The following is a 71325-nucleotide window of genomic DNA, read 5'->3' on the forward strand; positions in this document are numbered from 1 at the left end:
GGTGAAATCAAGAGAGGAAGAAGGAAAGTCACTCTCTATGAGAGTGGTGCATTAGTATCACCCTTATTTTTAGTATTATTTATATCAAATAGGAGGTAATGGGACTAAACTATGCGTAGGTTTTCTTCTCATCTTCATCTTGCCAATCCTTATCCCCATCATCGAAAGATGGTGGGGATTTTTAGTCTCATTTATATCAAATAAATAGGAGATAATGGGATTAAACATTGGGTAGGTGTTTAGTCCTCATCTTATATCAAATAAATAAGAGGTAATGGGACTAAACATCAAGTAGGTGTTGTCCTCATCTTCATCTTGCCTATCCTTACCCCATCATTGGAAGGTGGTGGGGGCTTTTAACTAATGAAGTTATCATGGACGACATGTATATCTTCTTCTTTAGGGAATGAAGGGTACTTTATGTGAACTTGGTCAAAATCATATACTAATAATGTTAGTAGGATGCCATAAGGATGGTGTGAAGGCATCCAAGTTATTGAAGGGGCTCAAGAAATCCCTATGTTGTTAAGTCATGCTTGAGAAAAGAGTTAGATACAAAGGAACCAAAATGGTTAGGTGATAATGCTGATATATTTCTTGAAGATTTAACTGAATTTACCCTCAATTTATGAGGTTGATCATGAGATAGAGTTGATTTCAGGAGCCCAAATGACAACAAAAATAGCTTATAAGATATCCATTAAGCTTAAGGAAAAGTTTAAGGTAACTTTTAAATCAAGGATTTGTTCAACCCAGTGTATCTTCTTAGGGTGCACCAGTTGTTTTCCATAAGAAAAAAGATGGGGGGGCTTTTAGATTGTGTATATAGGTTTTTAAAGAGATGTGTGTGGTAGAGAAATGGATAAGGTTGGAGAATAGATGAGAAAAATAAGGAAAAAAATAATAAACTTTTGATTGATGCTTTTAAGCCACCCTCAAGCTCATAGCTTTTTAAAGCCATATGTGTGGTACAGAAATGGATAAGGTTGGAGAATAGAGGAGAAAAAGATAAATTTTTGGTACTTTTGATTGATGCTTTTTATTTTTAGGCATTAAAAAGCAAATAAAAAGTATAAAAACTATCATTTGCTAAACCTATGGAATCACAACATGATTATGCAAGCTCTACCTTAATTTTTGCATTTCCTCAAAAAAAATAAAAAATAGAAAAAACTGGAGCCATTGGATCTCTTTACATTAATCCTCATAGAATTCAATGTGTAAGGTCCATTCTGGAACATCTGATCAGGAAACACTCAAATCTGCACCCCTAAACCACAAGCTAAAAATCAAAACTTGCACAGGATGGACCGTGATTATTTTCCTATACAATCACACCTGTGACGACTTGATCACGACGGAATTTTTCCTGACAATCATGGTGTATCAGAGTGACTCGAAGATTAAGTTTAGATTTCCTAAGACAAATAACCAATCAAGTGATTGCATTATCTTATCTTATCCAAAGTAAGTCGTGATTAGGAGACGTAATCACGATTATGACTATCAATCATGCCCCATTATTGAACACAAATAGCCAATCAAGTGATTGCATTATCTTATTCAAAGCATGCCATGATTAGGAGACATGATCACATCTATAAAGTATACGGTCTTGTTAAGCTAATGGTCATGATAGCATTGTTTGGGATATGGTGGTCTTAGAAGTGTCGGTTGCTATGCATGATTATGAGGCTACATTAGATTTTTAGGTCATGCATTTAGTTAGAGCTGATGTTTATCTAGGCACAAGGAGTGGTTATATAACCTGTTGTCCCTAGAGTTGTGCCATGCCATCGACAACCCATGATATTCATGAGGTATATCTTTGTACCCTCTTACATAATTTTGTTTCCATATATGAAACATATGTTAACAATGTTGTTCTCGTAGATGAAACAAAGGTTAATGTTAATGTTTTCGTAAATGAAACTAATTTAAGTAGTGAAAACTTAAATCGCCTTGGGAGAGACCCCTATTTGTTGAAATATGTTTTGTCTTTGTGTGAACAAAACCTAGAACCCAAGGCAGAAACTGAGACAGTAAAAACTAACAAGTATGCATATACGTTGACTTCTTTATTTGCAAGAGTTTAGGGATGTTTTTTCCAATAACTTATTAGATAGTGTCTCGCCATCTAGAGAAATTGACCATAGCATTGAGGAACGATAGCTAGCCGAATACGTGAAGAAAGTGTTTATAAGACCAAGTTCTTCACCATGGGCATCGCCCATTCTTTTGGTAAAAAAGAACGGTGGATCTATGCAAATGTGTGTAGACTACTATGGGCTTAATTAGATTACAATTAAGAATAAATACGCAATGCCATGCATTAATGAGTTGTTTGGTCAACTTAATGGTGCGAAGTATTTTTTCTAAAATTGATCTTAGATCGGGATATCATCAAGTCAAGATTAGGAAACATGATATTCTCAAGACAGCGCGTTTAGGACTCGTTTTGGACATTATGAGTTCCTAGTCATGCCGTTTGGCTTGATAAATGCTCCAGTGACATTTATAACGCTGATGGACAATGTGTATATCCATATTTAAGAAAATTCATAGTAGTTTTTTTGAGACGACATACTTGTTTATAGTAGGTTGAGAATGAAACACTTAGAGAATTTACACTTGGTATCCGAATTAATTAGGAAAAATATGCTATTTACGAAGGAAAGCAAATGCACATTTTTCACTAAGAAGATTCACTATCTAGGCCATATTATTGAGGAAATGTAAATGGATCATCCTGAGAAGGTGAAAGCCATTCTCAAATGGCCTAAACCAAAGAACCTAGAACAATTATTAATTTTTCTAAGTTTGTCAGGATTTTACTAACAATATGTAAAGGACTATGCAAAGATTGCAGTCCCTTTAACAAATCAGTTCAAGACAAAGGAAAAAAACTATTTGTTGGGGGTATTTTCAATGAAGAAGTTTTGAAAAACTCAAAGTGGCCATTGCATCAACACCTATTTTGAGTATTGTGGGTCCCAACTAGCTATTTATATTAGAAAGAGATGCTAGTGGGGAGGCCATAGGGGCGGTTTTAATGCAAAGGGGATACCATCTTGCATTTGAAAGCAAGAAACTTGACCGTGCCTAGCGTAACTACTCGGCCTATGAGCAAGAGTTACTAGCTATAATTCATAGTCTAAATAAGTGGTGACATTATTTGTATGGCTCTACTTTTGAGGTCCGAACGGACATGAAAGTCTGAATTGACTTTCTAGTCAAAATGAGTTGAAAGGTAGAAAAGGTCTGTGGGGACGGAGATCCTATAAGAGTTTGACGTACAACTCCATTACCAAAGAGGCAAATTTAACGTAGTAGTGGATGCGCCGAGTCGCATGCTGATGGTGAACGAGTTAAGTTTCACCACAATCAATAGTAAATTCTTGGATTCACTACGTGGTATGTGCGAGCATGATCCAATATTTTTAGAGGTCTGGCTTGCTATATACAGCCGCACTTGTCTCAACAGCCTAAACCATAAGAAGTAATAATCCAAAGCGATTAGCCAAGGTTTCCATGAGAAGAAGAGTGAGGACTAGTCTGGATCGACTAGGCGAGTCTCTTGGGTTATATACCAAGACCGAGAGCTCGGGGGTGGACCCTTCACAACCACTTCATTGGTTCATTTAGGGGTGATACAGTTCGGGGGGGGGGGGGGGAGTATAGACACTATTTCATTGATGATGGTAGTATCATCCATTCTGACCATGGTGCTCTTATAGGATATGGCTTCCATGGCTGTATTTACAAGGATGGGGGGGGTAGGTGGGGAGTATAGACACTATTTCATTGATGATGGTAGTATCATCCATTCTAACCATGGTGCTTTTCCATGAGAGCCTTACACATGAGTCTTGGCTTTAGCAATGAACTACCTATCTTGATTAACTCTTCATAATCTTCTAGTATAGTAAGGCCTAAATTACCTCATATGTTGAATCATTCACCACCTATTGAGTAGCGTGCTAGTGTTGAACGTTGTGTGATGAATTGCTACATTGATTGGGATCTATAATTGCTCTTGAGCTGGTAACTCTTTAGGGTCTAAAGTTTTAGTAGACAAAACTCCTTACATGGAGATGCTATTATGATATATATTAGTGACATTGCCGTGGTGGGTGATTAAGGAATTGGGTGAGAAGGTATTATCTTTATTAGCAGTAAGAGGATAGTGTATAAGGTAAGTCTATTGAGACATATCATCTTTGTTTCTCTCTTTATCAGCTCTAGTAGTAGGTGCTCTAGTAAGTGATGGTGGAGACTTCTTGGGACACCATGTCATCATCATCACCTGGTGCTCTAATAAAGACATCAACAAGCCGTTTAACCTTCAAAGAATATTCATTGATACATAGATGACCCTTTGACACTTTATGTAACTCTTGCTTTAACTGCATCTGTTTAAAAACATGGATCTAGGGCGGCTCATAGCATTGACATTAGACCCTTAGTATATTCCTTTTTCTAGTGTGCATGCTTCTTCTCTTGCTCATGTGACTCACTCCCTACCTTCCTCGTGCTCCATGGCACCACATCTCTCAACACCCCCCCTCCCCCCCCCCTCTCCCCCTTAGTGCCTTATTTTTAGGCTAATGCAAGGTGGTCGGATGTGAGGTTTACAACATATCATACCCCCCCCCCCTCCCTCCCTCATTTCTAACTTGATTGGGCAAAACCCGTTAGTGCTACTTTAACTACTCTCTAGTGGTCGAGTGACATTTTGGCTTGGGTAGTGGGATTTTTTGTGCGCTTATTTGACCATTGAATTTACGACAAATTTTTGGAGCAATGTTCCCCCTTGATCAATGTTTTGGTGAGTTCAACGATTGGACTTATACTCATATGGTTGTGGAATTTTACAAAGGTTACAATTTTTATTTTATGTGAGAGCTTTATCAATGGTGATTTTGTTGGTAATTCTCATGCTCATGTCACAAAAAATGTGTGGCTGTAAATCCTTATTTTGACCGAGATGCATATTCTTGGTATCTCCCATTGTGAAATAGACTCTTATTTCACACAATTTTTTAAGAACTTTAAAGGTTTCCTGAAAAAAACAAACCTCGAGAGTGGACGTCTATTCCAGCTCTCTCTCACTCTTCATTGCAGCGTCTATGTGATGGCAGTTTTGGACAATGTTGCGGCTTCTTCTATGCTCGCTCTCCTGCTGCTTGTTTTTTTTTCTCACAGCGTTACTTTACGTTCTCCTTGTTTAATTGTTGCGTGTTTAATGGTGCATGGCTATGAAAGCTCCGAGCATTACCTTATTTTCTCTACTCCTTGCTTGTGTGAGGCCTCTTCTTGTGGCTCTACCTTCTGTGTTCTCTCTGTGTGACTGCTGCCTCAGCAAAATGGAGCCTCTATGAACTATGGTTGTTGTCTACCCTATGCAGATTTGGAGCCTACCGCCAAGCTTATTGACTGCTCACTGCTCTTGTCTCTCGATCAGATTTGGCCACCTTTGTTGAGTGTGTTGTCAGGACTTAAGTGGTTTCCACGTGCTTCTCTTCCTCCTCTTTGTCGGCTATTCTAAACGCTAAAGATTAGGCTTTGAGAGAAGAGGCTCTCTCTAAGCTTACAAATGCCAACAAGATGATAGATGACCAAATAGGAGAACTTACCCCAACCCTCATGGAATAAGCACAAACCCTAATATCTAAGTAAGACAATCTCATTTGCTAATAATCTTCTAAAACCTACAATGGCTAGCCCTAGGTGGCTCTGATATCATGTTAAAAATCATGGATCTAGAGCAGGTCATAGCAAGTAATTGGTGAATATAATTAAGGAAACTAGTGAGGTGACTAAGAAAGTAAACAAGATGTTAACAATAAATGGTATACTCACAAAATGTCACATAATCTCATTGCGTAGACTTGATCCAAATACATCATTATATAGTCCTCATGGAGCTCCCATCTCACAAGATGTGTGCACCCTAGTGCCAACCATATGTCCATTAATGCTCTCATGTTATGCGTCCCCTTTTGCTACCTTGTGCTTCCTATCATGTGCCACCTTTTTGACCTTTTGACTTCACCTTTTACAAATGACCATACAAATCAAACTTTGACATTAGACCCTTAGTCTATTGTTTTTTCTAATGTGCATGTTTCTTATCTTGCTCATGTGACTCGCTCCCTACCTTCCTTGTGCTCCATGGCACCACATCACTCAACAATGTTTCTAGTCTTGGTACTTGTATCAATAATTATTCATTGATACATTATAAGTGTCTCTTTGACACATTCGAGAAGCTATTACTATTGTTGTCCTTGACTAACCACCACCTACAAAATCAAAGAAAAACACATAAAATTATCATACTTGTGTACCATTTCTTTTGCTTGCCTCTTAAGCTCTTCACGCGAACCAACGCTTGATACCATGAGAAAAATGTGAAGGAGAGGGTGAGCATGAGTTCCTTGCAAGCTTTCTTCCTCGTACACACACACACAAGTAGAAAAGCACCCGAGACAGATGAATGGCTAAATTTTCTTTTGTCTTCTTACATCTATAACCATAACATAAAGATAATACAACCATAAGATAAAGATAAGAGTACATTAAAATAAAGATAAGAGTACAGACTATAAGGAAAGTACTCTCCTACTAAAACATACAAGGTCAATCTATAGTGTGAATCCGACTATATAAGCTAACGCTCTAACTATGCCATAACTCTTGTAAACCAAAGTGGCTATCACACAACCTATAACCCAATGACAGTATATAAACCATAATCTCACCAATCATTGCGTGACGTGTGGAGCTATCATTTTGACATGTCATCTATATTGGCACTAATTAAGCTCGATATCTCAACATGCTCAACACTAAAAATGGGTTGTTAAACCTTTTCCATAACCATCTATGATATATTTCTTTTATTCTAAGCATTTTGCCATTTTTGACCCAAAAAAATAGCTCACAAAATTCACAATGGAAGGCTCAATGTTCTAACTGGAAAATCAAAATAATGTACAAAAAAAGAACGACATTAACTATGACTAGAAGACAGACAGGCACCACTCTTTTTTTTTCGAGAAAAGATCCTTTCATTAGTTATAAAAAAACGCCCGCTGGGCTACAAAAAAAAAACTCTCCTACGAAGGCAAAGCAGAGATCCAATCAAGGCAGCTAGGGAGACTCTCCCTAGGTGCAAAAAGGTACAAATATCAGTACAAATAACTGAGAGCTATATCATACAATAGGAGAGGGGAAAAGCCAAACAGGTGGCCTGTAATGCCAGCGAGGGACTCCCGCGTGTAGTGTATAGAAGGGGCCGTTGCGCCAAGTGGTGTGGAAGGCCTGGCGCCACAAGATTGCCGCATCCGCCCCGGATGCGGTCATACTACTGTCCTCGCAGGGTGTGGATCAGCTCCTGCCAAATCCCCCGAACAATCTCTGCTGGTGGCTCCAGTCTCCCCTCAAAGGCCCTGAAACACCAGGCTCTCCAGGTGAACCAGATGGTGAGGCTGCTGAGGAGCTCCCATCGTAGATCCCTCTCCTGTGTTCGACGGATGAGAAATCCGGTGAAGGAAGAAGGCGAGGCTGGCCCCTAATGAATCTGATGGCGTGGCTGTCCTGCTCCGTCTCGTATCCCAGAGCAGGCCCTGACGAAGTCGACCAAGCAGCGGCACCCCACGTATACATGCCCTCTGGAGAGAGGGGGGCCAAAATGCGCAGCATCCTCAGCCAAATCTGCTGCACCTGTGAACAGTCCCATAGGCAGTGTCTCTGTGTCTCCAATGGGTGGCCACATCGGACGCAGGCCACCGGAAGACCACTGTAGACAAGCCAGGTGCCAATTGCAAAGCCCCTGTGGGCAACCAGCCAACCACTGGAAAGTCGAGATCCTGCGACTAGCCCAAAGCCTGGCCCAAAAATCCTCCAGGAACTCCTGTGAGAGTCCCTGTAGCCGCCAATGCTCCGATGCGGCTGGAGAGACCATCCTCCTCGCAATCAAAATATGCCTCCCCAACCGAACAGTGTACTGGAAAAAGGTAATCTCTGTGGCCTCAGGGGACGCATAAGGATCATGCCACTCGCACTCGCCAGGGTCCCACTGGCGGAGCCGGGCCAAGGGGCGCGTAGCATATGCCCAAATGCGCCAATCAGAGTCCACATCTGCAGGGTCTGGATCAATATGCCACTTCCGGGAAGCGGTGGCCATTACCCGTATCCTCTGAAGGATGCACTCTACAACCAAAGGCGACTCCATCTCCACTCTCTGAAGTCTGCCCTCATCTTGGATCTCATAGTAGAGGCATCTACCATCCTCAGTGCAAGCTCTGACAGCAATCAGGATCTCCAACTGTGTAAAGGCTCCCATCCACCATGGGGCCGCTGGCTCGAAAGGCGTGAACCACTCCTCAGTGAGTGTGAATGTCATCCCTCATAATCAGCCCCCCTCTGAAGTGACTCAGTCTCTCCACCTGGACCTCCTCTGGGAGACTGCAGAAGGCCTGCCAGTTTCCAAAACTGCGTGCTGGGCCTGCCGCCAATGGTCCCCAGGCTAGACGAGGCCGAGAACCCAGCATATGACCCTGCTCATCAGTGCGTACCGCGGGGCTCCAGATGAGCGGCTGTCTGGCCCGCTCCTCATCACAAGTAGGAGGTCTCTGAGAAAGCCCCGGTCTCAGCAGCTCCCAAGCTCGCAGGATGCTCAAGGCAAATCTGTCCTCCCATCCTCTACTGAGGATTGTCCTCCTCATCTCTATGAAGATCCATCGTATCTCTGGTGCCCAAGTGCCCCCTGCTGGAGGAGCCCTAGCCTGCAGTCACTGAAAAAGAAGCTCCTTCCAAGGCTCAGCGCGGCCTGGAAGCAACCCCCGAACAATAAGCTTCCCCAATAAGGCTCTACTCTGATCAACTGGATCTATAATGCCCAAGCCCCCTGGGCCAGCGGAAGAGTAATAACTACCCAAGCAACCTTAGCACGCGCTAGCTGACCGTCCCGCCCAAACCAAAGAAAGTTCCTGATCAGCCTCTGTACCTGGCTGATGCAAGAGCTCGAGAAGATCCAACAAGACGTGATGTACCACATGGTCGCTAAAAGGACCTGATTTGTCACCACCACCCTCCCAGCCAAGGACAGCCGAGCTATACTCCAATACAAAAGCTTCTTCCGAATGCTCAGAAGAAGCAGGGCAATCTGCTGCTCATGTGACAAATCAAGTCCAATCTGGCAACCCAAATACCGCACTGCTGTTCCAGGAGGAATCCATTTAAAACCCGGGTCTGGGCTCCATGCCGGAGTGGGAGCGCTACTGATCCAAAAGGCCACTGTCTTGCGCCAATTGATCAAAGCTCCCGAAGCTGCACCAAAAACCTGTAGCGACTGCTCTGCCCTCTGAAGATTGGCCTCCTGGCCATGGATCCTCAAACTTAAGGCCTTGTAGACAGTATTGAGGATCGTAATAAGTCTCCACTGCCGAATATCATCGGACACTCCCTCCCCCTTGGGGATAAGAAAGATCAAGCCCTCTGAAAAGCTCTGTGGCATCACCCCAGTGTCCAAAACATACTGAAAGCCCCTGCAGAGGCCTGGCCCCAAAATGTCCCAATAGCGCATAAAAAAGGTAGGCGTCAATCCGTCCTCCCCAGGGCAACTATGGCGTGGAAGGACCCTCAAAGCCTCAACAAGCTCATCCTCTGAAAGAGGCTCACCTAGAACTGTGCGCATACGATCTGTGACCCTCCTCTGCACATGGGCCCACACAGTCTGTCTGCAAGCATCACGTGGCTGGCTCCGATGAAAGCAGATCTCTATAGAACTCAGTGACAATGGCTCTAATCTCCCCGGGCTCAGTGGCTAACGAGCCGTCCTGTCTCCTAAGTTGGCGGACACCTGCTCGAGCATGGCGGGGTCCGGTAATCTGAAAGAACTCCCCAGTCACTCTATCACCAAGCTGCATCCACTGTGAGGCCTAGCGATGATAGTAGAACTCATGTCTCTGCTCCTCTGCCTCTCTAACCTCCTGGCTGCCTGGCTCGGCTCGGACGCCACCCACTCACATGTAGGCTACTGCTCCTGAAGGCGCTGGAGCGAAGCAAGGCTACGTCTCAAGCGACTCTCCCGCTCTCGTGTCTCTCCCAGCCGTGTCAAGGCTACAACGTGCAAAAAAGAGCTGAGCTCGATGAGTCCCTGGGCACACTGGCCTGCTACATCCAGGTCAGAGCTCTGGCTATCATGCCATATCCTCTCAATGTCCTCAGAAAGACTGGAATCTGTAAGTATCCTCTCTAGGATCCTCAACTACAAGCTAGTCTCCCGTGTCCTCTCCTCCAGTGTCAAAATAACTGGCGCATGGTCTGAAAAAGAAGTGCCAGCGAGAATGCCAACGAAGCTCCCACGCTCCCCGAACCTGTCGCCCACATAGAAGCGATCAATCCGTGATAGATTAGTCCCTCCCTGCCGGCGATCCGACCAAGAAAAACTAAGACTATCCTGAGAGCGGGAGAAAGCCTCATGCTGCCATGCATCAGTGATCCGCAGTGTCATGCAAAATCGCTCCCAAGCTGCAAGCTCCGTGCCATGCACTGTAACATGACTGCCTCCCACCCTATCGGCCGGGTCCTCAAGCATGTTGAAGTCTCCTCCGACACACCAATGTGCGGCCTCGGGCAATGCATCTGTAACAAGGGTCCAGAACTCTGCTCTGGCACTAGCATGGCTGGGCGCATAGACATTGAGCACGCCAAAGAGTTCATCGTGCATCCTCAGAATAACATACTGTGCTCTACCAGGCACAATGACCCCGCGATCCACAATGGCCTGCCGCCATACATCCGCAATGACCATACATACTCCTCCCTGCCCACCCAAGGGGCCAAACCCTGCAGACCAAAATGTGTCCCATCTGCCAGGCATCACGGAACCATATCTCTGAATCCTGCTCTCACTCAAATGGTGCTCCTGCATCATCAGAATATCAATACTGCCCCCAACCAGGCATCTCTGAAGCTCCTGCCTCAAGCAACCACGATAACGTACATAGTGTGCGCCGCCAAGGCCCTGTACATTCCATGAGATGATCCTCATGGATGACCTGCTGAGGTGGAGGCTGTCTCAGCCGTATGGCGGGCCTTCGCAAGCGGCTTGGATGGAGAATAGTCCCCATCCGAGCGGCTACGAATCTGCCCACCCAGTGTGCTGCAAGAATCTCGGATCAGGTGCCAGTGGTGGCTGTGTCCCATGGCGACTGCCTCCCGCTCAGAGAGAGCAACCTCGTGTATACATACATATCCAGGGTCGCGTGCTAGGTCTGCCACTATGTGAACCATCAAGTGGCGAACCCCGGAGGCATCCGCACTCCCGGAATCAAAGAAATGAGCCAGCTCCCAGAGTCGGCCTATCACATCTGTCACCTCCAGATCGCTCACATGGTGAGAAAACTCAACTGCCTGAGTCTTCAGAATGCTAAGAGCGAGATCCAGAGTCCACTCTTGGTCGCTAGTGCCACAGAGAGGGAAGGAGAAGGCCACCGCTGAATCAAGTGTCTCCTCCCCTCGGGCCGGGAGGTATCACCACATGAACTCTGATGGGTGCTGGCTCATGGGGGCCCTCCGCTCCAAAAAGCCATGTGAAGGAGTAGTCAAAAGCCTCCGAGCATTGTCTAGTGTCGAGACTACTCAGCCGACTGCGGATAGAGGATATCCGTGAAGCCAGAATCGGCATGGTAGGTCTCCTCTGCGGTGCTCGAGCAAGGTCGCGTTGCGCTACCATCATAAATTTGTGGTAATGGACTTTTTGCACCAACCAGACTCCTATGACATAATATTGGGGAGACCCTTTATGAGGAAATCCAAATTGGTGCATAATTGGGCATTAGACCATGTGTATGTTTGAAGGGACTCATAAATTCTAAAGATATATATGCTGACATGGAAAGCACACCCCATGGAAGGGCAACTATTTGGTAATGATTCGGTCACAACTGAGCAAACCACATCCGTACAAATATGCTAGCCCACGGTGGAAATTTCCAAAGAGGAAGAGGAAGCAGAAATGTATGCATCTCTTCCTCCTCTGGATTTCAGTGAAAATTGAATGCATGTGCTAGCCACCATAGATGTGATGCAACCCCGAGGAACCCAATACTTGGAATCTGGGACTGTTCCCACTACCTTTGTATGTATGGTCAATTGGCAACCTATTTAGGAGGAATCAAAGGAGGAATTTTCAAGCATAGAAAGGATTGGATCAGAAGGTCGTACCAGTGCCCAACGCCTTAGAAGATGGCGAAAGCAAAAACGGTATATCGCTCGACAAAACACCCTACTACGAAGAAAACCCATGGCGGATGAGATACCTTGAAGCTACTAAGGTGCATGACAAGTTTTCTAAGAATTAGGGTGAGGAATTGAGAAATATATCCCTTGAAGGGAAACATAGGGAGGAAGTCACCCTTCGAAAATTGGAAAAGCCTAAGCTTACGAAAGCTAGGCGCCGAAAATGAAACAAAGCTTTGGCAGAAGCCAAGCGAGAGACTACGAAGGTGATGGCTAAAACAAAAAGTGAGGATGAGGATAAACTAGACCTGCTTTCACTACCATACCATTTCAAAACATTCACAATTGACGAACGAAAAGTGGTCTGATTGACGGCAAGAATGCAAAAACATTGGTGTGGAGAAAGAAGCCAATTCAACAGGATGAACTAAAGATAACAAACCCGCGACTTGTACCCCCACCACAATAGAGGAGCTAGGCAATGTTATTAAGAAGAAGAAGGAAAAGGTGCAACAAATGGACACAAATACAAATCCCAATCAACAGGATTCAGTAGTAGCACTCTTCAGTTGAATGGAGGGAAAGATCAAGTACTCTCACACAGAGTTAAAACGATTGCAACAACAAATGCCTAGAAGTGCTAAAGTACCACCTTGGTTCCCATGGCAATAAACAAATGAAACTACAAAGGTATCCATTACTCAAAAATGGATACAAGGTAAAAACGAGTTAAAATGAAAAATGATCATTCACTTCATCCAACCAACTTTTGAATATATGATTGAGCGTTTGAGCATGAAAGGAATGTAAGGCATCAACCTTGCACACACTCTATACAAAATAGTTCACGTCGTGAACTGGTTCCAAATAGAAGAAGAGAAAACAATGAGGCATGTCACATGCTCTCACTAGTCATCAGACTATCCTTCTTCTCATTATTATAGATGTTGACCTCAGCCACCTCTGACCCAGAAGCTAAGGAAACTCTAGTAGTGACACAAGCCACTGTAACTGGATTACTAGTTAGCAAAAAGAAAAGACCCATAGGGGCCCAAAATTGAGCTATTTGGGTCAGTATGCACAGGCGTTCCATGGCTCCATCATAAGCAAGGAAGTCCAGACTGCTTATGGAAAGATAGCTCTGCAGTACCATAGCCCTGAGTGCTTATAGATCTTGGAGGATGCATAAGTCAAGGACAAACTAGAGAAAGTTGGCCTAGGGCGGATGGTAGAATGTCTACCCGAACCATCGATACAGAATTGTGTGCGGAGTAACTCAAGTCATACAACAAGGCCACTAAGAGGGGAAAGGGTGACTAAAGTAGATGGAACCACAAAACAGATTCTAATCTCAGAAGATTTGAATATGGGAGGCCCTATAGTTACCACCATCTCTTAAGATACACTCTCACAATTACGAAAAGATGCCCCTAGACGCCATGCTGAAGAAAAGTTCTTACAACTCCAACGGGGCTAAGTATGACAGCATCAAAGATGAGGTGATAGAAAAGGATTGTAGAGCAATATCACTCATAAGGCAAGTAAACCAGTGGATAGGTACAACAAGGCTCCCCTTAACAAGACAGCTAAATTACATGAAGAAAGAGAAGATGATTGGGCGTATTATATCCATAGAGAAATGGAGAATTATCTAAAGGCACACTAGTCAAAGGTATGCAATCCGTACTTGATGACAAAGGTGTTGAATCATATAGCACAGTGGCCTCTTCCAGATCCAAAACCGAAAGAACAGATGCAACTAGCAATACAAATAGCACCACCACCACTTACCTTTGAAGAAACGTAGGAAGGACAAGCCTTATTGATAGACACAAAGGAAATCATGAAGGAGCTCAAGAAAGGCAGAAGGAAGAAAACTGAAAGAAAAATGAGGGGAATAATGCCTGATGTTGCAGAGGAAACACAGAGAATAGAGGCCGAGCTAGCCCAGGAAATAGCATCTTACCAAGAAGTACTAGGGCAGGCGGGAAGCAACAAGTTTCAGCTTATCAGCACCTCCAGAGGGGACGGTAGCAAAGACACATCAACAAACCCCACCTCCAAATCTGGCACAATTGATTTTCAAAAACCTTTCCTGTCTACGGAATTCAACCATGTCAGATACACCTGCTTCCGCTGAGCTGCATAAAGAGACTCAACAAGAAAACTTTCCAGAAGAAGAGCACCAAAGCCATGAAGAAGCCACATCACTACAAGAAGGACTCCCCGAAGAATGACTGGATACAGGAAAGCAACAAAGAATTGAGGAGACACCGAGCCCCAGTGAGAGGCAATGTTTGGATGATGCGGAGGGGTTTCTAGAGACGTCCTTCCTTCATAACATGGATTACGACAAATTCCTTCATGAGACTATGGAAGGCCTGGATGGTATCTTACAGTTGCCACACTCTGAACTTGAAGGAGCAGCAAAAACCAGTGCTTTCTTTGGGAACAAGAGCAGAGAGTGCGGCGATGTCATCTCCTGACCACTCATATGCTTCATGACAAAAATACGACACTATGGAAGCAAGTCCAAGATGCAACCAATCAAGTTCAAACACTCCAAGAGCATCTAACAATAGCAGAAGCAACACACAGAGATGAAATCCTAAAAAGCTTAAAGGTTGCGGAGGAGCAGGAAGTGAGATACCAAACACTCGAAAGTAATAATCTTATTCTCAACCAAACCTTGGTACAAAGAATAAAGGAAAATACAAACTTGAAAGCGCAATTGGAACAGGCAAAGGAGCAGATTCAAAGAGAAGTGGCACACAACAAGGAATGAGCAAGCATCCAGGCTCAACAGCTACAAGAGTTCCATAATACCTTCCACGCTAAGGAAGAAGAACTACAAGGCAGCCTGAAAACAATATCCGCAGCCCTTAAGGATGCTGAACAAAGAGTGCTGCAACTTCAACAAGAAAGAGAACAAAGCAATAAAGCAAATGCAAAAAAAGTACGAACACTCAATGAGACCATCAACACAAAAAACTTGGAGATGTAGAAGATGAGGGACACACACAAAGAGGCAATGCTGTAGATTACCCAGTCAACATTCACCGGGATAGTGAATGGAGTAGTGGTGGTGGGTGACCTATAGATGGATAACTAGGTCCTCCACACTCTGTCCTCATCTCTACCATCTTCACTGAGTTTTTAACCTCACTAGCCACTACAATTTCTCTTCGAGCTCCCCCACCTCACCGACCCCACAGCCATTCTCTCCGAGATTCTCGACACCAACAGTTTCTGCCATTGCTGGTGCTCTTTAAGCTCTCCATCCCTAGCCTTTATTGTCACCACTCGTGCCCTCATACTTCTCCGACCACCAAGTCTATTAACGGTTGTGTGCACTCACGATATGCATGGCCACTAAGCTAGGCTACTCATGGCTTGCACATCTCCCTCCCTTTCCCAAGGTGAGGGGAGATCTCTCTTGAGCACTATCTTTTGCTCCCTTTCCCAAGGTGAGGGGAGATCTCTCTTGAGCACTATCTTTTGCTCCCTTTCCCAAGGTGAGGGGAGATCTCTCTTGAGCACTATCTTTTGCTCCCTTTCCCAAAGTGAGGGGAGATCTTTGTTAAGCACAATATCCCCTTCCTTGATGAACTCTAGATAGTGTTTGCCTCTGCATAAGGGCTTGAAGTGGATCCGACCAAGGTCACAATCATTGTGAAGCTGTAGCCGCCCAAGAATGCCAAAGAGCTTGCAGGATTCCTGGGGCTAATCAAATGGCATAGTAGATTCATGGGGTTCCGAGCAAATGTGGCAGTGCCTCTGTATAGTCGATGAAGGATGTAGAATATGTTTGGTCTAGATCCTGTCAAGAGGCATTCCTAAATCTCAAGAGGATACTGTCAGCAGCTCCCATTCTCCAATAGCCTAAGGTGTGTGGATATCGAGGTAGCCTCTCGGCAGTGAGGTGTTACCGGGAGGTTGAAACTTATATAATGCACATTATGTGTATTGTGATGAAGGAGGAATCCACCCCTCACACCTAGATACGAGAGTAGCACGTTCTCCTCTATGAACTGAGAGGAAGATAGTTTGTGTATTGGATAAGCTTATTGAACTGAGAGAAAGATAGTCTGTGTATTGAATAACCTTATCAAATTGAGAGGAAGATAGTCTGTGTATTGGATAAGATTATTGAGCTGAGAGGAAGATACTCTCTATATTGGATAAGCTTAGTGAACTGAGATGATAATAGTCAGTGTATTGTGTAGGTTACATCTCCTTTGTGAACTGAGAGGATGATAGTTAGTGTATTGTGTAGGTTATATCTCCTTTGTGAGCTAAGAGGACGTTAGTCTATGTATTGGATAAGATTATGAAGAATATCTTGTCTATTTTACTATGAGTTTGTTAGAGTAGTGTGGTGTGAGTGAGAGAGCGTGGTTGATTTGAAGGGTTATGCAGCACGAGGTAGTCTAGCATAGTAGATAGTGTTAAGCAGAAGGCTTGCACGTCTAGATAATCAGTGTATTGTGTAGGTTATATCTCCTTTGTGAACTGAGAGGAAGGTAGATGTGTATCAGATAAGATTATGAAGAATATCTTGTCTGTTACTATGAGTTGTTAGAGTAGTGTGGTGTGAGTGTGAGAGAGCATGGCTGATTTAAAGGGTTATGCAGCACAAAGGTAGTCTAGCATAGTAGATAGTGTTAAGCATAAGGCTTGCATGTCTAGGTGGTGAGTGAGACTAGTCCTTGGTGGGTATACTTCCCAGAGAGAACCCTAAATCCCTCTTCCTCTTCCTCTCGTCCTCCTCTTGGTAGCTGTGAGTGAGCTCAAAGACTAATGGAGTCATCTATAAGGAGACCTTTGTAAAACCAAGCTCCTTATCCCTAATGCAGTATCCCCTTGATGATCTCTTTTATGAGGCATCATTGGCTCTCCTCTAATCCCATGTAATCCTCCTCAACGGCACTAAGGTTCCCTCCCTCCCTCATCCTTCCTTCTACTCCTTTAGCTTCCCAAGACCCACCTCCATCTGAGCACATTAACCCCCCACCCTCTTCTTCTTTTTTTCCCAACCCACCACCTTACCTCTCCCAACCTCCATCTTCTTAAACCCCCACTAACCCATGAGATGGCATAGCCTTTTTGGGCCTATTGTATGAAGTTAATCGGTTGATAAACTAACCCATGATCATTTGCAGATAAGGTAGAAAATGCCCCAAACCTCAATGAATAGTCGCTTTTGAAGCTGAAAAGAGGACCAACCCAACAACAGATGAAGATCCAAGTCTCTCACTTTCGATACATGAGCGAATCCTACACATCTATGGGAGTTGATATCACAAGGCAACATCTAAAGGTCTTGCACACATCTTATGATACTGTCGAGATCCCAAATCCTACACATCTATCTGAGTTGACATCACAAGGTAACATCTAGAGATCTTGCACACACCTTATAATACCGTCGAGATCCGCCTAGAAAGTTAAAGGGAAAGGTGGCAACTCTAGAAAGTTAAAGGGAAAGGTGGCAACTCTAGAAAGTGGCAAGTCAAGCATCTAGGTGTCAAAAAGTCTGAAGTCATGAGTCGTGCATTATATATGTCAAAAGGAGTGAAAGAAAGTGACAAATGTCCCTATTTGTGTTAATACCTTAGCTAAGCCTAAGGTACCCAACCACCCAACGAGCACCAGCTAGTGACCGAGCAGCATGTGAAAAAAACGAGCGAGCACCAGGTGGAAAAACTCTCTCTCTCTCTCTCTCTCTCTCGTTCGAGGCCGATGGCCATGTGCAGCGACAAAGAAAAAAAAACGGGCCACCTTTTATACGTGCAATAAGGCAGTTAAGGGAAGATTCTAGACATAACCTGACTCAGCCTAAGGTTGCGCTCACACTATTAATTAACTGAGACTAAGGTTGCTTTTAATGTGCAAACAAAATTTTGGTCCCATATTTGGAAAAGCTATAAAAGCATGTAACCTCCTTTAGATTTTAATAATATGGAGCTAGTCTTTTTTCCAAAAAGCTACACTTTTACTTTTCTCTCTAATCAAAGTTAGTGATCAACTTAATCATGTTGCTTTTCCTCTTTGATCATGCTAGATTAGGAAATTCAATAATTTCAATATGGTAGCAGTTCCATATTATTCAATTAGTTGTAATAATTTTTTTCAAAGGTTAGGAAGGAGGCTTATAATAATAAAGCCTCATCTGCTTTGAGACACCATGGCTGGCATATGAAGAAGGCGTGCATTAACGACCAGTCGGGTTTCAGTGCGTTTTTTTTTTTTTGGAAAAAAAGTTGAAGTGTGATTTTTATTAGAGAAACTGCCAAATCATCTCCCTCGGCACAATAGTATCGAAGCCCGGCGCTTCCAGCCACCACCAGGGTGCTCTTCAAATCTACAGCACAAAGGTAAATTCTTTCTCTTGCTGAGGAGCGATCTCCCGAGTTCCCAACGCGGCGATCGGCTACCTTCCTTAAATTGGCCTTTTTTTTCTCTGCAAAACTTAGTTGCTTGTTTTCAAGCGTTGAAGGTTAAAAAAAAAGATACTCTCACACAGCCTTATGCAAGGGTTGTGTCGTGGACCTAGCAGACAGCAGGAAAACAAACCGTTGGTGCGTATATATACGTGGGTAGCCAAATCATCATAATCATCTGCATGTGGTCAGCACTAGTCTCAGCAGAGCGTTTCTCTACACTCAAGCTAGCTAGGCGGTGTTCAGCAGGTCGTTTGGGCTGTGTTCTCACTCTCAGTCTCTCTTGTGTACAAAGACTCCGGTTGTAATCGTCCCTTTTTTGTACATAATACAAACAATAGTTTCAGGCCGCTGTGATTCTGCTGCACTCTTCTCTATTTCTCACACATAGACACGTGTTCTACACTTGATATCAGACCCTAGTGAACCTGCAAAAATGTTTTTTCTTCAGGAGTGGCACAAGTCTAGGTTTGGAAAAAGTCCTTTCCAGCCTGCCTAGCCCTTCAATGGGTTGGTGGGCAAAGCCATGGGCCTTGTTGGCCCCTTGGGGTGGCACAAGGCCTACCCCTTGCCCATTCAAGGGATACCATCCCTTTTCTGGGGTAGCCCTAAGGGCTGGCTCCCTTCTACATGCAACCTACAAATGCCTAGTATCTAGTTGCAAACCAAACACTCAGGACACCTGACATCATTCGAGAGGGAGACTCACAATATGAATTGGCACTGCTTCATGTGTAGGACAATGCACACTTGACCAAGACCATGTACAAGACTTGTACGCCTGACCTTGGACGCTTAGAGTGGAACCTTGGCTAACTCGTTCCAAACTGGGGCTCACATGGGATCAAATTCCACTCCAGGTCTTGCACCTTCAGTTCAAATATGTCTACGTGGCATCCAAGTGCAGGATGCACGTGACATCCCCTCTTGCTTAACTTGACGGGAGCTGCATAGCCTCCAGATAGTCCGTCAATAAAATCGGATAGTCATTGAAGAAGTCTTTGTTAAGCCAAACCGTTTCATGAGTCTCTCAGTCTTGAAACTTCGTGAGGAACTGTCTTTGTCTTCGGCTTGAGCCATGCTTGAAGCGGTACAAAAGGATCTATTTTGAAACCATCACTTTAGCTTCGTTAACTATGTCTAGTTCCGCTTCATCTTTAATATCTGAAGTGATCGGACCTACATATGGTTTTAGCCAATTGACATGGAACACATTATGCATAGTCGAGCTCGGAGGTAGCTTCAACCTCGTTGATCTTTCTCTAGATAGGAAAAGGTCCGAAGCTCCTGAACTATAACTTTGGGCATCGCTTGCCCACCTGTTTCAGTCGTTGCTTCATAATCCGAAGATAAACTCAATCTCCTTCTTCCGAGAACTTCACATCGCTTCGGTCTTTATTGGCCTGTCGAGTATAGGCCTCCTACGCTTTAGCCAACCTGTCTTTAATTGATTCCAAAATCTCCTGGTACAACTCCGTCATTATGTTCGCTTCAGGTACTGAAGACGAGGTTTTGGTCAATAGCGACTGGAATGGTCTTCCAAACGTTGCTTCATAAGGAATCTTGCCAATAGCTGAAGAAAATGAATCATTTAGAATTGCTTGAACTAAATGCAAATATGATTCCCACTTAACTTGCTGAGCGTGGATGTAAACCGGCCTCGGTTCTTCAGACAAAAAAAACCAAAGGGCAGTGCAAAAACAAACTTGCACACAAAACACTTCAACACCTTTGAGGACCAAGAAAAGGAAAACAAACAGGGGGAGCTAGAGTGCTCCTGCAAACAGTACACGGACACTGATTGGCCCCAAAACGTAGTGGTGCCTCTTGCGGTTTTTCTTTAATTGATTAAGAGAGCTTTGATTACAATAAGGCTGGAAACTCAGCCATCACAGTAGATCTCCTGAAGCCTGCAAAGACCCTGCATCATGGCTTTATATCCACTTGGCATCCACATACAAGTCCAGCCATTGTTCACATCAAAAACTCTTTCACATGAGTTCTGCATATAGAAGCTTTCTCCCATGATCAAGGCTGCCATAACCATCCATAGCCTCTCACCTTATGAATAGCCTCTCACCCTTTGAATAGCACCACACCCTGACACATCTAGTGCTCCTACATCACAACACAGACTCCCAACTGTCTCTCATAAGAGAACTCCCATCAGAGCACAACATACCATACAGTAGACACACCTGTACATTATTCCCTCTCTACCTTCCAAGGGTACTATGTTGAGATATCGAGCTCATCTAGTGAGGCAGTGGACACTGATGACCCGCCTGGGGGATAGGCCCCACACTTACACCACTGGCATGGTTGGTGAGATCATGGGTGATATGCGGCCAGTGGGATGACAGGCTGTGTGGCAGTCATTCTAGAGACTGGCATAGTTATAGCGCCAGCTCATTTTAGTTGGGTTCACACTATAGAGAATCCTAGTATGTATTTGGTTGAGTACCTTTTTCATATGTGTGTACTCTTATCTTTGTATATGGTGTGTTGAGTGTTGAGTGAAGAAAAAGAAGATTTTCAGCCTCTCACCTTGTGTGTTCTCTTTTAGGGTTTTGTGAGTGTGTGTGTGCTTGCAAGAGCTCAAGCTCTCTTCTCCCCTGCATCTTTTCGTGGTATCAGAGCTTGGTTCATGCTAAGGGCTGAGCTGCAAGCAAGAGAAGCAAAGGAAGCGGTACGAGGGAGTAAAGCTATAGGGCAACTATTGGATAGAACTTTTCAGGCCGAAAACGCGTTTCGGCGAGTTACGACCTCCGTTTTTCAGAAAGCAAGCGATTTCGAGCACTGCGGGTAAGTCATCAATTCTCTGCAGAACTCTGTTTTAAGAACTGCAAGAAGACAGATTGGTTGTGCAAACATTGTGTGTGTTGCAAGGAGGTCAACAGTTGCCATTGGGTGTATGTATGCACATTGAGGTCACTGGTTGTGACATTTGAGTGTAGTACAGTACCGCTTGTAGAAAATACAGGAGTTTGTGCAGGACAAACCAGAGTGTTGTTTGTGATAAATTTGTGTGTCTGGCAAGATATTAAATGATGGCATAAACCAGATTGTTGCTGAGAAGCTTGATAAGAACAACTTCGATGCATGGAGGTTCAGGCTGACAAATTTCCTGATGGGAAAGGGTTATTGGGACTATATAGAAGGTGAGCATGAAGAGGCACCGGAGATACCGGAGATCAATCCGACTGTTGCAGATGTGAAAGAGTTCAAGGATTGGAACCAAGGAGCTAGAAAAGTTATGTATTGGCTCTCTATTAGTATACAGGACACCATGATTGGGCACATACAGGATGCCAAGTCCCCCAAGGAGGCGTGGGACACCTTGGTAAAACTCTATGAAACGAATACTAAGGCACGAAAGATATAGTTGAAGAATGAACTTCATACTGTGGAGAAAAAGAGTATGTCTGTGAATGACTATGCATTGAAGATCAAGGGTATCGTGGAATCCCTTGCATCTATTGGCGTTTCAGTAGATGATGATGATAAGGTGGAAGTCTGTCTACGTAATACAAGGCGTTCAAGACGTCTATTTAGACTCGGGAAAACATTTCCAATTTCACAGATTTGGTGTCTATGTTGATTATAGAAGAGAAGAGCTTGGGTGAAGACCAACAGCCTTTATAAAACAAAAACAGTTCAGAGCAACAGGCCTTCTACACAAGTTCAGGAAGAGGACGAGATAGAGGAGGCCGTGGACGCGGCCAAGGAGGTGGTCGAACAGGTAATCAGAATTATGGCCAGCAGCAGCAACAACAACAGTCCCAGAATTCACAACAACAACAACACGCAGGTGGAAGAGGCTAATTCAGAGGCAGGGGGGGTCAAAGAGGTCGTGAAAATCGGCAAAGGCAGTATAATGATACACGTGGATGCTTTTATTGTGGTAAGTCTGGACATGTGTTGGCAGATTGTTATAAGAAGCAGGCTGACATGCAAAATGAAAAATTGCAGCAAAACAACTATGCATCCTCGAGCAGAAATAATGAGGATAATGAAAGGTTGTTTGTTATGCAGCATGTCGTTAATGCCATGTCTGAAAATGTTGAAGCAGCACATAAAGATGATGTATGGTACGTTGATTCGGGTGCTTCGAACCACATGACAAGTCATGGGGAGTGGTTCAAGGAGATGACAAACCTTGAAAGACCAGGTTTTGTGGAAACAGGGGATGACACTGCTCATCCAATTGCCCATGTTGGAGATGTGCCATTGTCTATGCAGGATGGCAAAGTGAAGTATCTTGCAGATGTACTTCATGTTCCGAACATAATAAAGAATCTGGTTTCAGTTGGCCAGATGATTGAGCAGGGTTTGCAGGTTCGGTTTAACCCTGATGGTTGTTATGTTGAAGACTTTAAAGACAAGTGCAGGTTGGTTGCAAAAGGCAACAGAGTGGGCAGAATGTTTACATTGAATGTAAACATGCCTGAAGTGAGTGCTGCGATGTTTGCAAATGGTTCAGGAATTGTTGCAAACACAGACATTTGGCATAAAAGAATTGGACATGTGAATGTGCAGAGAATGAAGTCTATGCAGACTAAAGGAATTGTGACAGGGCTGCCAAAGTTTAAAGTTGAAGGTATGCAGAAAATATGTGAAGCATGCCAATTTGGAAAGCAAACAAAGCATGTATTTCCACGTGACAGAAATGTGAGCATAAATACACTAGATGTTGTGCATTCAGATGTATGGGGTCTTACGAAGACTATGTCTATGGGAGGCTGCAGGTATTATGTGACATTTATTGATGACCACACAAGGAAAGTGTGGGTATACTTCATGAAGGAGAAGGGTGAGGTGTTCACTCATTTTCAGAATTTCAGAGTTATGGTTGAAAAGCAAACAGGGAAATATGTAAAGTGTCTAAGGTCAGATGCATAGTTGCAAAAAAACGCGTTTCAAACTTTAGGCTACTCGTTTGAAACGTGCAAACGTTTCAAACGTTTGAAACGCGTTTTTTTGCTGGGCCAGTTTTTTTTTATGATAGAAAACGTACGATGCAGTATCTCCTGGCATTTCAGTTTTGAAAGTGACGCTTGAAAGAGACGTTTCCAGCCTTTGAAGTCTTCCAGGTTTGCTTGCACCCCTACCTACGCACCAGTCCTTCTCCCCCGGCCCCTACGCACCGTAGGTAACAGGTTTGTACTAACCCTAAATCCTGATTTTTTCTGATTTTGGACCAAATTTCAGATTTGAAATTTGGGCATTTTTTGCCAGGTTGCCTACATTGGTGCATGCACACCTTGCCTACGCACCAAGCCTACTCCTCCGGCCCCTACGCACCCTGCTTCTCAGGTTTTTAATAACCCTAAATGCTGATTTTTTCTGATTTTGGACCAAATTTCAGATTTGAAATTTGGGCATTTCTTGCCAGGTTGCCCAAATTTCTTCATTCATTCATCATGCCTCGGGCTAAGGATGCCATGTGGAACCACGTAACTCCTGTGAGCAGATATGGGGGTTCAGGCACAGAAAGGTGGAAATGCAATTTTTGTGCCAAAGTGTCAGGTGGGTCTATTATTAGGGTAAAGGCCCATTTTACAGGAGTAAGAGGGGAAGGCATTGGCCCTTGCAGTCAAGTACCAAGAGAGGTTGTAGCGTCTCTTCAGCAATGGAAGAGAGAACATGAAGCAGCAAAGGGAATTCAGCCTATTGATGATGATGTACAGGATACAGATTCTGTAGGTGATGTGTCCAAAAGAGCTAGGACAGAGGATGATTTGCAGAGTCAAGCAGGTGGGTCTAGCTCCATTCCTGTAGCCCACAGATCTTCATTGCCCACCGTGCCTTCTCTAAAGAGGGCAGGCATTAAAGCAGGCATACAAAAGCAAGCTGTCAAGGAGGCCACACGTGAATTGACAAAGTTGTTTATACAATGCGCTTTGTCATTTCACGTCGTGCGTACTCCTCGTTGGAAGAAGGCCATTAAAGCTATCAGCCGCATTGGGTATGAGTGGGAGGGTCCATCTTATGAGTCCCTTCGCAAAACCCACTTAAGGAAGGAGAAGAAGGCAGTGGAGCTTGAGATGGAGCCTTTGAAGGCAACCTGGCAGAAATATGGATGCACATTGCTTTGTGATGGCTGGACAGACATGAGAAAGAGAAATGTATATAACATTTTGGTGTCCTGTTGTAAGGGCACAATGTTTTTGCGTGCCATTGATGCCTCGGTTCCAGGTACAGTTGTTACTGGAGCATTCATATGGAGACATTTGCGTGAGGCAGTGCTAGAGATTGGCCCAGAGAACATAGTGCAGGTAGTTACAGATAATGGGTCAAATTGTGTATCTATGGGCAGGATGTTAGAGGATGAGTTTCCAAAGATAGTGTGGACTCCATGTGCATCACACAGCTTGGACCTCTTGATAGAGGATGTGGCCAAAATTGGGTGGATTGCCGACCTCTTTAGTACTTCTCGGAGCATGGTGAAGTTTGTCACCAAGAGGCCAAAGGTTTTAGCTATGTTTCGTGCACACAGTGATTTGGAGTTGTTGAAGCCCTCAAACACCAGGTTTGCTTACATGCTCATTGTGGTTGAGAGGCTTGTGCGGGTCCGTACAGGTTTACTCCGCACTGTTGTCTCTCAGGAGTGGATGGCATGGGATGATAGAGAGCATCCCAAGGCAGTAGCATTTGTGCGCGCGGTAATGCGAGACACTTGGTGGGCTGAGGCCCTTGCACTTGTCACGGCCACTCAGCCTATATATAGTGTGCTTCGCATTACGGACATGGAGGGCAGCACCCTTGGACTCTTATATGAGTTCATGGACCGCATTGGAGAGGCCCTAGATCGATGCACTATACTATCAGCTGAGAGGTATGTATCATTGTATGTCATTGTTGTTCTTTTAGTTGCCAGTGGCCACATTATACATTGATATTAATTCCATGCTTCCAAGTGTCGTTGAACAGGATCCAGGACATCAGGGAGGTGTGGAACCGTAGATGGGATTGGTTTCATAGGCCAATCCATGCGGTTGCCCATATACTACACCCACTATGGCGGAATGAGGAGCAGTTCAACAATGAGGAGCTAGAAGAGGGATGGCAGTCTTACATCCAGACCTGGACTGGAGGTGATGTTCAGCTCCTCAGGAAGTTAGAGGATGAGCTCCTAGTATTTCGGAATGGGAGTCATGCCTTTGGGAGAGCCACTGCAGTTTTGAGAGAGACTCAGCTTCAGCCAGTCTCTTGGTGGGAGAAATATGGCATCGGTACTCCAGTTCTGGTAAGTGCCCACTGACAAGTTACAACTTACATGTAATAAGTTTGCACTTTGAAGTAACAACTTAGTACTTACAACTTATATAAGTTGTTTCTTCTTATTATTTATAAAGTTTTCTGTTATCTTTTGACAGAAACGCCTTGCATTACGAGTCCTCTCACAGGATTGCAGCTCTGGTCCATGTGAGAGAAACTGGAGCACATGGGCCCTCTTCCATACAAAGAAGAGGAACAAATTGTCCACTGCTCAATTAGAACGGTTGGTGTATTGTCATTGCAACCTCCGTTTAATTGAGCAGCAAGGCAATCCCATTGAGCCGCGCCAAGTGAATGTCGACAAGATCGACATAGAGAAAGTGAAGGACGTACCAGAGATCCCTGCTGAGGAGCGCGACATCTATGCCATGCTATACGAGGAGATGATGGCACCAGCTACTATGACACGATCACGGGCACCGACATCAGCAGATCATGCATCTACGAGTGCTGAGGCTGAGGCTGAGGCTTCATCTTCTTACGACACAGACTCACATTCCTCAGAGGAGGATGATGCTGAGTAGTTACTAGTTACTACTAGTGACTCTTGACTCTTGACACTTGAGTCTAGAGTTGAGAGTCCAGACTCCAGACATTGGAGACCATTTGTTTTTTCAGAGTTTTTGTATTTGGTCTTTCGGTACAGACATCTGTATTTCAGATTTCAGATTTATCATTTGACACTATTCACTAGTGCTTAGTATGTTGCTTAGTATGTTGTAAGTTGTAACTTGTAACTTCAAACTGGTTATGCTATTAATAATTATATGGGTTTTTGCCATCTATGATCTAATTCCTGATTCCTGAAGACTGCCATGTATCATGTATGATGTATCATGATTCATGTTACATGTATGATCATTGTATGATGTAAATTGTAATCATGTATGATGTATTAAGAATCAGGATTCAGTATGAAATTTGAATCATGGATTCATCATTCATGATGTATCATGATTCATGTATATGAAAGTTGAATGTAGATTTTAGCATTAAACTGTACCAAACATAAATTTATGGACACCCCCCTAAAAAAAACCTGGAAAAAACACCTGAAAAAAAATTTGAAAAAAACTTTTAAAAAACTTTTGGAAATTTGTTTGAAACGTTTTTGAAACGTTTCAAACACGTTTCAAAAACGCGTTTCAAAAAACGTGTGGCAACTATGGTCAGATGGAGGGGGAGAGTACTTCTCCAATGAGTTCTCTGAATTTTTGAAGAAGAATGGTATTCGGAGATAGTTTACATGCAGATACACTTCGCAGCAAAATGGAGTTGCTGAGTGAAAAAACAGGCACATTGCTGAGATTGCGCGAGCATTGATGGGAGAGAAGAATATGCTGCATAGCTATTGGGCTGAGGTTGTTTCTACAGCAGTTTACATCATGAACAGGTCTCCAACTGCAGCCATACATGATGTAATTCCAGAGGAGAGGTTTACTGGCAGAAAACCTAATTTGTCTCATCTGAAAGTCTTTGGATGCATTGCATATGTGCATGTGCCAGATGAGCTGAGAACTAAGCTGGATCCAAAAGCTGAAAAATGTGTGTTTATTGGATATTCCCTTGAGCAAAAGGGATACAGGTATTATAACCCTGCTACACGTGAGTTGAGGGTAAGCAGGGATGTTGTTTTTGATGAGATGAGTAGCTGGTATGCTACTGAAAAAGAAGCTGTTAGCAAGGTAGGATCAAAACATACGTACGGATCCAATCCGTACCGTACGGGGATCCGTACGTACAGATCGATCCGTACTTTTTTTTTGGGGCGGCGTGCTTGCGTCTTGTGTCTGTGTCTTGCGTCTGGACTCTGGAGGCCGTACGACCTCAACCTTCCGGTAAGAGCTAGCCGCCATGCTCTCTCTTCGCTACAGTCGCACTCTCTCTCTCTTCGCTACTGTCGCCGCCGCCTTGAGTGAAGAATCTTGTGCAGAGGTTTACCTATGATGGTTATGTGGCACATCACTATGCATACATGGCAAAAGTTGTACAGGTTGTAGAGCTCACATGCATTGATGAGGTTGTTGGAAATGTGTGTTGGGAGAAAGCTATGGATGAGGAGATGGATGCACTATATGAAAATGAGACTTGGGATTTAGTGCAATTGCCTGAAGGCAAGAAAGCCATTGGATGCAAGTGGGTGTACAAAGTAAAACATAACAGTGATGGAACCATAAGCAGGTACAAGGCTAGATTGGTAGCCAAAGGATATGCGCAGACATATGGCATTGATTATGAGGAAACTTTCAGCCCAGTTGCCAAGATGGCAATGGTGAGAGTTGTGATGGTAGTGGCTGCGTCAAAGCAATGGTCTTTACATCACATGGATGTAAAGAATGCATTCTTGCATGGGGATTTGCAGGAAGAGGTGTATATGTTGCAGCCACCTGGTTATGAGGATGTGAGTCACCCCGAGCATGTTTGCAGGTTGAAGAAAGCCTTGTATGGCTTAAAACAAGCACCAAGAGCATGGTCTGATAAGATTTATGAATATCTTGTCACTATTGGCTTTCATGTAGCCAATGCAGATTTCTCGCTGTATGTGAGACACAGTGATAGAGGGGTTGTGCTTGTTGTCATCTATGTAGATGACCTGATCATTACGGGGGACCATGATGCAGAGATCTTTGATGTAAAGATCTTGCTTAGACAGAAGTTTGAGATGAAGGATCTGGGGGAGCTCAGATATTTCTTGGGCATTGAGGTGATTAGGTCACCACATGGTATTGGATTACTGCAGAGACAGTATGGTTTGGACATGTTGTCCAAGTATGGTATGACAGGCTGTAAGCCTATCTCAGTGCCATTGGATCAGAATGGCAAGTTGAGTGCAGATTCAGGAGAGATTTTGGAGGATCCTACTATGTATAGGCGCATAGTAGGAAGCTTGATCTACATGACGATCACCAGGCCGGATTTGAGCTATGCTGTTGGGTTGGTGAGTCAGTTTATGCAGGTTCCACGGAAGCCGCATTTGGATGCATTGAGACGCATACTGAGGTATGTGAGGTCTACTTTGCATTGTGGACTATTTTATGAAACTGGGACAGAGATATGTGTACATGGATACACAGATGCTGATTGGGCTGGTAGTATCTCAGATAGAAGATCTACTAGCGGCTTCATGTTTTCTTTGCGGAGTGCTGTTGTGACTTGGAGTAGCAAGAAGCAGCCTACGGTTGCTCTATCCAGTACAGAGGTCGAGTACAGAGATGCTGCTATGTCAGCATGTGAGGTAGCTTGGTTGAGAAAGCTACTTGCAGATTTGGGTCTATCAGTGGATAGACAAGTTGTCATTTTCTGTGACAACATTAGCAGTATACAGCTGGCCAGGAACCCAGTTTTTCATGCTCGCACGAAGCATATAGAGGTCCACTATCATTTTGTCAGAGAGAAGGTTTTGGCAGGAGACGTTGATCTTGTTTATGTCAGCACACAGGATCAGGTCGCTGACATTTTCACCAAAGCATTGGGTACAGAGAAGCTCCGCAGATTCAGGGCTTTGCTTGGTGTACATGAGATGGAGTTGAGCTCGAGGAGGAGTGTTGAGATAAGTGTTGAGATATCGAGCTCATCTAGTGAGGCGGTGGACACTGATGAACCATTGGCATGGTTGGTGAGATCATGGGTGATATGCGGCCAGTGGGATGACAGGGTGTGTGGCAGCCATTCTAGAGACTGGCATAGTTATAGCGCCAGCTCATTTTAGTTGGGTTCACACTATAGAGAACCCTAGTATGTATGTGGTTGAGTACCTTTTTCATATGTGTGTACTCTTATCTTTGTATATGGTGTGTTGAGTGTTGAGTGAAGAAGAAGAAGATTTTCAGCCTCTCACCTTGTGTGTTCTCTTTTAGGGTTTTGTGAGTGTGTGTGTGCTTGCAAGAGCTCAAGCTCTCTTCTCCTCTGCATCTTTTCGTGGTATCAGAGCCTGGCTCATGCTAAGGGCTGAGCTGCAAGCAAGAGAAGCACAGGAAGCGGTACCTGTTCCCTCATGAAACATCTGGAAACTTAGAGATGCCCATAACTGTAGGTCCCTCTGTTCCTTTCTAGCAGGAAGAAAACAATCTGCTCCATGAGCATGCAGCCATGTGAGCTTGCGCCACTCCCATGCCAAGAAACACATTCAATTGACCTGTACTTGCAGCCGGAAACCCAAGCACATAGCTGAATTTGCTGTCAAACGAAAACAGCCCATAAAAAGTCCTGTAGGCGCCTGTATACTCAGCCACACAGCAGCCAACCAATCCTCCAAGAGCCAAAGAGAGAGAGAGAGAGAGAAGTAGGCCTGTGTCTCTACCTTGTAGCGCAGCACAGCAGCCGACTTTAATCTCCTAAAAGCATGTGTAAACAAGTACTAGGCTGTGCCTTTGCACTCTGCTGCACAGCCCAACTGTAGCTCTTCCAAGAAGCAACCTGTGACCATCATCGCAGATCTCCTCCAGCTGTTTTTCCAGGACTGAAACCAGCGCTACCCGTCTACAGTTCTTCCAAAAGCCTGTATCAGCCCACAACATGCAACCGATAGTCTCTGCACCAGCTCTATTCGACTCCAGCAGCCCTGTAAGTGCCTGCGCAGGAAAGGACCTTGCAGCCTGCACTAGCTCTGTCCGCCTCTTGCAGCCCTGTAAGTGCCTGCGCACAAAAGGACTCTGCAGCCTGCCACTTGCGAAGAGAAAAACCTTGCTTATTCTACAGCCTGATTGTGTGCATATGGAGAGAACCAATCGAGTAGCTTGTATACCTTTGTCTCCTGCCCTGCCCTTCACAGAAACGTGGGAGAGAAAGAGAGAGATCAGCGTGCCCTCTTGTGTACCTAAGCGGAAAAGCACCTTTTCATCAAAAGAGAGGCGCCTCTTTTTTGCTCACTAGCCCCCTCCTTAGAAAAAGCACACACGTGGCCCCAATAATAGCATATGGGCCACGTTTACTTTCATAAAGGGGATTATCAAGTTTTTAAAGGCTTTTAAAATCTTTTGTCCCCTCCCCCCACATGGGGTTGTGAAAAAAAGACCTTTTATAAAACCTTAAGTCCTTTTTGACTTCCAAACTGATGCCATTCACATTGTCCACCATGTCCCCGTGCACACCTGCATATTGTCAAGAGAAAAACACAGGGTCGTGACATACCCTCCTCTTGAAAAATAGCAAGCATCCTTGATTGCACTCAATGGCACAGTAAGGCATCTTATGAGCAAAGACTCCCCATATGACAAAAGCAATGGCCCTCAAGTGCATCTGGGTGATGAAAAAAAACCATCCTGCGCAATAAGGTCACACCGTCACGTCAAAGTGATGAACAACTCTTGCTTGTTCCTTTAGAACCTGTAGCAAAAGTCTAAAACCAAGTGGCAACACGCAACCTGTGTTAACCAAAAACAAAACCATGTATCATTCTACATATGACAAACATATGCATGACACACATGCATTCGCAAACAATATTCTCCTTAAAATGCTCTACCTACTCTAAAGTAACAGTCTAAGGGCTGCTCGCAAGTCTTACGCCCATGGGCATCCCGTAGGACCCATGACTGGTGGTACAACATGAGCATATGAAAGCACTCAATGCATCCAAACAATACATCCACTAAGTACTTCCCACATATGTCTCATGGCCACCCCACATATGTCTCATGGCCATCCCGCAGGAGCCACACCCAGTGGTGCATCCATGAACATAATAAAGTACTTGATGTATCATACCGACATACATGCCTCACACGACACAATCCAGAGTATTCCCAATGTATTCTCAAGGATACCAGGATCCAATGGCACCAGAATACAATAATACCTCAAAAAGTGTATGCATACATGCACAAATAGAGTTCGATCCATATATCCATGAACCAAACCAACTCTAGGACTACTCGCAAGACTTATGCCCTCCGTAGAGTCTCGAAGTGCTAGCTCAGGTTGCTGCAGACTTTGAGCTCAACCAAACCATGCCATTCCAAAGGAGACCAACTCCACAAATAGCATCATCTCAATATCCAATTGACCAATCCTATGAAAAACGCAGGCTGCTGGACAGAAACGCGGGCGTGTACTGCTGTTGCTGGACAGAAACGCAGGTGTGTACTGCTGCTGCTGGACAGAAACGCAGGCGTGTGCTGCTGCTGGACATAACTGTAAACGCAGAGGTGTATGGTTGGACAGATGCAGAAAACGCTGGCTGAATTCTGGCGTTGAACTGAGGCTGGACTGTATGCTGAATCAGGGCTGATTTGATGCTGGATGCAGGCGCCTATGGCTGTAGGGACTGCTGAACTGCAGGTGTTGGATGAACAAGGCTGACTGAAGCAACCTCAAGCACTCCAAGGGCTGGATGAGACTAGTCTAGTGCTGAAGGCAAGGGAACTCCTAGGGCTGAGGAGGAAAGTGCTTAGCACACTGAAGACTGAATGAGAAACTAAGCCCTATGCAAGCCTATTTATACTAACTGGAGGTTGGTCAAGTTGGCTGGTCATTTAATAAAGTTTATATTTATAAATGCCAATAAATGTTGGGGTAAAGGCGTTATGCCCACCCTTATAGTGTGTACAAGCCCATAAGTTATAGTACATAGTACACTTAGTACTTTTAATGTACTAAGTGCACTATGTGTACTAGTGCAATATACATGTGTGATAGGGGAGTCACACACTCATATCTTCATGAGTTGACTTATCCCCACAACTCTCTCTCTCCCTTGTTCTCTCTGTGTATGTCTCCCACATGAACTCTTCTCTAACCCTAATTCTCCCACACAACTGGTATCAGAGCCTGCAGGTCGACTAGGGGTTGACGCTGAGTTTCTTCAGAAACGCGTAGCTGAAGCTGAAGCTGGAGCAGGCCCGTCCTCTCTGTTTGATCGAGCAAAGAAAGCCCAGGCTGCCTCGAACTGCAACTGAGGAAAGTCACTACGCAGAAGAAACTCAACAAAGCGAGCAACAACCCCTGCCGCAATGACTTCTTGAATTGGAGGACTGCGCTCAATTGACAAGAGCTTTCAGAAAGTGAACGCCGGGCGTCAACAGCAGCGCTAATCGTGTAGCGCTGCTGGCGGAGACGACGAAGGCAGCATAGCGGGCGTCGAGCGAGGCCAGCGCTTTCAGCGCTTTCAACGCTGACACGTGGCTGTGAGTGCGTAAAGGCGTTGGTCGTCGACTAGCTTACGGCTTACAACGCGTTGGGCGGAGCCCGTCATGTAGGCTGGCGCTAGGCGAGCGAAGAAGCAGGCGAAGCGAAGGCAATAAGAGACACGCCTACGTGGGCTATAGGTAGCCAACAGCCAATCAGAGGATGAGCTGGTGGTAGATGTAGCCACCTGTACAACTTCAGCACTGCAGGCATATCAGCAAGAAGTGCCCCCCCCCCACCTGCACAGAACAGCAGCAGCATCATCATCCCTTTTCCTGCAACAACAAAACCCGCCTGCAAATCAGAGAAAAATCAGAAAATTACAAGGTATTTTCCTCAAATTTTTTTTTGGATTTGCAATTGAGCAAGTACATCAACAATTGAGCAGATACAGGTGTCGAATTGCTCAATTTTGAGCAAAATTGGCAAAATTGGGTGACATTGGTCACAATCAGGATCAATTTGCAGGACATTGGTCACAATCAGGATCAATTTGCAGGAAATTGGATGTCGAAATTTGGGGCTTTTGATGTAATTGTGCAATTAAGCACTCATACATGCTGTATGATGTGAGAAATCGCACATTTGGGCAAAATTGCAGCAAATTGCAGTGCAAATCAAGGGGCTTTTGTGCCAATTTGGTTGATTTGCATGCAGGCACTCGCAGTTGATGCTTTGGGCATTGTGTTGATGCCTGACAAGCACTCAATGTGCCTGTAAATCAAAGGGCTTTCATTATTTTGATGTATATGTGGTCAGGGGAAGCATCGTGAACACTTTGGATGCCTTCATGTGCGTCAATGTACCATGTATGATCAGAAATTGATCTTAAATCAAGGGGCTTTTCAAGTTCGTATGCTTGTTGAGCTTGGCAAAGCAGCAGGCAAGACATTTATGCCTTGAATCCTCAAAAATCAGCTTGCAGTCAAGGGGCTTTTGCCCAATTTCTGTTCGGGATTGTTGTATGTAGTGTACGGGACTGTAAAAGTCTGATTTTCACTCATTTGGACAGCCAGGAGAGCATTTATTGCTACTGTACCTGCTGGTACAGATTTGGCACAGCTTTGTGCAAGTTTTGGCATGGCTGTACACTGATTTGAGTGAGGAAAAGGTTCAATTTCAGCTGCTGTACTTGCCGGTACAGGTTTGGTACATCATTTATGAGCAATTGGTACTGTTGTACAGTACTTTGGAAGGGCATTAGAGCACATTTAAGGTGCTGTCCAAAATCTGCAGCAACCAGATTTTGGTGATTTCATCACATAAAGTGGGAGAAAAGTTGCATTTGTGCTTCCGCAGTGGCAGATAAAGCTTGGGAGAACAACTGTGAGCACTTTGTGTGCTTTTTGGTGCAGTGTTTGCACATTTTTGCAGGGAGTCAGGCATTGACAGGTTGCATATTGCTATGGCAACCACAGGTGAGAGCTCTTCATTGCTTCACATCAAGAAGCTTGAAGGCTCGCATAATTATGATATTTGGCAAACCCAATGCTACAATGTGTTGCTCCAGAAAAAGCAGCACAAGCCTATCAAAGAAAGGGGTGTAATGCCCGCTTCTCTTACTGCTGAAGAGTGGGAAGATATGGATGAGCTGGCAAGATCTACTATCATGTTGTCTGTGTCAGACTCATTACTTTTCAGCATTCGTGAAGAGAAGACAGCTTGGGGAATGTTGCAGAGATTGCAGGACTTGTATGCCCAACAAAGTGCCTCAAGCAAAGTGTATTGGTTGAAGAAACTCATAGGTCTTCAGATGAAGGAAGGGGCGTCTATGACAGCCCATCTAAATGAGTTTAATGGTATTGTCAGCCAGGTCATTAATCAAAAGTTGGCACTGGACGATGAGTTCAAAGCCACTTTTCTGTTATGCACTTTGCCAGAGAGTTGGGACACATTCAGGACAGCCACTAGCAATTCGCATGCTATGCTGTCATATGCAGATGTTGAGGGTGCTCTTCTTCAAGAAGAGATGAACAGGAAAAACAACTCTGTTGGAAAGTCCAATGCAATGAATGCACGTGGGAGATTCCAGCAAAGGGGAAAAAGCCAAGAAAGGGGAAGGAGCAAGTCTCGCTCCAAAAAGGATTTGGAATGCCATTATTGTGGCAAGAAGGGACACATTAAAAAGCAATGCTACAAATGGAAAAATGATCAAAAAGAAAAGGGAAAAGGCAAAGACAAAGAGAAAGATGAAGCCAAAGATGTAAAGCCAAAGGGCAAAAGTGGAGTCAAGATTGAAGAAATCAATGTGTCACATGCAGGTGGCAGTGAGGATGAGGTCCTATTTACGTCTTCACTTGATGCCCATTCACTTCTTACAGGTGGTCATGGTATGCACTCATGGATCATTGATTCAGGTGCCTCCTTTCATGTCACAGGTTGCAGAGACTTGTTTGTCAGGTATACTGCTGGCAATGAAGGAGTGGTTTATTTGGGTGATAACCATGCATGCAAGATTCTTGGCAGAGGTGATGTGAGGCTTGTGTTTTCAGATGGCTCACAGCTTATGCTCCATGATGTCAGGCATGTGCCTGAGATCAAGAAGAATCTGCTTTCTACTGGACAGCTTGATGATGCTGATTATGTTACCACATTTGGTCGTGGAAAGTGGAAAATTAGTAAGGGCTCACTGGTTGTTGCCAGAGGCTCTAAGGTGGACACTCTTTACTTTATGCATGCAGGTGTTTGTCACCATGCTAATGTAAATGCAACCGAGCTGCCGGAAATCTCTATGTGGCATAGCCGGTTGGGACACATGAGTGTCAAAGGAATGGAGCAATTGTCTCGTTTGGGTTACTTGCCTTCTCTAAAGTTTTCAAGTTTTCAGTTTTGTGAGCATTGTATATATGGTAGGCAACTACAGTGCCCCCACAAGAAAGCTCTTGGACAGAAAGATGCTCAGTTAGAGCTTGTGCATACAGATGTATGTGAGATGCCTCAGCTTTCTTTGGGAGGGGCAAAATACTTTGTCTTTTATAGATGATGCCACACGCAAGGTGTGGGTTCATCCTCTTCGTTTGAAGAGTGATATATTCTCAGTGTTTCAGAAGTTTGTTGCTCATGTTGAGAATCAAACTGGCAAAACACTGAAGGCTTTGCGTTCCGACAATGGTGGAGAGTATATGTCCAAACAGTTTCAGGACTTTTGTGATGCTAAAGGCATCAAGAGGGAGCTCTCTACTCCTTATGATCCTCCACAAAACGGGACAGCAGAGAGGATGAACAGGACCATTCAGGAGAAGGTCCGTTCTATGTTGTCACATGCTGCATTACCTCATGGTTTTTGGGCTGAAGTTGTTATGACAGCCGTTCACCTTATAAACAGGTCACCTAACACGAGGCTTGGTTACGCAGGGAAATGCGCACCAAACTTGATCCTAAGTCTCACAAATGCATATTCCTAGGATATGGTGACAGAGGTGAAATGGGGTATAGACTTTGGGATCCCGTGAATAGAAAGATTATACGCAGCAATGATGTCATTTTTGATGAAACATGCATGTATAAGGAGCCTGCAAGGCAACAGGAGCCTAGCAGAGTCATCTTTGATGATGATGGACATCATGGACAACAACAAAGGGCTGTAAATCAGCCATTACAGCAGGAAAACCAGCCCTTAAATGGTGCTGAAAATGGTCCAAATGGACAGCCAGAGATGGCAGAAGATATCCCTATGGATATACCACAGTTGGAGGAGATACCGGGCATGATATTTCAGCCTTATGGCATGGAACAGGAGCCACCAATGGGTGATATGCAGGCTGGACAGCAACCTGCAAATGATGGTCATTGGGTACGGAGGTCCACAAGACCCTCCAGAGCCCCTGACAGGTTTGTTCCAGGGGTTGACTACTTGATGCTCACTGACTGTGGGGAGCGCTCATGTTATAAGGAGGCTTTACAGAGGGCAGACAAAGCTCTATGGGAGCGTGCCATGAAGTCAGAGATGGATTCTCTGCATAAAAATGGAACTTGGAAGTTGGTGCATTTGCCTGCAGGCAAGAAGGTTTTGCCATGCAAGTGGGTTTACAGGCTCAAAGTTGCACCAGATGCAAAGCCAAGATACAAAGCCAGGTTAGTGGCTAAGGGCTTCAAGCAGGAATATGGTGTTGACTTTGATGAGATCTTCTCTCCAGTGGTCAAAATGACCACACTTAGAGCTGTGTTAGCTTTGGTTGCGCAGCATGATCTGGATTTGATTCAGATGGATGTGAAGACTGCTTTTCTTCACGGTGATCTCCATGAGGAGATATATATGCAACAGCCAGAGGGTTATGCAGTAAGTGGAAAGGAGAAGCTTGTATGCAAGCTGAAAAAGAGTCTTTATGGGCTCAAACAGGCACCAAGGGAATGGTATCATAAATTTGATACATTCATGAAATCTCAGAAATTCAGGAGAAGTGACATAGATCACTGCTTGTACACCAAGAAAGCTTTGGATGGCAGTCTATTGATCCTCATCTTGTATGTTGATGATATGTTGATTGCCGGGAAATCTCGTAAAGAGATGGATGCCTTGAAGAAGAGGCTGCATGAAACCTTTGATATGAAGGATTTGGGTGATGCAAATCACATTTTGGGTATGCGGATACTTCGGGACAGAAATCAGCATGTGTTGTATTTGTCTCAGAAGGAATACATTGGCAAAGTTTTGCAGAGGTTCAATATGGACGGGGGGAAGAAGACTAGTACTCCTTTGCCTCCATATGTGAAACTCAGTGCTATGGACAGCCCACAGTCAGATAGAGACAGGGCTGATTTTCAGTTGTTGCAGGAGAAAGGGGGGGGGCACTTCTTGTTGATGTTGATGCTGTTGCTCCTGCTTGTTGCTGTGGATTCGAGAAGCAATAAGGGCAACGGCTTCTGCACAATTGAGGCGGAGACCTCTACCAGCTATGGCGTTTGAGAAGCAATAAGGGCAACGGCTGCTGTAGCTGATGTTGCTGAATGGATGCGTGGCTTAGTACATAGTACACTTAGTACTTTTAATGTACTAAGTGCACTATGTGTACTAGTGCAATATACATGTGTGATAGGGGAGTCACACACTCATATCTTCATGAGTTGACTTATCCCCACAACTCTCTCTCTCCCTTGTTCTCTCTGTGTATGTCTCCCACACATGAATCTCTAAACCCTAATTCTTCTTTCTCCCACACAATAAATGCTAAATAAATACTATAAAATATGAAAAAAATACCAGATAAATCCTAGTAAATTCCCTAAGGCTTCTGGGATGTTCTAAATGATGCACAGGCATATGGATGCATATTATGCAGGATGCAGAGTGCTTTCTGATGCAAACCCTAAGGCTTCTACTGACTCTACATGCATGAATGATTCTCTCCAAGTGGGTTAAGGGACTTGACTGACTGACTGACCCGCTAAGGCTGAGGAATGACCTACGTAGCTCGTGCCTGACTTATCCCGAACTGAGGATGTACAATGGCATCAGCTGTATATCACCTCCCACTCCCACCAACTTGGTAATGTACTCGATCCATCCTGACTCTAGCTCCTCATTGAGGTATTGCTCCTCATTCCTCCAAAGGGGATGCAAAATGTGAGCAACAGCATGGATTGGCCTATGAAACCAATCCCAACGCCGATTCCAGATCTCCTTAATATCTTGAACTCTGCATGTAACATGTGACACACATAAGAGATCAAGATTTATAAAATAACTCAAAGACTAAAGTTAAAGCCCAAGGGTGAGCACCTGTCACGCGACAAGGTAGTGAAATCATTGAGAGCTTCACCAATTCTGTCCATGAACTCATAAAGCAACCCAATGGTACTTCCCTCCATGTCTGTGAGCCGAAGGACACTATACATGGGCTGAAGTGCCTTCACAAGTCCCTCTGCATCCTGCCACCAAGTATCTCTCATGACCATACGAGAGAATGCTATAGACTTGGGCTCATCCTTGTCCTCCCATGCTGTCCATTCACGACACACAACTGTGCGTAATAAGCCATGTCGCACTCTCACTAGTCTCTCCACCACAATAAACATATATGCAAACCGAGTTTTGGAGGGCTTTAGAAGCTCAAGATCACTATTGGCCCTGTACATGCTCAAAACCTTTGGCCTCTTTGTGACAAAGTTCACCATGGTAGATGCAGCTGAAAATACATGGCTCACCCAATCAAGCTTTCCCACATCCTCAATCATCAAGTCAAGGCTGTGTGCTGCACAAGGTGTCCACACAATCTTGGGGAACTCCTCCTCTAACATCCTGCCCATGGATACACAATTGGACCCATTGTCCGTGATCACCTGCACAATGTTATCAGGCCCAATTTCATTGATTGCCTGGCGCATGTGGGACATAATGAACTCCCCTGTAACCACTATCCCTGGCACCGATGCATCTATGGCACGAATGAACATTGTGCCTTTGCAGGAGGACACAAGAATGTTGTACACATTTCTCTTCCGCGCATCTGTCCATCCATCACAAAGCAAAGTACAACCATACTTTGCCCAAGTGGCCTTGAGAGGCTCCATCTCCATCTCCACAGCCAGTTGCTCCTTGCGAAGCTCAGTAGTGCGCAATGTCTCGTAGGAGGGGCCATCCCACTCACACCCAATGCGGGAGATAGCTCTCATTGCCTTTTTCCATCGAGGAGTCCTGACAATGTGGAAGGATAATCCACATTGAATAAACAACTTCATCAACTCCCTCGTTGCCTCTTTCATGGCAGCCTTTTGCATCCCTGCCTGTACATGTCCTTTCTTGAACACTGGAAGACTAGTTCTTTTGGCTCGAGGTGCCGAGCTAGAACCACCTGCAACACCACCTGCAACATCACCACTGGTATCTTCCTCTCTGATACTGCGAGTCCTCTTGGAGACACTTTGACGTGCTTCAGGCTCTCCCAGATTGGGGATTGAAGACCTAAACAGGGTTAGGGTTAGGGTTTACAGAAAGAAAACAAGCATAGAAAACCAGCAGGGAGTGAACACGACTGATGTAGATATCTCAATCATAGAAAAAATGTGAAGTACAAGCCACATGATAGTGACCCCTAAAGGATAAGTGTTCACATGACCGGCCATAAATGTGCCGGGTGGACCAAAACACTTATAAACTGCATATAAGTGAAAATGAACTAAACTGGGGGAAAAAACCTCCACTAACTGAAGTAAAAAGTGCCCCAGTAACCTACTGATGATCACTAGCACTCCTCTGGGTGCATACACAGCATAAAACCCAACAAACCCCCCTGGAGTGATATGTGATCACTGTACATCATCCACCAAAAGGAAACAAATTCAAAGCATTGCGGAATGCTTCAAATTTCGGACGTGGTAATGCCTTGGTGAAGATGTCTGCCACATTCTGATCTGTAGGACAGTAGATCAGACTGATATCTCCTGCCTGGAGTCTCTCCCGAACAAAATGATAGTGAATCTCAATGTGTTTCGTGCGAGCATGAAACACAGGATTCCTGGCCACAGCAATGGCACTCTGACTATCAGTATAGATAGGTGTAGGCTCCTCCACTGAAATATCCATATCAGTCATAAGACGACGCAGCCAAACACACTCAACAGTAGTAGTGTAGGCTGCTCTGTACTCTGCCTCACAAGATGAAGTGGCCACCGTGGTCTGTTTCTTGCTTAGCCAAGAAATGCATGAAGCGCCAAGGAAGAAACAATTCCCACTAGTGGAATGTCTGGTATCAAAATCACCAGCCCAATCTGAATCACTGTAAGCATGTAACTGCATGTCACCCCCCTCAGGATAAAGCAACCCAAGTGACAAGGTACCCTGCAAATAACGGAATACACGCTTCACAGCTTGCCAATGTGACAACCGTGGGCTGTGCATGAATCTGCTCAACTGAGAGACTGCATACTGAATATCTGGCCTTGTATTACACAAGTAAATGAGGCACCCAACAGCCTGAGCATATGTAGTGGCATCAAAGGAAACACTGTCATCTTGTAGTGACAGTTTCATCCCAGGCTCCATAGGAGTACTAATAGGCTTGCAATCCTGAAATTTAAACTTCTCCAGAAGTTTAGCAACATAACGTGATTGCAACAACCCAATGCCTCTGTTATCCTGCACAAACTGTATGCCCAAATAGTAATGTACAAGGCCCAAGTCAGACATGTCAAATGTCTGTTGCAGTATCTCTTTAAATGCTGCAATTTCGTCATCATTTGATCCCATGAGCAAGAGATCATCCACATAAAGACTGATGACCAGCAGATCTGTCTCTTCTTTCTTCACATACAAAGTGGTCTCTGATGGACTGTTCACAAATCCCTGAGTGAGTAGAAAAGTATCTATTTTTGCATACCAAGCTCGTGGAGCTTGTTTCAAACCATACAAGGCCTTTTTCAGCCTGCATACTTTCCCCTCATGACCATGTTCTGCAAATCCCATGGGCTGAAATACATAAACTTCCTCCTCGAGGTCCCCATGTAGGAATGCAGTCTTTATGTCCAACTGGTGAACAACCCAACCACGATGTGCAGCCAATGCAATGACACACCTAAGTGTCGACATACGGGATGTAGGAGCAAATGTCTCCTCATAATCAATGCCCTTCTTCTGTGCATAGCCCTTTGCAACTAGACGGGCTTTGTACCTGTCAATGGATCCATCTGCATGTCTTTTCAACTTGTAGACCCATTTAGTACCAATGGCTTTCTTGCCTTTGGGCAGATCAACCAAATCCCATGTTTGATTCTTTTTAATAGAATCAATCTCATCCTGCATGGCTTTGTTCCAATGCACATTATCTCGTGCATCCACAAATGAATCAGGCTCATCATCATCCTGTAAACTGGCTGCCATAACCAGATTCAAATCCATGATGTGTGCATGCTCATTGGTCCTTGTCTCCCTACGAGTACGACCAGCAAGAGGACCCTCTAAATGGCTGTCCTGTAGTGTCCTCAAATACCATCTAGGTATATGTCTGACCTGTGGTGCCTGCTGTCCCATATTTGGTTCAGCTTCTGGCTCATTTGGCTGCTGAATTTCTGCACCACCTACATCATTTGCTGGCTGTCCAGTACCCTCATGAGTTGGATCACCAACTGTGGAATGAAACTCCATGGGTAGAAGACCTTCAAATACATCATTTTCAGCCTGATTTTTCTCATAACCAGCCATGGATAATTCTGATTTTTCATCAAAAATCACATCCCGACTGATAAATATCTTCCTGGATAGTGGGTCATATAACCTGTAGCCCTTGCTCTCACGGCTATACCCAACAAAAATGCATTTTGTGGCTTTATCATCAAGCTTCCTCCTCAACTCTTTGGGTATGTGTGCATATGCAAGGCACCCAAAGATACGAAAATGCGATACAGAAGGCTTGCGGCCATGCCAAGCCTCAAAAGGAGTAATAGAAACCAATGCCTTTGTGGGACATCGATTCAAAATATGACAAGCACACATTACTGCTTCCACCCAAAAGATATGTGGTAGTCTTTTTGCCTTTAGCATACATCTGGCCATCTCCATGAGTGACCGATTTTTCCTTTCTGCAACCCCATTCTGCTGTGGAGTGTAAGGAGTAGTATACTGATGTTTTATACCTCTACTCCCAAGAAAAGAATTCAGCACATGTGACATATATTCCCCCCCTCGGTCAGAACGGAGAGTCTTCACCTTGCATCCAGACTCTGTCTCAGCAAGTGCTACAAAGGCCAAAAATGCATCATATACCTGTGATTTCTGTGTCAAAGGATAGACCCAGCATATACGAGAGAAGTCATCAATAAATGTTGCAAAATAAAAGCAACCAGCTAATGACTTCGTCTGCATGGGACCACAAAGATCACTGTGTATAAGTTGCAACTTTGCAGTTGCTCTTAGAGCCTGATCACGTGGGAAGGAAAACCTGTGCATTTTTCCCAAAATACATCCTTCACAAATGTGATCTGGAGGCTTCTCCATGAGAGGTAGATCTGTAAACATATTATGTCGCTGCATAAGCATAAGACTACCAAAATTTACATGCCCCATGCGAGCATGCCATAACTCCGCATCAACCATAGCTGGAGTAAGAGTGAATGCATGATAAGCAGATTGATCCACTGGCTGAAATGCATCCAACTCATAAAGTCCATGACATAATGTACCAGTAAGCATCAAGGTCAAGGCATTTGCTTTGTCTCTGACCATGCATTTATCATCATCAAAGTGGACTTGCATTCCACAATGTGCTAAAGAAGAAATGGACAACAAATTCTTCTTTATCCCTGGTACATATAAGGCATCTGTAAGGCGGAGAATGGAGCCATCAATGGCTGTAAGCTGAATCTCCCCAATGCCACACACTGGATATGAAGCATTGTTGGCACATTGAACAGTTTTGCCAACAGGGGCAGGGCCAACATGACTAAACAAATCCCTGCGAGATGTGATATGCTTTGAGGCACCACTATCAAAATACCAAGTACATGCATGCTCTGTCAAACTGAGTGCCTGAGTAGACCAAGAGGCATCATAGCTGCATGTAAAAAAACAGTAATCTCTGTCCTCAACAAAAGAAGCAGTCTCTGGAGGAGCTTTAGGAGCATCATTAACAAACATCCCAGCTTCCTTTGCCTTCTCTTTGGCAATCCTCTTCCTACATTCCGTGATGTAGTGACCTGGCTTCTTACAGTAATGACATTTTCCCTTCTTCTTGGGCTGTCCATCACTTTTCTTGGTATCCTGTGAAGAACCACCATCACCTGAATTTTGATTTGCACTCTTTGGCTGAGATTTCCCTTTGCCCTTTTGACCTGTAGTAAATGCTTGTTCAGCATTTGTGTTCATATTCATATTCTTCCTCATTTGCTCCTCTTGTAGTAAGAGAGCAACAAGTTCCTGATACTTGAGGGGTTCAACAGCATTCCTCATGCTGAGGTTCAAAGAGGTATGGAAAGCCAAGTAAGATCTTGGCAAAGAGTGCAAAATGGTGGACACAAGCTGTGTCTCAGGAATAATCTCATCCACATTGATGAGTTGCTCTCTCAAATCCTGCAGCTTGTTCAAGTGGCTAGACATATCATCTCCTTCATTCATTTTCTGATTTTCCAGCTCTCTTTTCAAAAATGAGATCCTAGCCTCATTACGAGCAGCATACATTTGCTCCAAAGTCACCCATGCATTCTGTGAAGTGCCAGCTGAACGAATATGAGGTATAATGGACCTCTGAACTGACAATGCAATGAGTAACAATGCTTGTGCATCCCTGGCATCCCATGTCTTTTGAGCATTTGTTCTCTGAACAGGCAATGGCTGTCCTGGAGCCTGTACCTGTTGTCCTCGTCCACGAGCACCCCCTTGGGGAGGGGTCTCTGGAGCCAATGGACCTGGACGTGGTTCATCACCACTAACAAAATCCCAAAGACCTTTTGCCACAAGCACATTTTTCAGCATAAAACTCCACAAGGAGTAGTTCGTGCCATCCAATTTGTCTTCCTTAGACAAATATGTGAATACATCACTTTGCTGTTGATTTGCCATTATGCTTTACGCACAATGTTGTACCTGTTTACCAAAAAACCCAAAAGCAAAAACCCTGATAACAACTGTACTCCACTGAATACAGTTTACCCAAATCTGCCTGCACTCTCAATCCTCTGAATGTGCAGCTTAATGCACCAATGACTGAGTAGAGCAGCAAATGGCGTACACAATGCCAAAATGCCCCAAAAATGCCCAAATTTGCTGCACCCAAACTGTGCAAAAATCTGTATATTTTCTTGCTAGAAAATCTGCCTTTTGTGCCTGTATATTTTTCACAGAGAAAAATAAGAATGCCCAAAACTCAAAGCCTGTAATGCTTACCAGCTGAGATATGAGTTGATTGTTGTACTCATGCAGGTACAGTCCACCAAAGAGCAGGTACTGTTGACTGGTACAGAACAAGTACGGAACACCAGATGCTGCTGGTAGCTTGTACTGACAGTTGTACGGCTGTCTGCGCAGGTGTGTACAGTAGACTGTACGGAGCAGCAGGTACACGTCAGCTGCAGTCGAGCTGTATGCAGGTACAAGCGTACGTAGCAGGTACAACAGCGCTGATGACAGGGATGCGCTCGACTGGCTGCAGGTGTCGACTTGCAGACGAATACCAGCAGGCGGCGACTGTAGTACTATTGGCGCTGAAGGCGTAGACGTACGGTGGCTAGTACACGTGTGTAAATATAGGCGACGCCTGTTGTAGTACTTTATTGAAGGCGACGTGCGACTTGATGTGCGACTGGATGTATGGGCATAAGGCGCACAGCTGAAGCTGAAGGCGGCGCACTATGGGTGTACGGGCAGCAGGCGCACGTGTGACTGAAGGCGGCGCTGATGTACGGATGCTGTACGTTTGATGTACGGGTAGTGCTGAGCGCAGGCAGTGTACAGCAATGGGCAAGGGCCAAACTTCAATGGCTCTGATACCAATTGAAGACCTAAACAGGGTTAGGGTTAGGGTTTACAGAAAGAAAACAAGCATAGAAAACCAGCAGGGAGTGAACACGACTGATGTAGATATCTCAATCATAGAAAAAATGTGAAGTACAAGCCACATGATAGTGACCCCTAAAGGATAAGTGTTCACATGACCGGCCATAAATGTGCCGGGTGGACCAAAACACTTATAAACTGCATATAAGTGAAAATGAACTAAACTGGGGGAAAAAACCTCCACTAACTGAAGTAAAAAGTGCCCCAGTAACCTACTGATGATCACTAGCACTCCTCTGGGTGCATACACATCATAAAACCCAACAGGGATATCCTCAAGGGGGATACCTAGCTGCATGGCCTTCCAAGCCTTGAGGCTATCATAGATTTCTTGTGGCACATGCTTACATGGCCCAATGCCGAAACCCTTTGTTTGTGAGAAATGTGCCTTCAACCTGGTGAGACTGCCATGGTGCTTATTAGCACAAAAGTTGCATTTCCACTTTCCGGAGCCTGAGCCACCATATCTAGACTCGAAGGTGACATTGTTCCAAAGAGAATCACCTGTTCAAGGCATCCTACAAGATGAGGATAAATGCAGATTGTTGGCCCTGCAAGTGCGACACCGTCGAAGATATGCCATAAATATTGATGGAAGAGAAAAAAGTGTGCTGTTTTGTGAGTTGTGCAGAGAAAACCAACTTAGAGCAAAACAGGACTTTACCCCTTTGGAAGACCTCCACAAGGCCCAAGGACACCAAGGAGCTGGGGGTCGACAGATGCGATGGAAGGACAAGATGGATGCACGCAAATCGGCGAACTCGCATGCGGCGGCCACTGGGAAGCGTGATAATATGCGCCGTACGAATCCAGGAAAGAAACGTTTTTTGAGGTTTTTAAAAACTGCATGTTTTATGAAACGCGTTTCATACTGTACGAAACGTTTAGAAACGTTTCGTACGTTTCATAAGTGTATGAAACGCGTTTCTATGCAACACTGATGGAGTTAGACTCCAAGGTTGGAGTGACTCAGATTGGGGAGGAGATCTAGACACGAGGAGATCTACTTCATGTTACAGTTTTACCTTCGGCTCAGGAGCTGTAAGAGGCAGCCAACTATTGCCTTATCTTCGACGGAGGCAGAGTACCGGGCTGCTTGTGGTGCTGCTTGCGAGGTTGTGTGGCTGCGGAGGCTGCTAGGCGAGATTGGGTTTCCACAGAAGGAGCCCACAGTCATCGAGTGTGATAACCAGAGTTGTATAGCTATTGCTCGGAACCCAGTCTTCCATGCCCGGACCAAGCACATAGAGATACAGTATCACTTTGTACGTGAGAAGATCTTGGCTGGTGACATCTTGTTGGAGGACAATGCGGCGGACCTCTTCACGAAGTCTCTACCCCAGGCTATGCTCAGGCGGCACTCCAGCTCCCTAGGGTTGGTTTCACAGCCAGGAGTTGAGAGGGGGTGTTAGAAGTCATCTCCTGTCTTTATTGAGACACCAAGGCCTCTGTTGTGGGTGTGCCCGTCCTCGTAGGTGTTTTTCTCATTTTTCCTCACTCCCCATATTTTTTCCCATTTTTTCCATTTTTCTATGGCTTGGGTGGCTGCCCTGTGGTGGCTGGAGCTCACAGATTTTGGCTGTCTGCTGCATCAGGTCCATGACTTCACCTATGAGCTGGCCGACTAGGTGCCTTTAGCAAGTCGTGGAGGTTTAGGGCATGTTGGCTGCTTCTGATGCAGGCCGAATGTAGTATAGGGGCCATATAAAATGGCCCCATTGCTCCCTTGTCATATTATCTTGTATCATTCCGGGATCTTGTGTATATAGAGCAGCGTTACACGCCTATCTCTCTCCTTCTCTTGTGCTGTCTATTTTCTGCACTCTACTTGCTCTTGTGGTCTCAGATTTGGTTATCATCTCTGCTGCGTATTCTGACAGTACTATGTACTCAAATTTTGTTCAAGTAAAGAAATACCGCAAGGGGCGCCACTGCGTTTTGGGGCCAATCGGTGTCCTTGTACTATTTGCAGGAGCACTCTAGCTCCCCCTGCTTGTTTTCCTTTTCCAGGTTCCCATGGGTAATGAAGTGTTTTATGTGCGAGTGTTTGTTTCACCGCCCGTCAGATTTCTGAAGGCCGGTTTCATGGTTCCATCGCCGGGATATCGTCAACTTTCTCAAGGAGGCGAGCCCGTGGTTGCCACATCAAAAGCTTCAACATGAGAAATTGGAAAGGAACTACAAGAGACAGTGCAGGATTGTGTATCTTTGCCTATATGAGGTGAAGAGCAAAAGCTAAAGATGAGGCTCAGGAGAAAAGACACCAAGGACAGGGAGTAGTCAACTAGGAACAAGAAGCAGGGAAATGTTATGGTGCAATAGATGGGTTGAAGGCTATGGCTTTCGACACTTTGTCACCACTGGTATCTTCACGGAGGCTTCATGGGTTCATAAGGCAGCTTCGTTCTATGTTTAGCAGTGGTGATCTACTATGCTTCATTGGGACTTGTGCTTACCACTTGGGTGGAGTGCAACCAGGTTTTTAGTGCCTGTGGATGTATCAGATGAGGCTTAGACGGAAGCAGAGGAACTTAATGCGGTTCTTATTCCCGAGCAAATACTGGCACATAAGAAAAGAAAGGTATGAGGTAAAGTTTCCCGTCGCTATCTTGTGAAGTTTAAAGAACTATTCACCAATGGATGCGAAGTGGATGGAGGAGGGTGACTTAGCAGATTCACCTAAGGTATTGCAGCTTTATCTTGATGCCTTTGAGTTAGAGCCGACTCTTGCGACGGCTCATTCAGGTTCAGCAGAGCATGGGTCTGGAGCATTGCCTGATGCTCAAGAGGGGGGTAGCACCTCCACTCCCTTGTTACAGACAGGCTCAGTTTTTCATCTAGAAGTCGCTCGGTGACATCTTTATATTCACCTGAGGTACTGAGGCTGACAGTACATCTGCTTATGGGACTTCTATGATATTGTGTACTAATCACATGAGATGATGCTATTTCTAGAGTTGGTCTCCTTTGGAATGGCATGGTTTGTTTTAGTTCAAAGTCTGCAGCAACCTGAGCTAACACTTCGAGACTCTATGAAGGGCATAAGTCTTGCGAGCAGTCCTAGAGTTGGTTTGGTTCATATATGGATTGAACTCTATCTGTGCATGTATCTATACACTTTCCGAGGTATTATTTTATTTTGGTGCCATTGGATCCTGGTACCCTTGAGAATACATTGGGTAATACTCTGGATGTGTGAGGATGAGATGCATGTATGTTGGTATGATACATCAAGTACGTTATTATGTTCATGGATACATCAGAGTGTGGCTCCTGCGGGATGGCCATGTGCAGAGTGGGTAAAGCATCAAGAGGGACATATGTGGAATGTACTTAGTGGGTGTCTTGTTTGGATCCATTGAGTGCCTTCATATGCTCATGTTTGTACCTCCAGTGCTCCTGCGGGATATCTATGGGTGTAAGGCTTGTGAGCAACCCTGAGACTGTTATTTTGGAGTAGGTAGAGCATCTTGAGGAGCATATTGTTTGCGAATGCATATATGTGTCATGCATATGTTTGTCATATGTAGAATGATGCACGGTTTTGTTTTTGGCTAACACAGGTTACGTGTTTCCACTTGGTTTTAGACTTTTGCTCCAGGTTCTGAAGGAACAAGCAAGAGTTGTTCGTCACTTCGATGTGACAGTGTGGCCTTATTGTCCAGGATGATTGTTTCATCACCCAGATGCATTGGAGGGGCATTGCTTTGGTCAGATGGGCACTCTTTCTTCATTGGATGCTTACTGTGTTATTGAGTGCAATCGAGGATGCTTGCTATTTTTCAAGAGGGGGGATGTTACAACCCTTTGTTTTTCCTTCTGGACAACAAGTAGGTGGGCACGGGCACAGGATGGACAATGTGAACATACATCAGTTTGGATATAAAAAGGAAACCCATATATGGTGGCCAGCCCAAGTGTAAAAGGGGACAAAAGGGATTTTATTGTTTATAAGGTTTAGTAACCTTTGATGACTAAAAAATTATTATTGAAGGCATGTGTTTTTAATGTTGCTTTTGGCGTTTTTGAGAAAAGCGAATCGCCTCTTTAAAAAAAAGGGCGAAGGGTGGCCATGAGATGGAGAGGTGGTCGCCGTGTGGTTTGCAGCGGGTGCTGCTGCGCATGGTCTGCAGCGGGTGCTGCTGCGCCTGGTCTCCAGGAAGGTACTGCTACGCATGGCCTCCAGGCAGGCACTGCCGCGCATGGGCTACAGCCGGGTGTGGCTGCGCAAAAGGACTGCAGCCAGTCGGGCAGCCAGGTGGCTGCGCATGGGCTACTGCTAGCAAAAGGCGAACAGGTGGTTGTGCGTAGGGGCTGCTGCCAGTCAGGCGGCCAGGCGAGTTTCAGGTGGAGGCTGCACGTGTGGAAGACCAAGTGGCTGCGCATATGGGCTGTAGCTAGCAACGGGAGCCAGGCGGATGCAGGCGGGTTGCATGTGTGGAAGCAGCCAGCAGTGACATATCCAGGCGACTGTTGGGTTGGACAGCACGACTCTATCTCTCTCTTGGAAGAAGGCGAGCTGAAGGAGGCACCGAGGGGCTAATAGCCAAGGGGTTTCTCTCTCTCTCTTCGCAAGCAGGCTTTGTTTTACGAGATTGGGATACAGAGGATCAAGTTAAGAAGCACAGGATGATGTTCTTGGAAGAGATTTGTGTTGCTCTTCGTCTTGGACTTATGTGTATTCAGGGATGGCTTGACACGTCCTCTTTTTTGGCACTGTGATTGGATGGTGCATGTGGTTTATCTGTCATGGAAACAGGACATGGCTGTCGGCCAGCATTACAACCTCCCCATGGGCTGTTGGCCAGCATAAAACAGCCTCATCACAGTAGTCGGCCAGCACCATTTCTTTTAGGCAGTAGCCGGCTAGTATGGTAGCAAGATGAGGAAAAGTCGTGAGCAGCTCTAGTCGGCTAGCACAAATAATCTTTAAAATAATATTATTGTCCACAAGGGATTGGCTGACAGGGCATGAACCAGTCGACTTGCAGCTTTTGTGAATATGAAAGCATGCACATTCTGCCCACCAAATCATTCAGGTATTCCGCAAATTCAGTCAAGGCTAGGATCAGTTCCAAGCATTCCCGGGTCTCCATGAAGGGCATCTTCAGCATTCAGCCATCATATGTGCATCCCTCAGTTTTGGAGTTGCATAGTGGTCATTGAAGTGCCATTCAAAGGAGCTTGGACAACATCTGGATCAGCGTGCGTTGGGTCTACATTGTCCTTGCGTCTGGCAGTCCTCAGTCATCCTTCATACTCATTGTAAGTTCTCCAAAGATCAATATAAGCAAACACTCCTGCTTGGGGGGGGAGGGGGGGGGGGAGGGGGGCGCGCGGCGTTCAGTGGGTAAATTGGGACCCAATATTGTGTCCATAGTTGTTTCTCGTACCGGTACGAATCGGTTCGTACGGTACGATAATGCGCAGTTACTGTTGTCTGGCCGTTTTTGACCGTTTGAATTGCCCGTTTCTGACCGTTTGATGCGCCGTTTTATGACCGTTTTCTTGCCCGTTTTGTTTGCCTTGTGTTGGGCCAAGTCTTTGGCACTTGCCTATGCCATGGCCCATACCTGTAAAATGCCCACCCCCAAGTTTTCCTCAAGGCTCACAATGCACATCATACATGAGCCTTGAGCTTTGATTCTTGAAGCTCTACTATCTAGCCTCTCATAGTTGTTGTTTCAGTTTCAGTTAGTTGTTTAGTTGTTTTAGCTTTTCTTACACAGACATTGTATCAGATCCACCAATTGTTGTAACCTTTTTGGTCTCATAGGTCATTTTGGCCTTTTGAAGACGTTAATATATCATTTCATTTCATTTCATTTCTCTCTCTCTCTCTCTCTCTCTCTCTCTCTCTCTCTCTCTCTCTCTCGTCTCAACTATCATGTGCATTGTGACATGTAGGTCGGATCGGAGAACGTGGTGCTAGTCATCACCGACAACGCTTCAATTTGCCGTCGGATGGAGAAATTGCTCGAGGAGGACTATCCCTCCATAGTATGGATGCCTTGTGCCTCCCATTGCATTGACTTGCTCATGGAAGATATAGGCAAGTTAGTGTGGATGAAGGAAGTAATGACCGAAGCTATCTCTATTGTCACCTTCTTCACCACAAAGGTGAAGGTGCTTGCCATGTTCTGCGAACATAGCAAGTTGGAATTGAAGAAGCCTTCATCTACATGCTTCGCCTACATGTGGCTCCTCTTGGAGTACCTCCACGATGTGAAATTCCCCCTTCGCCAAACAGTGGTCTCCACAATGTGGAATGAGTGGGATGAGCAAGAATCGGCGGAGGCCAAAGCCATGCAATGGCTTTGCCTAAAGGAGGAGTTTTGGTAGTCGGTCCTCATTATTGTCATTGTGGTCACGCCCTTCTATAAGGTATTGCGGATGACCGACATGGAGGGAGCCACCATGGGCCTTCTCGTTCACTTCATGAGAGAGGCTATAGCGGAGTTACGCACTTCTCTTTCCATCGACGAGGAGAAGCGTGATGGTATGTTGGCCATTGTGGAGAAGAGATGGGAGTGGATGCGAAGACCTATCCATGGTCTTGCCACATTATTGCATCCGGCTTACAAATCACCCACCCTCTTCACCAACGTTGAGCTACTTGAACGCCAAGATGCTTTCTTGCCCAAAGCATTGCCAGAGGATTGTCATGGGAAGTTCCTTGAGGAGCTCATTAGCTACGATGACCAAAGGGGAGGAAGCCTCGTTTGCATCTACTACTTGTTGGAAGAGGGAATCCCTAGTGAAACCCCTCTTTTGGTGGGAGACATTTAGATATGCACTCTCAAGCCTCCAAAAGGTGGCTTTGAGAATCCTGGCTCAGGATTGCTCTTCGGGTGCATGTGAGAGGAAATGGAGTTCCTACTCACTTGTACACACGAAGTTACGCAATTGCTAGAGCACGCAACAGTTAGAGCGGCTAGTGTATTGCTGCGCTAACTTGCACATGGTGCGCGCAATGCAAAAGATGAAATTGACGAGACAGGTATAAGTTATAACTTATAAGCATTCAAATTTCAAACTTGAATGTTTATTGAAACTAAATTCTAATACATTGCTTGTCACTTGATCATTGTACGATGTAGGTGAATGTGGATGCATTCAAGTTCACAAGGGGCACTCTTGAGAGTGTTAACAAAGAGCAAGATGAGGAGGAGAGGATCTATGTAGAGATCTATCGAGAGCTCGAGTCGTTTGATGGACGACCTACTCGCACTTGTCGTGGGCGTGGAGGTAGTGGCAAAGGAAGCCGTGGATGCACGTTTCGTGGTGCTTCCAGGGACATAGTGCATACCTATATGCGGCGTGGTTCGGGTAGCTTCACACTCACTCTTGCAGATGAGGATGCTCCCTTTGGCTTCTCTCATGAGCTTAGAGAGCCCGAGTTCGATGATGAGGGCAACCTCCTTAGCGATGGCGACTTCGGCGAGGCCACTGATGTGTCCTCTTCTCATGAGGATGATTTCAATGAGAGCTCTGATAGTGATGCCTTTGTCTAGTCTCTCCTTGGGCCTTGGCTTTCTTTTTGTACTCACTTTTTTGTACTCGCGCCTAGCGCGCATGATCGCACCGCACCGCTTTATGTACTTTTGTTTGTCACTTCAAACTTGTTTTTAATGAAATTTTGGTTTGAAACAACTTCTCTAGACTCTACCCTTCCAAGTTGAAAATGTCTATGTTTGTAGGTGTTCTTTAATAAAAAAACCGTATTTTATCATATGGTATCCCAAATTTTCATATCGTACCGTACGGTATCGTATTTTCGTCTCATCTGCTTTCTCTCTCTCTCTTCTACTCTCTCTCTAAGAGGAATTGCACAAACTCAGGGTGTAACGCGCGGAAGCTCTGGGTAGTCTTCATTCAGCCCTAAACACTCTTGAAAACCTTCTGATGCAAAAACGCACCATCTGATGCAAAAACGCAGGTAGAGAGAGAGTAGAGAGAGAGAGAGTGAGAAGTGCTGGAATTTCAGTATATACTATGGTACAAAAAGGTACATATCTGTACAGCCATGGGCTGCCTTCATAAAAAGGTTATTAACCCTAAAATCTGTCCCCTATGGGACCTCCTATGATCCAATCCCCTAGTGGGAGAGAATGATTAATTCTATGAGCACTTGGTGCCTTTTATAGGATACTTGGACAAGGTAGGAGCTGGCCGACTGCTGGTCGGCCAGTTTTGAATACATTAATTGACCTTTAACTCAGCCGACTGGGTTATCTTCATGCGCCTTCAGCCACCTTGCTTCCTGGTACAGCCGACAACTTCTGTACTCAGCCGACTGCCCCCTGGTGCTTCTCCAAGTCCAACCTGGCCACTTCTGCACCTTGTGCTCCAAATCTGACTCTATCTGGTTCATACTATTTATCTGTTTGCCTCTTCTGGATCTAGCCTTGAGAAGGTCCATGGCATTGCTGATGCACATGACACAGGGTTTAAAGAAGGCTTTGTTTTGCATTACGATGATCAGCCTCTTGCATGCTACAATTCATCCCTCTCCTCTCTGCTGTCTATTCATTGTTATTGCATTAGTGTTCCTAATCAGTAGGCTTAGGGCTGGATCAATTACAGCAAGGTTTCTGTGCATGCAACATTAGAGGCAAAGTCAGAGGGGATTATGGGCAGATTGGAGCCATTTTGGTAGCCTAATAGGTGCTCAGAGGTGCACAGAACATGCACCAATGGTTGAGACATATTTTGGGCTTAATATGAAAATGTTTGGTGACCTTTTTGATCATGTTTTCTACCTGAAAAGGGCTGGCCAGCTGGCATGTAACCAAGGCATCTGGATCAGGAGAAGCAGCTCTGAATTAGCAAGAACTGGCAGCCCTCATGTGCGTCAGAGCATGCACAAGTGGAGGACAGCCAAGAACATTTAGGGAAACCATGAAACTTTTGGTATGCATCACTGGATAGGCATGCACTCCATGACTTAATGGGCTAGAGTCTAGACATGATCATAGAACCAGCCTCATATTAGCTTAGTGCTAGACTAGCCAAGGGCCAGCAGATGCGGATTAGGCAATTCCTAAAGCTTAGGTAGATAATACATGGGTATTGATTCCTGGTAAGCTTCCAAGGGCTGATATCGGTAACACCCTGAACTAAGTGTTGCTAACATGAGCTGCTCATCAAGCTTTTTTGTCAATTAGAGTTGAGGAAATTTTCAAGAAGTTGGTTTACTAGTCTAATTCACGATGTCTTTCTCATCCCATCATTATAAGTCTAGACGTTTAAAGCTTTTGGTAGGGTATTGATTGCTTATTGAAGGTTAAAATTCACAAACTCATTGTGTTCATGTTTCCAGCCTTTGGAGCTTCAACGCCAAGTCCCTTTGGAGGTGCCTCACCTTCTCCAAACCCGTTTAGTATGGCAACACCATCGAGTCCATTTGGGGCCAATCAAAATACATCACTATTTGGTGCAAAATCCTTTGGAAGTCCCACTTTTGGAGCCCAGACTGGGAGTTCTCTATTTGGTGGAACAGCAACTGGTGTGTTTGGAGCACCCCAGGCTTCGTCGTTAGGGTCCTCAACCCCAGCATTTGGTGCATCCTCAGCACCGGCTTTTGGCAGCACTCCGTCATTTGGATCAGGCTAGCTTCTCCAATCGATGCTGCATTTCTATCATAGTGACTAATTAGTCAAACATGGGTATCAGAAGAGTACTGCTGGCTGAGGCACTGTGATCTAATAGAGTAGAGTGTTGGAGATTAGCATGGTTTACATTAACATTGTCAATTTATGGTGGTATTTTTTTCAGGGACATCTATGTTTGGCCAAAAACCTGCAACACCATTTTCTGGTTTTGGCTCCACCTCTACACAAGCCAATCCTTTTGGGAGCACACCCTTTGGACAGAGTCAACCTGCATTTGGATCACCATCCTTTGGTTCTACTGTTTCTGCATTTGGTTCAACAACGCCTGCTTTTGGTTCAACACCATTCAGTTCAACCACTCCTGCCTTTGGTGCATCTTCAGGCCCTGCGTTTGGTGCATCATCAGCCCCTGCCTTTGGTGCATCATCAGCCCCTCTCTTTGGTGCCTCTTCAACCCCTGCCTTTGGTACAACTTCAACTTCTTTATTCAGTAGCACCACACCCACATTTGGACAGTCGGCTCCAGCATTTGGAAGCAGTTCAACTCCTGCATTCGGTAGCACATCTGTGTTTGGGAGTGGGGGTGGAGCCTCACCATTCGGAGCATCTAGTACTCCTGCTTTTGGTATGGGTCACTTATGTTTTTTATTTTATTCTCTCTTTCTCTCATATTAGTGCTTAATTTCTACATTTTACCGATCTTCTCATTTGGCCCAGGAGCAGGTTCCTCTCCAGCCTTTGGATCCTCTAGTTTTACTTCATCTCCTTTTGGCGGGCAGCAGCGCGCTGGCAGTAGAGCTACCGCTTACACTGTAACAAATGATGCAGAGGCTGGGGTTAGTGGACAAACTGGAAAGCTTATGTGCATATCTGCTATGCCTGCTTACAAGAATAAATCTCCTGAAGAATTGCGGTGGGAAGATTACCAAGCTGGGGATAAAGGTTGGTGTCTCTCTATCAGTGCTTGCAATTTGAGATCTATATAGTTCGTGCTGGCTTTATGCTAGTGTGTGTTTTGCAGGTGGTCCAAGCTCATCAGTGCAGCAACCGGGGGCTGGAATTTTTGGGCAAGCCACCTCTTCAACCCCATTCGGAGGGAATCCAGCATTCAGCCCGACCCCAACACCCAACCCTTTTGGTGCTAATACTCCTAGTATTTTTGGGAGCAAACCGGCAGGATCATTTGGGATGCCCAGTACTGGGTCGGTGATCACGCCATCTCCATCTCCATTTGGAAGTCTCTCAACTGGTTCTGCTTTTGGTCAAGCAAGCTCATCAGCTTTTGGATTAGGAATGAGCTCCCCCTTTGGGACTGGAAGCACTCCTGGTTTCGCTTCAGGCTTTGGTAGTTCTTCCTCCATGTTTGGATTACCTGCACCTGCATTCAGTTCTACACCTGGATTTTCGTCTTCTACTTCGAACATGTTTAGTGCTGGCACATCAGCTTTTGGTTCAAATCCATTTGGACAAAGTCAGCAGAGTGGTGCCTTATTTTCAACTTCAAACCAGCCATTTGGTGTGTCTGCCTCAGCCTTTAGTACACCAACTATTGGTTCTAGCATATTTGGAAGTTCTGTGTCACCTTTTCAAACCTCAAAGTCTCCAGGTCTTTCACAGCCCGGGGTAAGGATGTGTGTTTTGAAATAGTCCTCTTGAAGCATAGGTTGGCTTGAATTGAATCTTTCAAATTCTGTCAGCAGGCTTCTATGTTTGGTGGCATTCAGTCCAACCCAGTCCAGCAGCAGACTATGGGAAGTTTTGGCTTTCCAAGCCTTGGACAGTCTCAGCCAGGTTGAAAATTTGTCAGTGTGCTCTGATTCTTCAATCTTTATACTAGGGTTAGAGGATGCCTTCTCCTTATGTGTCTCTAAACTATCTAATTTTCTCTTACAGCTGCAAACGCATTCGGTGCACCCTCTATTCCGGGAGCGGGTTTGAGTATGTTTACACAGCAGTATGTACCCTTCTATAATACCTGCACTTCTTGGCAGTTGTGAAAGCTCTTTGCAATTGTGATGTGTGATTTTGTTTTGTTTCTGCAGGCCTAGTGTTCCAGTGCCTGTAAGTAATCCTTTTGGTACCCTACCTGCCATACCTCAGATGTCCATTGGTCGTAGTGCTGGTACGGGTCCATCAGTACAGTATGGTATATCTAGTCTTCCGGTACGTGCTGTTGGTTTTGTAGCTTCTTTGTGTGCTTCTATGTTTTCAGCTGATAAACTGGGGATCTTACTTTGCAGGTGTCTGAAAGACCCACCCAAGTACGAAGTGCTTCACTTCTAACTCCAAGGCACATAGCCCAAAGGTCAAGGGTCCGTATGCAGGCACGGCGATACCAGCAGAATAAGGATAGTCCAAAGGTATTGTTAGGTGATCCATATTTTTGGTTAATTGATTTGATGCTAGGAGCTCAAAGGCTTCTATTAATAATGCATATTTCCTTTTGTGCAGGTTTCCTTCTTTAGTGATGGTGACGAAACACACAACAGTCCTAAAGCAGATGCGCTGTTTGTCCCTCGGGAGAACCCTCGAGCTTTGTTCATTCGTCAACAACCAGATCACTCCCCAAGTAGTCCTGCAAGTGCAAGCCTGAAAATCAGAGACATTGCTACACCTGTGAAGCAAGGTAGAAGCTGCATTGTATCAAGAAGTTGTTTTCTCAGTAGTAAAAACATGTACTTTTAATTGAGAGTATGCTCTTGATGATGGCTGTTTGCTGAGTTAAAATGCTACTGTTGAAGGAAATGGAACAGCAGATGCATCAAGTTCTCAACCTCAAGAGACAGAAAGTAAGTGTGATACTTCTGAGAGCAAGGTGCGACTGTATGTTTTACTATAGAGGTTGTGAGTTATGACTGATGGACGTAGCCATTGGCTGTCCATTGATATGGGATCTTCATTGGTTGTTAATGCTAAATTGTAGTTTTGAAGCCGTAAATTTTTACCATGCAGGTCCATTACAGGGTGGTTCAAGTGATGGCATGGGCATGCCAACAAGCTCTACACATGAAGCAATGAATTCTCCAAAAAATGCACCAACACAAAATGGTCTGCATGTAGAACACACCCATAGAGGGAATGGATACATCTCCATCACAGGGCATCGAGCAGGAGAAGCAGCAGTTGCATATGAACATGGTGCAGATATTGAAGCTCTCATGCCGAAATTGAGACATTCTGATTACTACATTCAACCTAGAGTGCAGGAGTTGGCTGCAAAGGAGCGGGCAGAACCTGGTTATTGTCGTAGAGTAAAGGGCTTTGTGGTTGGAAGACATGGGTATGGTTTTGTGAAGTTTTTGGGTGAGACAGATGTGCGAGGGCTTGATCTGGAAAGCATTATTCAATTCAACAAGTGTGAGGTGCTCGTGTACATGGATGAGAGTAAAAAACCAGCCCCAGGGATGGGCTTGAACAAGCCTGCTGAAATTACGCTGCTAAATGTGAAGTGCGTGGACAAGAAGTCAGGTCAGCATCTCGCTGAGGGGGTTGAAGTTGAGAAGTTTGAGAAGAGACTCAAGAAGAAGACCGAGGAACAAGGTGCTGAGTTCTTATCTTATGATGCAACCAAAGGAGAATGGAATTTTCGTGTAAAGCACTTCAGCAAATGCTGCCTTGAAGATGCGGGCTGTGAGCAGCTTTCTTACCAGGACAAAGGATCACTTGATAATCCAGCTGAAGAGGACGCCAAGATTACTGAAGAGTAAGGCCAGGACCCTGATGAGAGCAGAAGGTGGTGTAATGTGAGATGTGGTTCATGCTGTGGATCTTCTCCTTGCACATGCAGCTGTGCATGCCTGTACAATATTTTCGAAAGAATTAAGTCAGCCCAGGTCAGCCATTGTAGGCCTAAGAGTGTGTTCACTAGCTAAATATTTGTTGGGACTGTTAAATGAGTTCTACTTAGTTCCTTCTTTGGAAAGCACAATGCACGGATGTGTGGGGACTGTTAATGAGTTCTACTTATTTCCTTCTCGGGAAAGCATAATGCACGGATATGTGAAGCTTATCAACTCTGCTTTTCAGCGGCTGTTTTATATAGATCGATTGTAAGTAATGAAAGATGGCAATAGTTCCTGAGATGGTAAATTCCGTTTATGCGCAATGCTGGTTGATATGTTTTTGCATGACAAATGTGAAAATGCTTGTTCTCATGTGTGATATGTTGTTATGTACATCCATATAATTAATTTGGGAGTACGAGTGGTTACACAAGGCTTCTTGCCCAAACCGTTGCAATAGTAGAATACCAAGGTGGGTGCCCGTCTCACTCTTTTTTGATGTGTGCCATCGGAGCTTGTCAACAGTCTCTTGGGGGTTAGGGAAAGTCGGCTGGCCACGAGACAGGCACCTGAGTTTGGGACCAATCATAGTGCACTATGTCCCCTTGCTCCCCCTCCCTTTCCTTGGAGATCGCTGGCTGAAGCTTTCGCTCCCCCCCTGCTCACGCTGCCGCCTGCACGCACACCCCCCTCCCCGCCCTCGCGTTGTCAGGTAAAAATCTGAAAGTTGTTTTGGGCTTGTGTACATATGGGATGCATGGCAGATGAAAAACTTTGCCTTGGAATGCCCTGCCAGGTGTACAGACTGAATGGCTTTGCAGTGAGCTAGTACATGCGTGTTGTTTTTTTCGGGAGCAGGTGCTTGAGATTGGAAGTTTTTTATTGTAGCAGTATGGTGTGCGGGTGGTTGCCAAATGCAGGGCACCGACCGATTCGAAAGAGAGGCCGCCTTCAGAGCATGGGGAATTGGTCGTATTTTGGTAAGTCGAGGTGCAATTGATTGAAGAGCTGTGGGCAGATATTGCATTGTTTTGGAAGGTCGTGGGTGCCGCACGTGAACCTGAAGCACAAGATAATGAAAGGTTGATTGTGGCCATCTAATTGAGGCTTTAAAGGAAAATAAAATAAAATATACACTAATCAATGTGGCCAGCTTGTAAGGGTCCACGTGGAAGCTTTATTTTGCTGCCAGCGCAGACGTCTGGAAGGTTGGCGAAAACGCAAAGGGTGGAAAGGTGTGTGGCCGCCTCGTTGATGAAGAGTGTCGCTCTGGGGTGATTCTGCGGAGACAGACCAAAAGGGTGAAGTTGTCGCCTTGTGGGAGATAGCCTGAGGCGCAGCGCTTGGAAGGGGCCTTTTGTTTGTGCGTGGCTAGGCTGTAGCTGCGGTTGACTGTTGTGTCTTGCGTGTGAGTGGACAGGAGAGAGCCAAGAGAGAAGAGAGCTGCAGAGGCTGCTGGTCGCAACACACAGAGGAGACAAGCTGGGGAAGTCGAGGGTTGCTGGGGGGGGCGCCCTTTGAAGAGAGAGAGTGGCCGTCTTTTTTTGGTGTGGTTGGCACAACCGCAGCGTAGGCAGAGGAAAAGCGAAGAGAGTGGTGAGTCGAGGGACTTGGAGTGGGGAGCCGCCTTGGCTGTGCAGAGTCTGGAGTGCAGGCAGAGACAGTAGAGGTGGCCTTTTGTTTGTTTGTGTGTGGCTCGGGTGAGCGTGCAGGCGCTCTGGTGAGCGTGGAGAAGCGTGTGGGTGCAAAGAACAGACGTGAAGAGGCGGCTGCTGGCAACTGTGAAGAGAAGGTATGTGTTGGTCAGCCGGAGCTGAAAAGGACTGGGGTCGTGTAGGCGGTGGCTGGTGAGAACAGAGAAGCACTGGTGATACAAAGGGTGAACTCTGTGTGTGTGGCCGCCGGAGGAGATGGAGGATTGACAAAAGGAAGCCGAGAGAAGCTGGAAGAGAGGGCTGGCGATTGGCTGGAGAGCCTTTGGGATGCAATAAGAGGGGACAGAGTGAAGCAATGAAGGAGGGTGGTGCCGACTTCTGAGAGAGCCACCTGGGGAAGCAAGGAAGCAGGTGATTACGGGAAGACTGCTGCATGGGCAGATGTGATGTGTTTCCGAGGAAAGGTGACAGGGATTAGCCAAGATTAATGGGGACAGCTTGGTGAGTATACATCCTTGTGTTGATGTGAGGGTCGTGTATGTGAGAAGGTTGTGTGAGTGAAGCTTCTGTGTCAGAAGAAGCTGTATGAAGTGTTGATTGGGAATCAAAGATGAAAGACACTGGTGATGTGTCTGGTTATGTTGTTGTGTTGGTATCCTGTGTGTGTTGATTTGCAGGAGAAGGCGTGATTGACGTGTTTGGTGGTGTAGTCCACGTGTTTACACTCTCACAGCGCACTTTGTGCCAGCCTTCGATTACCTTGTCATGCACACGTGGAAGTGTAAGTGTTGTTGGGTGATTACTGGTTGTTGGTGCCCCTATTTTGGCTATCTTTCTGGTGTGGGTGGGTGGTGAACAGTGAGAAGTGTTCCAGCCTGTGGCTGGTGGTGCCCCCGTTGGTGTTAGTGTTTCCAAAGTTGGGAGGTGAAGGGCTATAGAGGCATAGTCTTTTTTTCTTGTTTTCACCTCACATCTTTCTGGTGCCCCCCACAGAGGAGAGCTCAGGTATATTTCTCTTGCCTATACGAGGGTGTATGCCCCAGAGTAAGAGATTGAAGGAAGGTGTTTCCAATGTTTTTCTTGGTCTGAAGGTGAAGCTTGGGGATAAAAATGATGTCGTATCCGGAGTTTTTTGGTGGTTCTAATGAAGATGTAGCAGATTTTGTTGAGAGGTTCGAGGTTGCGTGCATTAGCAACCTTGTTGATAATGAAGAGCAGGTGTTGAAACTTTTGAGGATCTTTTTGAAGAGTGATGCTAGAGATTGGCTCAAAGGTTTTGAAGCAAAGGAAGCTAAGGCTGTACCACCTAGTGTTTTGACATTAGACAGGTTGACAGAGGCTCTTTTGGAGCGGTTCCAGCGAGTTGAAGACTCGAGTGTGCTATGGTAGGAACTCAATGATTTGCGACAGGGACAAGGACAAAACGTGGATGATTTTTTGCATGTGTTCACAGGGTTGTGGGATCGATGGTGCTTTTCTTTGCGGAGTGAGGCTCCCCCGATGTTTGTGAAGAAAGGATTGTTTGTAAGTGGTTTGCTTCCTGCATTGAAGCTCAAGGTCGAAGGGAAGAAACCCAAAACGTTTGAGGATGCTGTGCAGATTGCAAGGGACAAGGAGTGGAAGATGAAGAAGATGGCAGAGCTCGGTATGCATTCAGAGGGTGTGCATGAGGATCTCTTTAATGCTGGAAAGGATGCCAAATATTTTTTGTTGGAAGGAATGCCTTCAAGGCCAAAGCAGGTGAATAAATGTATGCTTGATAAGCCGTCAGGGTTCTTTTCGTGGTTGAAAGGGTATCCGAATGAGGAGTCCATACAGGTTAAAAAGCCAAAGCAAAAGGAGTGCTTGACAGGTCTTGAAGAGAAGCCATCGTTTTTGGAAAGCGGGGTTGTCGACGAAGACGTTATTATGCCGAATGAAGAGATGGAGGTGCCAATTTGTGTAGAGGAAGAGATGTCCTTGCAATCGTATGTCGATGCTGTTGTGGAAAGTGATTTGGAATGCTCTTTTGGTGATGACTTGATTGTGGCTGCGGATGTTGAACATATGTGTGATGACACACCCATGTGGGAGGATAAGCAGGTTCTTTTGGCCAACGAAAAAGATGCTTTTTATAATGATATTTGTTTTGATGATTCTTCTATACAAACCATTACCAAGGAGGACAGGGTAGAGAGCTTTTCACTTGAGGATGATGATGTGAGTGCTTATATGTGTGGACAAGATGTGGACCATGAGCTGATTGCTTTGAAGAATGAAGAGGAGCAGGTCATTGCGGACTTCTTGGATGAGCATGTTTATGATTGTGAGAATGTGATTGATGCTGTGGATGTTTCCTTGTCTGATGAGCCAAGTGATATGGATCTTATGCATGAAGATAAAACCTGGATGGGCATAGACAAGAATGTTATGGATGATTGCTTTGATGTGACTTTGGACAGGAAAGATGATGCTTCCTTGTATGCTTTGGTTAGAGGATGGTGTTCACAAGTGGTCTTGAATTTGATGATGAGTGCTGCCATACAACAGGTTAGACAGATGAGTCTATGCATTGTGGGTTATCACTTATGTGATGCTTTGAAGCAGGAATCGACCAAAGTTTTGGACAAAGAGGACAGGATGTGTGATGAGGATGTTACAAAGGGGTTTTTAGCTGCTATGGGTGAGAATGGTGTGGTGATAAAGGAGAAGCTTTCAATGAAAAAGATGGATATATGGTCAAAACAGGTACTCTTGGATGTTAAAGTTGAATGGTGGTCTATGCGTTTTGGACATGGTTTGCATGCAGATGTTGAGAGTGCTTATCTTCTCAAGTGGTGGCAGTGTATTGATCAGTCCTTGTTCTTTCAAGAGCCTTTATGCTGGCATAGTGAATTTAAAAGGATGCTCTTTGACCCAGGTGGGTGGATGTGGTATGCTATGATGTTAAGTTGGGTGATACAACTTTGGCCGTTTGATCAAAGAATATGAATGCAAGTTCTTGTTTTCTGCTGAGCATGAATGCTCTAGCAAGCTGGGGGATTGGCAAAGTATGTCAGGCAAAAATCTGAAAGTTGTTTTGGGCTTGTGTACATATGGGATGCATGGCAGATGAAAAACTTTGCCCTGGAATGTCCTGCCAGGTGTACAGGCTGAATGGCTTTGCAGTGAGCTAGTACATGCGTGTTGTTTTTTTCGGGAGCAGGTGCTTGAGATTGGAAGTTTTTTATTGTAGCAGTATGGTGTGTGGGTGGCTGCCAAATGCAGGGCACCGACCGATTCGAAAGAGAGGCCGCCTTCAGAGCATGGGGAATTGGTCGTATTTTGGTAAGTCGAGGTGCAATTGATTGAAAAGCTGTGGGCAGATATTGCATTGTTTTGGAAGGTCGTCGGTGCCGCACGTGAACCTGAAGCACAAGATAATGAAAGGTTGATTGTGGCCATCTAATTGAGGCTTTAAAGGAAAATAAAATAAAATATACACTAATCAATGTGGCCAGCTTGTAAGGGTCCACGTGGAAGCTTTATTTTGCTGCCAGCGCAGACGTCTGGAAGGTTGGCGAAAACGCAAAGGGTGGAAAGGTGTGTGGCCGCCTCGTTGATGAAGAGTGTCGCTCTGGGGTGATTCTGCGGAGACAGACCAAAAGGGTGAAGTTGTCGCCTTGTGGGAGAGCCTGAGGCGCAGCGCTTGGAAGGGGCCTTTTGTTTGTGCGTGGCTAGGCTATAGCTACGGTTGACTGTTGGGTTTTGCGTGTGAGCGGACAGGAGAGAGCCAAGAGAGAAGAGAGCTGCAGAGGCTGCTGGTCGCAACACACAGAGGAGAGGCTGGGGAAGTCGAGGGTTGCTGGTGGGGCGCCCTCTGAAGAGAGAGAGTGGCCGTCTTTTTTTGGTGTGGTTGGCACAACCGCAGCGTAGGCAGAGGAAAAGCAAAGAGAGTGGTGAGTCTAGGGACTTGGAGTGGGGAGCCGCCTTGGCTGTGCAGAGTCTGGAGTGCAGGCAGAGACAGTAGAGGTGGCCTTTTGTTTGTTTGTGTGTGGCTCGGGTGAGCGTGCAGGCGCTCTGGTGAGCGTGGAGAAGCGTGTGCAGAGAACAGACGTGAAGAGGCGGCTGCTGGCAACTGTGAAGAGAAGGTATGTGTTGGTCAGCCGGAGCTGAAAAGGACTGGGGTCGTGTAGGCGGTGGCTGGTGAGAACAGAGAAGCGCTGGTGATACAAAGGGTGAACTCTGTGTGTGTGGCCGCCGGAGGAGATGGAGGATTGACAAAAGGAAGCCGGGAGAAGCTGGAAGAGAGGGCTGGCGACTGGCTGGAGAGCCTTTGGGATGCAATAAGAGGGGACAGAGTGAAGCAATGAAGGAGGGTGGTGCCGACTTCTGAGAGAGCCACCTGGGGAAGCAAGGAAGCAGGTGATTACGGGAAGACTGCTGCATGGGCAGATGTGATGTGTTTCCGAGGAAAGGTGACAGGGATTAGCCAAGATTAATGGGGACAGCTTGGTGAGTATACATCCTTGTGTTGATGTGAGGGTCGTGTATGTGAGAAGGTTGTGTGAGTGAAGCTTCTGTGTCAGAAGAAGCTGTATGAAGTGTTGATTGGGAATCAAAGATGAAAGACACTGGTGATGTGTCTGGTTATGTTGTTGTGTTGGTATCCTGTGTGTGTTGATTTGCAGGAGAAGGCGTGATTGATGTGTTTGGTGGTGTAGTCCACGGGTTTACACTCTCACAGCGCACTTTGTGCCAGCCTTCAATTACCTCGTCATGCACACGTGGAAGTGTAAGTGTTGCTGGGTGATTACTGGTTGTTGGTGCCCCTATTTTGGCTATCTTTCTGGTGTGGGTGGGTGGTGAACAGTGAGAAGTGTTCCAGCCTGTGGCTGGTGGTGCCCCCGTTGGTGTTAGTGTTTCCAAAGTTGGGAGGTGAAGGGCTATAGAGGCATGGTCTTTTTTTCTTGTTTTCACCTCACAGCGTCTGCTCCCCCCGCCTCCTCTCCACCCTCGCATCTGCTCCCCCCCGCCTCTGTCCCTTCTCTTCAGCGCACGCCGCCCCCTGCCCATCTTCTTCGCGCCCCCTGCTCCCTCCCCTTCCTCCGCGACCAGCCCCCTCCGCCTGCCTCGGCCTTCTCCTTCCCCCCTTTTCGCGGTTTTCCTCCGCCCCCCTGCCCCTTCGCCTGCCTCCGCCTCTCCCCCCCTCCTTTTCGCTTTTCCTTCGCCCTCTCCCCTTCCTCCGCGACCAGCCCCCTCCGCCCTCTCCCCCCCCCTCCCTTTCGCATTTCCTCCCCCCCCCCTTTTTCGTCGCCTCTGCCTTGCGCCCCTCCCCGCTCCGCCTTTTGTGCAGCTCGGTTCTTGCAGGACACTCCGTTTTCGCTTCGCCTTTGACTAAGCTTCAGACACTGATGGAGGCTCCTCCCGCCCCACCTCAAAGGGACTCTTCCGCAGCCCCCTCACCCGCCCCTGAGGATACCCCCATCAGGCTTTCTCCTTCGCTAGAAGAGGAAGCGAGCCTCGCCGCAGAGGTGGAACGCCTCTAGGCACATTCCACCATCTGCCGTATAGTCGGCAATCGCCCCAGCAGAGGGGAGATCCGGGATCTTCTCCAGGCCCGCCTTCTTGCAGATGTGGGCAAGATCCTGGACGTTCAGTTACTGGGCTGCGGACACTACCAGATTGAGTTCGAGACAGCCCAGAGCGTGGCCCAGGTCCTAGCCATGAGTCCCCTTGACATCAGGGGCGCTCGGGCCTTCTTCAGACCTTGGTAGCATGGCTTTGACCCAGCAGCGGCCGAGCAGGGAGAGCGCCTATTCCATGTCACAGTTTGCTTCCCTGGACTCCGCTGCGAGTACCTTCCGCTCCTTTCTAGGATAGGAGCATTGGTGGGCTCGGTGCTTGAGACTGGCCCCACAGCAGCTTCAGTGGTGGCTAGAGCAGCTGGCCTGCCTTTGGTCAGAGTTTTGGTTTCTAACATCTCCTCCCTTTCGAAGGTCATTCAGCTACCTAGGATAGGGGGGGGATGGATCGATCAGAGAGTGGAGTTCTCGGGGCTCCCGAACTAGTGTTTTATATGCAGGCAGGTCGGCCACCTGGCCAAGGCCTGCCCTCGCAGGAGACCCCGACCTTCACCGCAGCAGCAGCCCCCCGATGGCCTGCCCACAGCGGCTCGACAGGCAGCCTCCGGGACACCTGCTCAGCCCACCGAGACCTCGGATTGGCAGCTTGGACAGGGGCGCCGTAGAGGGAGACAGCCATAGCAGCATGCCCAGAGACCGATGCAGCAGCAGTCAGTCTCAGCATCACTGGGTTCCAGTGAGGAACAGCTTTGCTCCCCTCCAGGAGGAGACCCCAGCGCAGACTAAGGACCAGGAGATGCCAGCACCCCCTCCTTCGCCCCCACCCCGCCTCCCCCGTCCCCCCCTCCCGCCTCGCTTCCACCTTCGCCTCCTCCCGTTCCCGCTCCCGTTTTATCAGTGGCTCCTTCCCCACCCCCTCCCCCCCCCTCCCCCTCCGCTCGCCTCAGCTCCAGGCCCTGGCAGTACCCTGGCGCTCACCTGCTGTCCGGCGGGCACTATGAGTCGCACATTCTCTAAAAGCCCAATGGGTTTTGAAGATGTTCTGTCTGCCATTTTAATGATAAGATCTGCTCTTTTCAGATTAGGTTTTCCCCAATTTTCCAAACATCGTTTTGTGATGATGCTGACTGCCGCCCCACCATCTAGGATAGCTAGTGCTTAGTATCCATTATGATGAATTGGGATTGTAGCATTAGTGTTGTCACTTTTGTAATAACGTCCCAATGGATTAACCGGTATTTTGACGACTATGGGCATTCTTTTCCTTGCGTATTTTAAGGTTCTTTTTGCTAGAGGTGATTGAATCTCCTCTGCAGTGTCGCGGCTGGGCCTTAGTCCATCCTCCACCCATTCTTTTATGTCTGCCCACAATGTTCGTGAACTGTGTAGAAGTTGTCCCAATGGCATTTGCACGGAAGCGAACAGTACAACTACGCGATTGCCTGTCTCTAGGCTCTCTGGCAAATGAGGGTTCCTTCCATGTGTGAGTCTCATATCCATCCCTAGGCAATGAATGAATGGACTCATCCTGCACAACCTCCTAAAACATTCTTGACATCAAGTTTCCTTGAGATCCCTCTTTCGACTCTTCTGGAATTGGAGTAGGTACGTCTAATTCTCTTTCCCTTGTCGGTTTGGTTCTTGGGTACATTGTATCCCTAGCCTAGTTAGCTCATAATTTGGCTTTGTGAAGTAATTGACAATCCTCTACTAGGGCCATGGCTTCTTCAAGCTTCCTTATCTCTTCTTCAACATTTGGGAATTCACCAACTCCTTTAGGGGTTGATGGCCTTTCCCCTTGCGCTTCTTGTCCAGACTCATTTGGTTTCAGCACTTTATCCCTCTCTTCTCTTGATTTAGTGGAGGTGTTGATAGTATCTTCTTCAGATCTATCCTAAGTTGTGACCCTGGTGTCACCTTTACCCACTTTTTTCACCCTCCTTCTCCTGCCAGTTCTAGAAGTGGTGGCATCTATTGGGTTCTTCCCTTTGTCTCCAAGTTGGGCTTGGGCTCGTGTTAGGACATTTAGTGGCATGATGTTTCTAGGTTGCACACTTATGGTCCGTATGGTGGCCTGGTTAGAAGTGGAAGCAGAACCACTTGCACGGTATGGGCAATCTTTGATCAAATGATCAATCCCACATTTAGTACAAGTAAGTACTGGCATGTCATTAGGTGGTGCAATTAATTGTTGAGGTTGGTGCGTATGAACAACATTCTTGTTAGGAAATTCATCAATTCGATATGGTCCACCACAACCAAAACATTGTAGTGGCCCTCTCCTTATATTTGCATTTATGTCTTTACCTTTTCATTGTATCGTGGTTTGAAACACAAGTATTGGTGTGTGATTTTGTAGACATAAAATTCTGGTGCAATCTTCGCAGCTTTCTTATAGTAATCGCCAATGATTTCTACTTCACGCACCATTTCCATATCCTCTAATGGCTCCTCAATCAATACTTGGTTGATTTTAGCCTGTGGTGGTAGAACAAGTGGCGATAGAGGTGAGGTGTCATGTACTCGAAACATCCCGCTAGGTAAATAGGAAGAGTGTGGCTATCCTACAATTGTAGTGATTTCCACGGGTGGTGCTGGTAAGGCCAGTGGTTCTCTAGGTGCCGGAAGATATGCTACGATTTGGAACCTTGGACACGTGCAGATGGAGGTATCATGATTCCCTAATTTTACACAATGTGCACAATAGAGTAACGACCTTGCTCTAAACTATGGGCATTCAGTGGTAGTGTGATTCAATTTGCACATAGAACACCACACCAAATCTCGATGAGAGTAAAGATGGGTTCCATCCTTCACCTTTAATTTTTCTAGTATGGCATTCCTGAGTTCGTTCACAGTCATGTTCCTAACTTGCCTGCTATGAGTTTCAGTTTCTTGGTGACTTGAAACTCGCGAAGTCGTTTTGCTACTGAAGATATTTTGACATCTTCTGGTTATGGCTATTCTAGCATATTATCTTCATATTCAATTGAGTTTACAACATTCATCCAGAGTAGCCTGTCAGGCTACTAGATAATCATATATTTTGTGGTCTCGGAATCTTCTCCGGTAGCATGGCAATAACTGATCATCAGTTAGCCTCTCCCATAGTTTGCATCTTGAATTTAAGTGCTTTAGTCGGGACACATAGTCTCGCATCGACTTAATTTCTTTCTGTTTTTGATATTATGCAGCTGCGCCTCATGACTCCATTTGTCTCCACTTCTGGCAAAGCTTGGCACAAACACATTCTTGAGTCACGTGAAATTGATCTTATCTTTTGGCTTGAGGGTTCGGAACCATTGATAAGCTTTTCCTTCTAGGGTCAGTGAGAAAGCATGAATCATGGTTACATCACTTACTGGCCCGTAGGTTTCGCATGTGGACTCAAAGATCTCTATATGTTGGATCAGATCCCTATCACCATAGAACTTTTGTATGAGCTTTGAAATGATGTGTGGCTTCATTTGGGATGGTCTGGATTCTAAAGCAGTGCCTAGTTCCTTGACCATTCCTCGGCCCATTTCCGTAGCCACATTCAACAAATCTTTCCTTGTGGCCGCATTAAGATCTACATTTGGATTCGCCCTTGGTCTTTGAGGAGCTACTCCCCCCTACCTAGACCTCGTCCTCTTCCAACATTGGCTCTTCTAGGCATTTCTGGTTTATAGGACAGTCTGGCCACTTCATTCTAGACTTTCTCATTATTAGCAGCCTCCGTACGCGTTTGTAGAATCAAGAGCTCTATGTCCTGTAAGAATGTGGGATGATTGATCACTTGCTCGATGTCTACAAGATATCTTCTACTTCACCCGTTTCCCTTGATAGATTATCCCCTTCATCCTGGGCTGTGAACCTTCCTCCGCTCTTGGCTCTTCATTAATGGGCTCTAAGTTTGGAATTTCTCCCTCACTCCTGCACATAACCATTTCCGACTCTTTGCCACGTGATTGAAATAGGTTCACATTTCCCATCTCCTTTTATTCGGCCCTATCCCTTTGAGTATTGAGCTGTTGTTTCCTTAAGCTCAATTCTCGCAGATGTCGTTCTACTTCAATCCTTTTCAGATCTAATTCTACTTCCTGTCAGGTTGGGAAGAATACTTAACCTGTCCTGGCTGCGCTTTCCAAGTCTCTTCTCATTCTGGGGGGGTGCCAGTGTTAGACAGCCTAGAACTTGAAGGTTGGGCTGGTAATTCTTGCCTTGGACTAAGTCCAATGTTGGTTGACGGACCCATGTCCACAGATTGCACTTCCTCATCGTTGTTGCTAGTTTGGAGACCAAAAAATCCCCGGGCTATATCATGATACCATTAGATCTGGTAGGGGAGGATGGTTTCTCCTCTTCCCCAAACCCAGAGAATTGCAGCCCTTCTTCCATGGATTCTTCACTACTTGTCTTGACGGTGTTTAGATTCCTTAAGACACTCAATTAAGTGCTCACTAGATTGTGTCCATTCATTATGAGAAAATGCCTTATATACAATTGGTCCTTATTCACACTTGGGTGCCCAAAACTTATTAACTAAGGCATTGGGTGGCCAATATCTCATAATGTATAACTTTTATAGTGCCTTTTATAATGTACGACCTCTCTACAATTAATCCCAATATAATGTTGAGACACAAACACAACATACACTTGTTTCACTACTATGATGAGAGTATCATTATACACATCATCTAGAATGGAGTCTATTACCACTTGTTACACTTTCAATTAGTATGGCACATCAATTGCGTAAACCATTTGTTACGATTCGACCATGTGCAATTATCTAGCATAGTCCACATACTTTGACCACAATACAGTTGTCAAGCATGGCACTACATACACCCATCAATCATGGTCTCAAGTTATACTAATAACACTAGGTAACCAGAATTTAATGTGGGGTCACCCACGATACCAATTCACTAGGATGGCACACTAGCGTCCGGGCGTCCCGTACAACTAAAGAGTGGACATTATGCAACATCCCTCTTGCTTGGATAATCAACTGACTGTAGTTGCATGTTTACTTATGGTGAGCAAAAGGAGATCAATTGTCGTATAATATATAAACTTGAGTATCTTCTCTAATTATAACAGACATTATTTCAAGGACTCATATGTGTAATAAATTTTGGTGTCCCATACCACCAAAAAT

General features: G+C 45.5%; 3 protein-coding genes across 3 annotated transcripts; 2 read left to right on the forward strand and 1 right to left on the reverse strand.

Annotated features, from left to right (window-relative positions):
* Positions 1-18810: 18810 nt before the first annotated feature.
* LOC147609375 (nuclear pore complex protein NUP98A-like) lies at positions 18811-59276 on the forward strand. The gene is made up of 12 exons (XM_086787918.1): positions 18811-18833; positions 54905-55192; positions 55360-55821; positions 55914-56138; positions 56218-56819; positions 56897-56987; positions 57090-57150; positions 57239-57359; positions 57437-57556; positions 57648-57822; positions 57938-57985; positions 58149-59276. The coding sequence occupies exons 2-12, from the start codon at positions 54967-54969 to the stop codon at positions 58901-58903; spliced, it is 2886 nt and encodes a 961-aa protein (XP_086644044.1). The 5' UTR covers positions 18811-18833; positions 54905-54966; the 3' UTR covers positions 58904-59276.
* LOC147609376 (uncharacterized) lies at positions 24119-26757 on the forward strand. The gene is made up of 3 exons (XM_086787643.1): positions 24119-25533; positions 25629-25944; positions 26075-26757. The coding sequence occupies exons 1-3, from the start codon at positions 24119-24121 to the stop codon at positions 26498-26500; spliced, it is 2157 nt and encodes a 718-aa protein (XP_086643769.1). The 3' UTR covers positions 26501-26757.
* On the reverse strand, positions 30311-50687 carry LOC147609377 (uncharacterized). Its single transcript, XM_086787644.1, has 4 exons — positions 50560-50687; positions 38821-40002; positions 38546-38737; positions 30311-30635 (listed from the first exon to the last, which is right to left on the reverse strand). The coding sequence occupies exons 1-4, from the start codon at positions 50685-50687 to the stop codon at positions 30311-30313; spliced, it is 1827 nt and encodes a 608-aa protein (XP_086643770.1).
* Positions 59277-71325: the final 12049 nt, after the last annotated feature.

This window comes from Cibotium barometz, chromosome 51 (assembly GCF_041138505.1).
Source record: "Cibotium barometz isolate CiBa-2024 chromosome 51, ASM4113850v1, whole genome shotgun sequence".
Taxonomy (NCBI): domain Eukaryota; kingdom Viridiplantae; phylum Streptophyta; class Polypodiopsida; order Cyatheales; family Cibotiaceae; genus Cibotium; species Cibotium barometz.

Excerpts from the sequence above, each read along its gene's own strand:
- LOC147609376 (XM_086787643.1), top strand. The coding sequence starts at position 24,119 with ATGCCTCGGGCTAAGGATGCCATGTGGAACCACGTAACTCCTGTGAGC. Across the intron at positions 25,534-25,628 it reads ACTATACTATCAGCTGAGAG|GATCCAGGACATCAGGGAGG; the intron begins GTATGTATCATT and ends GTCGTTGAACAG. Across the intron at positions 25,945-26,074 it reads GCATCGGTACTCCAGTTCTG|AAACGCCTTGCATTACGAGT; the intron begins GTAAGTGCCCAC and ends ATCTTTTGACAG.
- LOC147609377 (XM_086787644.1), bottom strand. The coding sequence starts at position 50,687 with ATGCCCTTCATGGAGACCCGGGAATGCTTGGAACTGATCCTAGCCTTG. Across the intron at positions 38,738-38,820 it reads ACTACCTTGTCGCGTGACAG|AGTTCAAGATATTAAGGAGA; the intron begins GTGCTCACCCTT and ends TGTTACATGCAG. Across the intron at positions 30,636-38,545 it reads GATATACAGCTGATGCCATT|GCTGCAGAGTCCTTTTGTGC; the intron begins GTACATCCTCAG and ends CGCAAGTGGCAG.
- LOC147609375 (XM_086787918.1), top strand. The coding sequence starts at position 54,967 with ATGGCAACACCATCGAGTCCATTTGGGGCCAATCAAAATACATCACTA. Across the intron at positions 57,151-57,238 it reads TTGAGTATGTTTACACAGCA|GCCTAGTGTTCCAGTGCCTG; the intron begins GTATGTACCCTT and ends TTGTTTCTGCAG. Across the intron at positions 57,986-58,148 it reads TCAACCTCAAGAGACAGAAA|GTCCATTACAGGGTGGTTCA; the intron begins GTAAGTGTGATA and ends TTTACCATGCAG.